The sequence below is a fragment of the Coptis chinensis genome, chromosome 3, assembly GCF_015680905.1.
Source record: "Coptis chinensis isolate HL-2020 chromosome 3, ASM1568090v1, whole genome shotgun sequence".
In the NCBI taxonomy this organism is placed as follows: Eukaryota; Viridiplantae; Streptophyta; class Magnoliopsida; order Ranunculales; family Ranunculaceae; genus Coptis; species Coptis chinensis.
In genome coordinates this window covers 34,859,201-34,931,289 of record NC_141458.1, presented here as the reverse complement: position 1 = coordinate 34,931,289, position 72,089 = coordinate 34,859,201, and the positions used below count along the sequence as shown (strand labels likewise).

Genomic DNA, 72,089 nt, shown 5'->3' with positions numbered 1-72,089 from the left:
CAGATCTTGTGGTGTTCCGTCTTTGCATAATGGGGCGACACCTACCAGACCATCTGACAGGCGAACCCATGGATATGGGCTTTGGTGCTATTGTAATGAACTGTAAGAAGTTCAGAAGGTTAGCAGGATCTGTTTTGCTCACCGATAAGGCCTTCTATTACATTGGACAAGATGGGAAGTTAGTTAAGTACACTATCGGTTTGCTTTTGCGGAGACACCGACGTGGGCACCGAAGTTATGTGCCGGGGATGCCTTGAATTGCAGAAGCTTGAGATTAGAGATTGCCCTTTTGTGTATGCAGGTCTGCTCTCCGGTTTGCACCATTTTCATAACATGAGGTTCCTGTGGATGCCTTCTTGTAGATTGATTGTTGGAGGTTGCAAGGAGGTTGCTCGAAGACGACCCCAAGTGGTAGTGGAAGTGATCAAAGACGTTTATGGACATCGAACACGTGAATTACCGAAGATTGAAGAGGATTTTGGCCAAATAGTTGAGAAGTTATACATGTATCGATCTCTTGATAGACGGCGGAGTGATGCACCAAACTTTGTGACAATCTTGTAGACTTGCATTTTAACAGAAGGGAGAGCACATTGATTGTTTGTTTATATCACAGCTCAGGAGCAAATTTCGGAGGGATTTGAACAGTGGGTATTTTTTAAAATCCACATGGGATGCTGGTTCCTGCAGACATAATAGCCTTCTATTTTCTTGGCTTGGGCTGTTGGAATGGCATTAGGGCGAACCATGTTGAGAATGCTGCATGTTTTACCATCTGGCCTTCCAAAAGTTTGTTAAAGAAAAAATTGATGTGGCTGATGGTTGTTTGAACGAAATTGGTTGGCTCACCCTATATTGTTGTATTAGACACTTTCATTTTTGATGATCGGCAGGTGCATCTGTTTGACATCAACACACCTGGAGATATTACCTTCAAGGAATCTGACAACTTCACTTCTGGTGATAGACCTACTGTTGTGGATACAAGTACTTATTATATATGTAGGAATTAACAGAAGAAACTTCATTCTGATACTTTGCATCCACTTATGGTGATAGTATGATACTGGCCTGGACCGCGTGGTCTGTGACCAATATATATCTGATGTTTAGTCGACCTCTAGAAGATGCATAATACCATGATCTCAGGACAATTAGGCCAGGCTGATGAATTTGACATCTTCTAACCTTTGTTTTACTAGTGTGTGCTTCCGTATATGTCATTCATCAAAATCGTTCTTACAGCAATGTCAGAACTATTTTTGCAGCCATCTAGTTAGTGATGCTTAATGTGGTCAGGCTTCAACTGGTTCTATTTTGTGTTGGATAGTTTCTCTTTTCGCAAGATGAATGGGGGGTTTTGACCTTTTGTAGTAATACAAACTTTTGGTTGAGAGAAGTATTCTTAATTTAGTGCAAACTTGGCTCTCTGGTCCTAGTGGTCTTCTAATTGTATGTTTTCGTTTTTATTATTATCATCATCGTTATTATTATTATCATCATATTTTATTCTCGTCTTAAAACTCTCACATTATAAACGTAGACCTTTTCTCTGTTAAATGTTCGGCTTGCTTGCTAATATTAAAGTTACTATGACTGGATACCAGGTGCTCATCTTATTTGCTATCCAGGAGCATTCAACATGAGTATTGATGAAGCACTGTGGGAGCTAGTACAGAGAACAAGGCAAGAGTATATCATGAGTCATATTCTTGTCATCATCGAGCCTGTTATATGATTGATTCTATCTGCCCAGATTAAGCTTGTCCCTTATGCAATACCATGATTATAGTTCCTTCATGATACAACATACCTTCGTGTTTATTTACTGATATTTTCTTTCCCATTTTGTTTCGTGGCGGTGATAATCGGTGTTTTTCAAATCTAATTCTCCGTTATATATTTCTGAGATTGAAAATGGGTTTGTGAATTTTGTATCTATTCTTTTTTATTTTGTTGGCAGTTGTTTGTGGCAACTTGCTCACCAGCTTGAGACTCTAGTGGCTCTTACATGATTTGGGGTCATTCAACACTTGTTGGACCAGTAAGACATCTTTAATCTGAAGTGTTCAGTGTTTTAATCATAGTCACCAACATGAGCTTTTCTTCTACTTTGTAGTTTGGTGAGATAATTGAAACTGCAGGTCATGAGGAGACAACTGTTATTGTTGAGGTCAATTATTCCATGATTCCATTGCGAAGGTACTTCTTCATACTAAAAAGCAGAAGGATATTAGGTGAGGTTGGTTTTGCTTATGCCAGATTCAATCCCATCGACCAATTTTATTGCCAAGTCATCGTAAAAACACTTCCCAACATCTTGATCTCCCTTTTTTAATGTGATTCAACTTTCAAATGTGTTAAATGACAAAGTCCTACACTTTCGAATTGTATAACAGCTGTAATTTCTTTTCTCCCTTCACCTTGCTTAATACAAAAGTATGAAGAATGTTTAGATATTTAAACTTTCTCCGTCTCCTACTAACTGTATTGAATGTTGAGAAACAGAAACGGAGTGACATATACAAATTTGTTGACATCCAGGAAATGAACAATGGGGCGGTTTCATAATGTTGTCCACTTCTCTTAAGTTCACCACAATCAGGTTTATAGAGCTTTTGACATATACTTTTTTCTGTTTCCTTAATGTTTACAGTGAAATGTCCATTATAAATTCTTGTAGAAGTAACATAAATCCCGAATGCAGTATCTAAATTTAATCTATTTTTTCATTTTCATATCGGGCTATAAATTTAATCTATTACACGCATAAAGACAATAATACAGACGCAATTCAGATGGCCTATTTAGATAATCATAACCCTCTTACTTTTCTTTGAAACTCTGTTACATATATAATTTCAAGTGCATTGTATACATGTTTCACTATCTGTTCATTTTAAGTTACATTTTTTGTGATGGTTCTCTAACTTGATTTCATACTTTAGCTGCAACATTTGTCATCCCCAAAGTGTATGACAGTAGTTCTGTAGTCATTGTGGCAGCTGAACAATTATATACCTTCGAACTTCGATAATTTGTGGCTACTGTATGGTTATTTTTTTTATCACTGCTGAGATAATAGGACCATCTGCTATTGTTCATTATTCTTTTTTTCATTTAGAATTCCACAGTAATTTGTTGCTTTCAATTTTTTGAGCTGCTTAGTCCCCCCTTTTCCTTGAAAACCTCTACAAAGTTTCACGTGGCAATATTTTCAAAAATATTAGGGATAATATTGTTGTTTCAACTCCATATCGGTAATAATATGTAATTGGTTGTCAGTTATCTGTTTCTTAAAAGCTGGTTTGTTTGTTAAGCTTCCTGACCTTTTCCGTTTCAACAGTGAGACACCACGTTATGGTATGGGAAGTGAGACTCCTATGCATCCATCACGAATCCACTACATCTGTATATGACTCCTATGCGAGATTCTAGAAGTTTGTCCCTCGATTGCCTTCCGAAAATGAATTAATTCTTTTTTCTGTTCTACTTTACTAAGCTATACCATCAGGATCAGGACCACATCCCTCTGGAGCTTGAGATGGTGCCATGGTGGCTTTGGTACTACATACTTTTCTTTTCGAATATTTACTCATCAGAAGTTAAACTGAAAGTTCTCTACATGAGATTTTTGGAGTATTTAGATTTTTGTACAATTTAGATCTCTAAGAGCAAGTGCTGTTTCGGGATTCTTCACTTCGGTTTGCAGTCTGCCCTTTGATTACGTTAAAACTCAAATACAAAAGATGCAGCCAAATGCGACTGGAAAGTACCCTTACAACGGCTCTTTGGACTGTGTCCTTAAAACTCGGAAAGCAGGAGGAGCCTTAAAATTTTACACTGGATTTCCTGTTTATTGTGTTAAGATTGCTCATTATGTCAAGGTAAGCTCTTCCTCACAGTATTTAAAGGTCATATAGGATTCTTTGTTGCCAAAAGGATTTCTTTATGAAACACAACTGACCAATTCTTGGTTTGCATGTCGATTGTTGGTACTTGGTACATGGTGCAGATGACATGGATATTTTTGAACCAAATCTAGAAGGCTGAGAAGAAACTTGGGTGGTAGATCCCCCTGATGTGCTTGGGTTAATCATGAAAATAATATTTGTCCGCGTTTTACCACAGGTGTATTTATGCGAGGTAGGTCAGCTGGTAAGCGATAAGTTATAGAATAATATGCTTGAGTGATACTTCACCTGCTTTCCTCATTCTTGATACGACTCGATTGTCATGCTGCTCTGAATTTTCTATAACTCATTGTGCTCCACATCTTAATTTGATAATAGGTTAGTTAGTTTTTCCTTGATAAACATGTATACTACAGCATATATGACATTTATTTTATGAGCATAAGGCTTGTATAGTTGTTTATAGTTTTTTATGTTCATATCTATCTGTGTTTTTTTGTGTGTATGTTTGCTATTAGTAATTCTTTTACAAATTCGAATGTATTTAAAGTCTTGTGAATAATATTTCACATGTAAGTTTGCGAACATTATTTATACACATCAAGTTAGTTAAGGCAAGATTGTCTTTTTCAAAAGAAATAAAATATATTAAATCCAAATATGCAGAACATTGTATGTGACCAAAACAATCTCAATATATATCTTCATTCATGTCTTCAGTAGATACTTTATCTACTTTATCTCCGATTGACAACGTTTCTGTTTTCTATGCCTTGTTAAGATAGTTTAAAAAATAATCACTGCTACTGATCTTCTCTGTTTCTTTTCAAATCCATTCCTAATACATAAATAAAATTTAAAATTAAAACTAAAAATTAAACTATATAAAAAAAATTGCTTAAAAAACATGTGACATACCTTTGTCTTCTTGTTCAAGTATCATTGAATAATATTAACACATATATCGATTTGTTCTTGTTCACGTATCATTGAATAATGTCGTAGTGGTGTATTGACCTGCATTATTTCTTGCTAATTTTAATCATAATTTATAGACTAACTTAATTCTTTATTTGAAATCCTTATACCACACGTCAACTTACCTCATCTGTCAATCCCTTGTAGTCTTCATAAAAAATAGTATTATTGTTTTTCCTGTAGTAACAGAGTCTATTTTGCTCAATTGTATTCCACGCATCAGTATGTTTCACTAATCATCATTCCAGCATTTATCGATCCGCAATTAGTTGTGTCCACATCTATGGTATCCATGTGGTTTACCTGCAATATTTTAAATAATCTTAGTAGCTACTGATAGAACAATATAATTCAAACTAAGTTCTTAGATTTAGAACACAATAATAATTATTAATTCACAGAAAAAAAAATTAATTTCTTGGTATTTGTAGCTCTGAGTTTTGTGATGGAGGTTTCTGTACTTATGAATGGTTGAGTTGTATTTATAGGTTTCCTTTGGCGTATTTTTGTCTTAGTGCAATACTTGTGTTGGACTTGTACTTTGATTAGAAGTTTTATTAATTAATACTTATCTAAATTAGATAGATATCAAAATTAGAGGTTTCACTTTGATTAGAAGTTTTATTAATTAATGCTTATCTAAATTAGATAGATATCAAAATTAGAGGTTATCAATCGGTAAAAGATAGATATAATAATAAAAAAGCTACTTATTGACCTTGTTTCCTTTTTACCTAAAGTCCTAAACCAACCAATTAAAATAACATCTTTGTATATTAGAACTTTGATATTTTGCTTTATTAGAAACAGATTAATATTCGAGGCTAGGCAATATCAACGCATGAAAGTTTGCTTTCTATTTGAGATTTTTTTTGTGCTTCAATTCCGTGTAGTAATTAAGTTCAGGCAAATATTGTTTGAGCATTCTCTGGGTTATTTTTTGGATTATTTGATATTGAATATTTAGATTATGTTTATATCATAATTTTCCAAAGTTTATGTGTGATAGATAACACATATTTATTGTCAAAGATATATGCTACTTCTAATAATGGGGTCCGAGTCTGAGTTGCATTATCTTCATCCTATATAATGATCTAGACTCTGACATTATTATAAAAAAAGTGATGAATGTATTATAAAATCTTGATGATTAAGATAAAATCTTAATAAAAGAAAAACAATTATTCAACTATCGAGAACTATTTATTCCTCTCTAAAAGATTCTTCATTTGCTTGATACTCTGCTGTCCTCATCACTTTACTCTTCATTTTTTTAGCTTTCTTTGATGGTCGAATTTCTTCAGTAATTTCTTTGAAAATATGGTGCTGCATTTTAACATAACAATATATTGGTTATTTATTTTCTCAAAAATAGTAAATAAAATATTCGGAAGAGGAATTGTAATAAAATTTGAACATACCTTTGTATTTTCTGTCATTGATTCAACATCTTTATTATCTTCAGATACCATATTTGTTATGGTAAATGATGGAAAATTTTCATGCATACTATATTTATTGAGTTTGACTTGAAATATCCAATCACTATTAGTATTTTTTTCAAGTTCTTTTCGAATGTCATCGAAATCTTGACCCTGCAAATTATATAATAACAGTTAATAATAATTTAATATTGAAATAAAATTAAACGTGTTTATGCTTTACTTGCCTTTTTCTCTAAATCCAGAACTTTTGCAATTGGTACTTTTACAATATCTTCTGCTTTGTTACCAAAAGCTACGAAAGCAGTCATTTCAGTTTCATCCTCAACCCATAGTTTTAAAAGGTATCTGTAAATTAAAACATTTAGAATATTTGTACTCAATATCCTTTTTATTAGACATTTGTTGGAAGACTTACCTCTTTTTTGGTCTTAAATATTTGGCTCCACAATCTGTGCATGTATGTTCTGAACCACTATCAACGTGTTTTACAGTACATTTAACGCAAGTTTCGTAGTACCAGTTGGTCTCTAACAACTTAACAAATTTTCCTCTGCATGTGAAGACCTTTCCTTGTAAAAAGTCATAGATTACAAAACTAACTATATAAATCATATGATATTGAAAATATATGAAAAATAATGTAATAGTAAATGGTTAACCTGATTGGTTGGTTCCATCCCATATCTTATGAGTTCTTCTATTGTTATCCTGTCCTTGCTCATTTTTTCCTCTAATGAAATTGGTTCTTCGTTGTCTGTTTCTTCTATTCCAATTTTTTTATTGGGGTCTTCAAATATTCACAATTAAAAAAGAGAATCATTATAGAAATATGAATAATTGAAAATTTTGTAAATAAAACTGATCATAAATTACCTTTTTCTCATTTCATGAACATATTTTAAATCCAAATTTATGTAAAGCTTTGTTGCTGATGAGACACACACTTGGAATTGCACTATTAAATAGGAAACAATTTAGCATGATAAGAATTATTTTGGAAACTAATACAAAGATGATGTTAAAGCTTAAACTTACTTCCAATCTTTTTCAGAAATAGAGATGTCAGAATGACAATAACATTTTCTTCCTTATTGCTTTATATTAGCAATTGTATCGGACATTTCTCCCCATAAAGCCACGCTCTTCTCATAACCCCGGTAGATTATCCCAAATTGTCAAATACAATTTAATAATAGAAGAAAAAATTGCGTACTTCTGAATTAATGTTTACCTTTCGTCTACCAAAGTAATTTCTATGAAACCTTGTGGTTTTTTATTACCAATTTTTTTCAAAATTGTTATTATATCTGTATTACAAATATTGTTAGATCATTCGAATATGCATTATTAAAATATACAAAAAATAATAAGTTTATAAAATACCTTTCAAGTCACATACTGAGGCATCTTTTGTTGCAAGGAATTTTTCGAATCCAACAAAAGTGAACTTGTAATTTTCAATACTCTTGTCATCTTCGTTGGTAGGAGTTACTATAGCTACTTTTGTAAACAAAATTTTGCAGTTAAATCGTACAGGGCGGTAACCCCTATCTTCTTTGTCCACTTCAAATTTCTCAGAAGTATAAATTTTTCCCTCTTCTAGTTTTTCTCTAAATTTGTCTTTTAGGCTGTCCTGTACCTTAGCATGGATTTGATCTCCCTATGATTACAAAATTAAATTATTAAGTAAAAAAAAGTGATTAATTATAACATTGTGAATTAGTTCCTTAACAAAAAACTATCAATATATATTGATTGAGAAATTATTGCGTAATAAATCATAAATAGACACTCGGGCACCACCATCTTGAAATTTGATGACTGGCATAAGATTCACGTCAAGTTCAAAAAGGTATTATTATCGTTTAGTGCTTGTGCTAAGGAGTTAAACAGCTTGACCATAGGGAAAGGAGTGAAACTGGATTGAGATGCAGGGCGCATCACCAAAAGAGATTGAGTTAATTATAGTTGAATCATCATTAGTGGCAGAGGTATGGGGAAGGCAGGAGTAGGAGTTTACCCACCGTGGGACTGGAACTGATTGTGCCTTGCTTGCCACGATCTTATGATAAAACTCACCGCCTTAACTGGAACTGGGGATGATGTGACTCTTTTACGCGTCGATGTACCTTCAAAGATCGCATCTGATGTGCCGTTATCTGATCGGTTCTAACATTGGGGGTATTAAGGGAGGGAAAGATACTCTGCCATATCAGAAATGCCTGCCGACTCTTCGAGTACTGCTCCTCTGGATGCTGATCCTTCTGGTCCCCTTATCATATAACAGGGGTAAGTGTTTGGAGATATACTATAAAGGAACATCAAGTTCCTGCACGCTTTTCTTCCTTTGAGACCTTGACTTTGAACTTTAGATCCTTTCTTGCAGCCGTTCAGTAATCCTTTCATGAAACCACTATCTAAAAAGGGTGATCGTGAGGCATCCAGTATACCTCATTGGTAGCAAGCAATGGCAGAAGAGTGATCAGCGTTAGAGCGGACACAGACCCGGGATCTGGTCCCTCTTCCTGAGGGTAAGAAAGCTATAGGGCTTAAGTTGGTCTATAAAGTGAATACTCACTCTGATGGCACACTTGAGCGGTACAGAAGGTAAGGGGGTACAGGAGGGACTGACCCGCTGGTTTTAACGTTTCGAATGTGGGTACTTGGAACATTATATTGTGTTCTGCTCTCATTTCTAAACCAAAATTTCTGGTATAGAAAAGAGCCTTAAACAATCATAGCTATATCAGCTCATATTGTCGTGGTACCACTTGGACATTTAATGGCTTCAACAATCACTAAACAAAGGAGATCACTTTATTTGTTTCTGCCCATATACCCATAGTGTTTGTCTTAGTGGATACCTGTAATTTTTTAATTTGAAATCATATTTAGTCATTTGAATTAATAGAATATCTTTAGTTGATTTAGCGCGAACTTTTCTTAGGCAGAAACTTAACCTACCTATAAACACTATGGTTCAATTACTCCGCCAAAAAATCAAATTACTATTTATTCTGTCACAATATAATCTTTTTAATCTTTGTCTTTTCATTAGTCCCACTTCCATTACTTCTCTTGGAACTCAAAAAATCCAAAACTATTCAACAATATAAAATCCAACCCAAAGTCAGAATCCCCAATTATGATATTCTTAAATGTTATAAAGATGTCATGCTTATGTTTTTCTTAGTCGTTGGCCCTTTACAACTTGTTTCTTACCCCACCATCAAGGTAAAATATATTTCAACAATTTCGATTTTTATTTATTGATTCTCTGTTGATTGATATTTTGTTTGTTGTTGTTATTGTTATTGTAGTGGGTTAGATTTGAGGTTACCAACAGGATGGGAGATAGTGATGCAATTGTTTGTGTATTTTATATTTATAGTGGAAGATTATGGGAATTATTGGATATATACATAGGTTGTTGCATTGTAAATGGGGGTATGATCCTTGGGATACCGTCTTTTCTTGGCCCTGCTATTGCTCCTGGTCCTACGCAAATGTCTATTGAATCATTATGTTTATATTATTGGCATTATAAAACTTTAATTCCGTGTTGAGGTCCAACTTTCACCTATGGATAATTTTTTGCAAATACCCAATTGGAAGAAAGTTAAGCGCATTGGCTTCTTTGTGGATTGTCTATATCATCAGGATCCTTAAAAAGTCTCTCTTGAGTAGGACAGGAGTATATAGTTTTTTGCATTGTTAATCCTTTCCCTAATATTTCTTTTTTATTTGCTGTCTTTCTATATTAGACCATGGAATTGAATGGTCAGGAGTTATATTACCAGGAGCTGAGGCTTGATTATTCCAGACCAAGGGGTTCATTTAATACACCGCAATTTGGGTACTGTTGATATTACATGTGTTTTTAATTGTTTTATTTGGTCTTCTCACTGCTAATTCCCATTATGCCAATGCAGAAAGACAAACTCGTATCATAAGGGAGGCCAACGTCTTACGGTTTTTGTTCGAGTTTTTGACACATCAGGGAAGCCTCAGGAGGTAGAGTTTTGTTGAACATTGTTACTATCTATTAAAATCATATAATTGGATACTATTCTCACCTATCCTTTGGTGGCAGTTTGAGAGCACATTGCAGGAGCACTCTGCGTCCTGTGGGGAGGTCGTAAGGGTGTCTCTCCCAAAGGATTACGAATTAGGTGCTTTGAAGGGGTATGTAAAATTTTTCCTTGTGATTTTCTTGTTATGAGATATTATTTTTACTACAATCTACACTTGCAATGGTGGCTGTCGCGTGTAATTAAATCTAGGAATGATACAAAGCGTTCATATTGTCGTTGGCCTTACCCCTAGGTTCACTGTTGAGTGGATGCTACTCACTTGCTCAACATTATTCTTTTCTAGATAATTTCTTAATCTTCACTTGAGGCATAATAATAATATATTAAAAAATATTCAGATCTATTAGAAATTTAAAATAAGTTACATATCCTATCCCAAATAAAAAAGTTACATAGAAGTTACATAAGCAAAAGTTGAAGAAACAAAAGAGGAATATGTCACTTTATAAATTTTGTAAATAAGAGGAATATGTTGTACCTGTATGATTGCTTGACTTGAATTATAGAATAGCCTGCAATATACAATAGAAGAATTTAGAAACTGTCAAAATATTTTGATTAATCGTAGGATTTATATTTATAGTTCTTGTTTTTTCTAATAATACCTTTGTTAATTTGAGGAGAGAAGGTTTGTAGATTAGTGGAGTATGGTTTTTGGTTGTGATTTATAGTTATTTTTCTGGATAAACATCCGTAGGTAGTAATAGAGTTCTAAGACTTCTAAGACTGTGAAGTGTTGTGTTAGTTTTAGACTTTTAATTGTATAAGACTTCTAATTGTCTAAGAACTGAGTTAGCTTTAGACTTTTAATTGTATAAGACTTCTAATTGTCTAAGAACTAAGTTAGCTTTAGACTTTTAATTGTATAAGACTTCTTAAATATTTCCTTGGAAATTATAAGCTAACGACCCAACTGAGGAGGCGAACGTATCCTCTTCAATTACGATGATAAAATTTAGGACAACTTTCAAAGCATTTAATGCATTATTTTAAAATTTAGGACAACTTTCAAAGCATTTAATGCATTATTTTTAGCAAAGTATTTGAGTAAGATAAGAGGAATATGACAGCTTTCAAAGGCTAGAGATGGACAAATGTGAAATACGAATGCCTTGGTTCTTCTGATAGAGTATAGGCAGTTTTTTACTCAGCTGCGAGGGAATGGTCTGCTGGTGGGACGAATAAGGGCTTTAGAATGGTTTGCTGCTCTAGGTGGTGGGATTGTTTAGGGTTTCTGAACAAAAGGAACCTCAACTTTACAAAGTTTAGAAGAAATTATAACCTAATGACCCAACTGAGAAGGGCAACGTATCCTTTGCAATTACACATTTCAAACTAATGAAATTTTTTAGCCACGAATAAGATGAACAAATTTATTACGATTAGAGAGCTAGGTTATTGGTTAGAGTAACTGATAAAATAAACAAACATTAAAAAATCATGTGCACTCTCAAGTCGAAACACATCGGATCCCAGAAGGGCTAACCCCATGACAAAGGATTCCACATAAAACCAAGGAATTTCAAGAACTTGTTCTCCTGCAGGTACTCGAGATAGTATGGGGATACTTGAGCACACACATACATAATGTGAAATGAGTAAAAGAAAATGAAATAAAAAAGATATGTGGTCAAGACTGGCTTTTCCTTGAGCTTGTTATGACAAAATATAAACAGACTGGCTTCAGCATTTTCTGACAAAAGACCTTGACGTGATGATCTTAGCTGTTGAAAAACTTCTTAATCAATATACTTCACAATCAAGTACCTATTCAAGTATATATTATAGTTTCATTAGTATCAGGAAGCTCATTGAGATCAAAGTTCAGCACCACACGGTCTGTCTGTTTTGGTTCAATTGATGTCACAACCGAGCTAGTAGGGATGGGAGTCTCGGACACCTTTGTCTCGACTTCGGATCAACTACTGTGTTGTCATCGCCCAAGTAGTAGTGGTGTAACTTTCGAACACCATTGGTGAAGGCCGGTGACTTTTTGTGACCTCCAAGAGCTTGTCCTCAGATCGAATGACTTGCCACACACTTGCAATCGGGTGGATCGCCCTCCCTTTGAGTCGCCCACTTGTGTCACTTCTGTTGATGGTTCATTAGCTCTTGCAGAAATTTCAGTATGAGTTATCTCTGAGCAATCCTTGCTTCATAGCTAATAATAGTGTTCCTTAGTATTATTTAATGAACAGTCAAATAAAGTAACTTTTCATGTTGCAGTGCAGCTAAGCAACAACACAGTGAGAGTCCAGTAAAGAAGCCTAAAAGTACCACTACTCAGAAGAAAAGGGGCTCTTCCAAAAGGGTTATTGACATTGACCGTGATGAGGATGATGAGAGTTCTGGTGGTTTAATTACTCATTCCCAATCTTACCATCCTGCTTCTTAACCAAACCCACTTGCTGGCTTTGTTTTGGACCCCAATGGAAAGGTTGTTTTGGTGTCGTCGAAGCGGATAGTTACCATTGTAAGTTTTTTTTCTTTTTTTTAATATATATAAGTTTCGTAGTTACTGATTAATACATAAGCTACTATTGATAGGTTGACTCTACAAACAATTTGCCATTGGAGTGTGTAATAAGGAAAGTGTTCAGAAGTTCTCAAGGGGATGACTGTATGTTGTTGTGCCCAGTTGATACGTAAGTTGTTTTGTTTCTAGAGCAGCTATGCCACTTCTTTTTTATGTAAATTGTAATCGATGAATTTACTCATGCAGGCATGTTCAGATCTTGAAGAATTACGTACATCTTTGTAGGTCAATGATGAGGAAGTTGAAGCCATCCTGCCTACTGCGGCATATGCACTTGCAAAAATTCATATGCATCTTGTATACAGTGGTTAAGACCACCATGAGTTAGGGGTTTTCGGTTTGCATTGAGGGCAACACTTTTCTGGAAGGGCTGTTTTCATTGTAGATAGTGACATGACCTTATCGGGAGAGAGCATGATACACTGTCATTGATTTTTGGTTTACTGATTTCATTTACATTCCATCTTTTTTCTTTTTTCTAGTACCTATTAGATTCTGTTACACAACAAGGGGAGGGTTATGCTATTTAGAAGAGGATGTTTTCGAATTTGGCATAGGTAACATCCATTTTCCTTATTTACTTATATCTTCTATGTGGTCCATTTATCTTAAAAATTAGTTTTACCATTTCCTTAAATTGTTAAGCAAGGGGCATTGGCTTCCAACTTGAAATAACAACTCGCTACAATACTACAACAGCTAGACTCTTCTAGTTTTGTCTCACCTGACACTATCGTAGATCGAGAGAGAGAGAGAGAGAGAGACCTTGGCAGATACATCTTGTCTTATATGCTATACGTAAGTGTAATAAAGCAAACATGTTGAATAAGGTGTAAAAAAATTCTTTTATTCTTGATCCGATTGGGTGTCCAGTGATTCTAGTGTCTTATAAAGGAATTTTGTTTGTTTTGGTTGAATTTGTGGGAGGGGTTGATTGATACCCCATTTGTGTTTGGGTTGGAGGCTGTCATATTTTGAGGTTGGTTACTTGAAATGTTGTTTGGGGCTTAATTGAGGATTGAATATTTGTCTTTCTTTTCCTGGTTCTTGGGTTGCACCGTGTTGTTATGTTTAGGTATGCTGTTGTTTTATCTGCGATGCTTTGTCCCACTTTATTTCTTCTGTAGCTAATGAAATTTACTCTATGCTGAAATTAGCTAGTTTAAAAACATTTCTCAGCAAATGCATTTTTTTATATAGATCTCAAGGTATTCAGATGTTCTAGTTCCCGACACATGTATGAATCAAATCCCAAAATTTAACTTTAGTGCTTTTAGGGTTTGTACTATATAGGTTAGTGATGCTATCTACGATTTGTGTTGAGGCCTATTCAAGTGGAATTTATTTTTATGTCATTCCTCAAACCTCTTGAACAAAGAAGGCACTACAAAAATGTGTTCCATGCTCTATATCGTATTGTTGTAGATGAAGGGGTTCTATCCCTATGGAAAGGTGCAGGGCCTACTGTAATGAGGGCAATGGCATTAAATATGGGCATGCTCGCTTCCTACGATCAAAGTGTTGAGTTGTGTATTTCATTATGTTATCCTAAAAGTTTGGGCCATGAACATGAAGCGTGAATTTGGCATGGTTTTGAATTAGTAAACCATTGAGCAGAAGATGCAGACATGCACTTCGAGACATCTATTATCTTATATTGCTTTGCAAATTTGCAATACTTATCGTATTGAATTGTGTCCGGATGTACCACTAGAGAATCAGAATTGAGCCTGTCATATTGCTATAGTTTTGGTTCTCTGTCAGCATTTGCAGAAGATCCTTGGTAATTTTCCACCTGGTGGCTGCTTTAATAGTTCGTAAGGATAAGAATGTTAAAGAGTCAGGCTTGCTTTGCATGTTTGGGAATATATAATTTAGATTTAACTTTCCTCTGTCCCTGTGAGACTGATATAGACTCTGTTGATGTGGAAATATTGATTTGCAAGACATTATCCTGTTCATTTATAGACTTCGTGAAGATGGCTGGTTACACAGTATTTATTTTTCAAATCCTAAATTATCATGGGGTTGTACGTTTTATACAATCCTATCAGGCAACTAAGCTCGGTTTCTCTTTTCTTTTTTTGGCAGGCTTCGAAGTTCTTTATGGCTTCAATTTAAGCCTCATCATATTGCTGCTGGAGCTGCATATCTTGTTGCCAAAATCTTTAATTTCGATCTTGTTACTCATCATGGAATGTGGCAAGAGTTCCAGACAACACCTTCCATTTGGCAAGGTATAGAATATTTACCTTAATTCAAAGTTATTTGGAAGTATTACTCTCGTAGTGAAATCTGATGTATAGTTAATCTACCAAAATAATTTTTTTTATATATTCATTTAAGTTTTTCACTTGTTTCCTCATCTCTTTTTAGGGATTAACTATAGTCCTTAAACCATGTTTATCATTGAAATGCAGATGTGGTCAAGCAGTTGACAGAGCTCTTCTAGAACGTAATTATAAAATAATGGGTTTTACATCAACTGAACTTGTCAAAATTGTATGAAGAGATTTTGTGCTGTCTTGGAGTTTGTGAAGGCTTATAGAAAGGTCAGGTTATTGTTTTGAGACTGGGTTTCTTAAACCCCTAAGAGAATTAATATAATTGATTGTGTGCAATTGAAGTGGGTCATACCTTAAGGAATATGTGTCAGTGAACTTCTGAAGAAGCCTTGTAGTACAGTTTTTCACTTTTTCCTCAATTACATCCAACTTATATCTTTTACCCAGAAAAGAATACTCCCAGTCCCATAATTGGTGGTGTCGGGTACCTGGTTCCCATTTCTCAAGGTGATAAAAATAAATTTGGAACAGATGTGCATGATATTGAGCTTAATCCTAGCAACAGAATGTTTTCAAGGAATTATGGTCTGGTCTTGTAGCATAGTTGAAAGGAGTGGGTATAGAGTTTATCCTGTAATGGGGAAGAAGTAACTTGAACGTCAATGATGTTCCTGCTATTTCTTGCCTCTTCTGTTGACTGTGCTTCACCGCTTCAGTTGTTGTATACAATTGTTTGTTATGTGGGTAAAGTGATTGTCCAGTTGTAAAGCGTCAGCTAAAGCAATAGGTTCAAACATGATATATAATCATTTCGTTTTGTATGCGTTTACAGGCATTGGCAGTGTTTATTAGTTTTCTCTATTTGCTTAATTACATGGATATGCACATTATTAATTGTTTTACTTTTTTTTTACATTGTTATTAAGGTTTGGAACCATATTTATGTAACTCTTACTATATCTATTAAGGTTTTGGCGATGGGTGTCTGGCTTAAATGTTGTTCTTGTTAACTGCTATAATGGATATATAAGTAATTAAGCATCGTTTGATACTTTATAAACATTTAGTCATATCCTGAGAAGCTTTATGGATTTGTTGTTACAGTTGGTCCCAATTGACAGGTTTTATGGGTTGGACTTTGTAATTATTATACTTGAAACATTAATTTAATCTGATGAAACATCTAACTTTTTTGCGAGAAGGCTCAAAGCAGAAAGGGGGCCTTGAGTAGGCAAAACAAAAGGGAGAGGAAGCTTTCCTGAAAAAGGATTATCTAACGGCGATAACTTGGTATACTAAGGTAACCAAGAGTATTTTTTTCAAGAATACTTTCTACTTAAGGTATTTTTTTACTGTTCATTTTTTTAAAAAATTCGTTCTAAATCGCTAAGTGCAGATTATGAAATAGGAACATTATTCCTGTATCCAATATGATAGAATACACAAACTTTTAAATAGGCACACACACAAACTTTGGAGTGAGTTATCCAAAGTAGAAAAGGGGAAAGATCTAGTACATTCTTCCCATACTTTTATTCGTGATCAGCCAATATCACTATGGGCCATGAACTTGATGCCTAAATGTCAGCAATGACAGACATACAAACAACAAACATGTAGTAAAACACTCTCAATTATCATAAAAATAAGACCAAAACAACCAGTCAATCATATAAAAATTGTAGCTGGAGATACCTGAGTTGCAAATACATATTGCAGTATAGAGTGTGTTGACGATAAGATAGTGTTCACCATAAACAGATATCTCAACAATTTGTACTTCACCAAATTGTTATGATAAAAGATAAGGCTGCTATCATAGACGTCAGAGGTTCCCACATTAATATGTTTTTCTAAAATATTCCAAGTAGACACTGAGAAAGACCTCTGTTTTTGGCCCTTTCGGAGATGGGGACTGTGTTTTGCTGTCTTTTCACCCTTTAATAAAATAAAATAGTGCAAAGATCTTATTAAGATCACATCAAAATGTCTCAGTGAGAATGTAATTTGGGGAATTACAATATAATCGACTGGAAAAATTAACTCTTGAACCATCGATATTCTCTGAACAAATAGTTAGAACTAACTTCAACTCTCCAAAAGCCATGTAGTTGACATCCTTGCAACCCTTTCTCTATAGCTTCTAGCTCCTGAAAAAGAACATAATTCCTTCCAGAACCACCACAAAAATCCAAGACAACTTCACCTAGATGGTCGCTTGTGTTGGATTACATTAATCCTACTTCTTTAACATGCTAATCTAGTATTGATCAAAAAAATAATTAAAAGAAAAATACCATCAAAGCCGCCGAAATTGGAGATTGACAGTAAATAGAAACTTTCCAAAGCTGAATCCAAATCACGTAGTCTTCAGCCTTCTAGTAGTATTCACCACACAACACATCACAAAACACTTTTGCTTTTCTCCTACTTTTAGTTGTACTTTTTCTGGAAAGACTAATGGTCCTTTTATCTAAAAAGTCATTCTCTTATATAGAAACTTTGAGAATCGTAGATGTGTGTGTAGTGGGATCACTTAGGATTCCAAGTCTTATCTTAAGAAAACAAGGCGTACTTGTTTTCTTAAGATAAGACTTGGAATCCTAAGTGGATCCCACTACACACACATCTACGTATTCTCAAAGTTTCTCTATATAAGAGAATGACTTTTTAGATAAAAGGACCATTAGTCTTTCCAGAAAAAGTACAAATTGTACTTGATATATGATAAGCACCCAAAAGTGTATTATGAAACCCCATTGAGACATATAAATTTGGTTAATTATGTGTTTAATAACCATGAAATAAATATGTTTTCATACTTTTGCAGATATTCGCAGTAAACATGGAAATATTATTTAAACCTGCGATAAAGCACGAGGAACGACATATATATGAATTCTTCTAAATCCGCACAGAAACATCAAACTTCCAAAACTCCTACCTCTTGAACTAAGACTCGAATCGACAAGTGAGTCGCTTCAAACAATCGGCATGATGATGAACTCTACGCGATAAAGGGAAGTTATAAAATTGCCCAAAGACCGGACCGCCACTGGCACTACAACAGAACATGTTTTTAGCAGCGCCATACCCCATCGCTAAAGGTGCCTTTGAGCGTGGCAAAAGATCTGTCGCAACGCACCAGATGGCGTTGCAAAGGCGTGGCTAAAAAGTGCGTCTCAAAAACTCAAATGCAACGCCAAAAGTGGCGTGGCAAATGTTCCTAGTTTGTTGCGACGCCTATGGGCGCTGCTAATACACTAATTCCGTTGCTACTTCATTTATGAAAATTAAATTAATTACAAATTTATTTCAAACTATTTGCAGCGCTTGGCGTCGCAAAAGAGAGCTTGTAACAACTAGGATGGCGTTGCAAAAGTGATACCTTTAGCTGCACAACTAGGCGTCACAAAAGGCAACCTTTTGCTACACTATTTCCATTGCAGAAAGTTTGAATTTTTAGCTGTACATTTGGCGTGGCAACAGACGTCCATAAATTTAGCGACACACCAAGTGTGGCAAAAGGTGTCTACGTTACGGTAGAATTAAATCTTTTAGCTACACTAAAATTGTTGCGAATGATATAAATTCCAGAAAAGCACACGTTTTATTTGAGACGCATTTAGCATTACAAATGGTGCAATTCATGCATATACCTGTACATTTTCATTTACATAATCCTGCCCAAAACAATTTTTATAGAACACAGTAACCCTATAACAATTCACCACAAATCATAACAAATTGAATTTCATTACTAAATCATTCAATAAAAAAGATCTTAAAGAATTCACATAACTATTTTTTGTGAAAAAACATCGTCTCACATAATCTTAACAACGTTCAACTAAATTTAGACGAATTATTCAAAACTAAAATTCCACAATTAATGTCTATAGCATGCTAATTTGAGCAACATCCACTCGGAGCTTCTTCTTGATTCTACTACTTCTGGCATCGAACAACCTTTCAGGCCCCATTACAAGAGAACAGCACTTGCGCCCAGGGAGGTCAGGATGTCAATAATAGAAATGAGAAGGTAGTGGCACCTTAATAACTATCTTCTTGCATTTGCTGTCTTAGACTTGTTAAGGTCGGCGAGCTCTTCAATCAGCTTTCGCTCTTCACCACATTACAAGTATTACAGGGGGTGGAAAATTCACCCGTCCCTCTGTGCATGATTGGCACGTCATTACCCTTTGGAAAACACCGGAGGAGTCCTTGCTGATTGGATGACCTGACCTTGCCCCCCAGGTACTACGTTTGGATGCCTTGGTCCCGTGTTTGGCACTGGACTCCATTACAAAGTGCCACAGCTCTCCAAGGTTATCTCAATCTTTTTTCAACCCCAAAACTGCTTCCTTGAAATTCAAGACAAGATTGTACACCTCATCCTCACCATCCACTGCTCTTGTTCTAGTGCCTCGCCCTCCTCCACCCATAACGCCCATACCACCCATGTTCTCAAATAAAGACTCAAACAGATCAAAGGGGTTCTTTGAAATCCCGCGAATTAATATAAATCTCCCGTGAGTGGGAAATGCAAAACCGATAGTAGCGTTTGATATTTGGAGATCTGTTTCTTCAAGTGATAAATGATGATGAACTCACCCGGTGCCCATGCCATCACCTTTAAGCCCAAAATTCTCCATACTGTCATATAATGACCGTTTCTCATCATCCGACAACAACACCAGATATAAAATTTTATTAGTAGCCAAAGTCACAGCCCATTTCACGTGCAAATCTTCCATGGTGAAACATTGATCACAGGATATGATAGTCAAAAAACTAACTGCTTACCTCATAGGCATTGCTAATGTCCTTGAATTTTTGCTCTGCCCCAGGTTCCCTGCAAAATAGAATAAAATGACCCCCGTTTGGATACTAGAAGAGAGAGAGAGGGAGAGAGATTTGACAATCGTACTGTCACAGACTCTCAGTGTATGACATGCCTGTGTAAAACTTAATGTCAAGACTAGTTGATCTTTTCAAGGACCCCATCAGTATGAAGTCCACGGATAACTCTAAGGGCAGTACCATATCTAGCTGTTGCAAGACTATTGAAACAATGTACAGGGTGAATGTATCAGAACCTATTTTACATAAGCTCTTACTAGATCGATAGAATAACGCGAAAGTCTACAATATTGCAAAATCCGAGCACCTGCCAGTGTTGCAATGAGTTAAAATAGAAATGTTCTTAGAATCCTTTAGAGTATTCTTAATAAAGCTTGCTCCATATGAACCAATAGCTTTATTTGAAGCAACATCATCCTCAACCATGGTTTCAGCAGATTCTATGTAAGCCTGAAGAATGATAATACATCGTTTTTGTTTCTCATCGATTAATAGCAGTTTTCCAATCATTCTAAGACTAGAATCTAGAGTTAAATCTACTACCAAAAAAAACAGATTTAGAATCCCCCTGAAGAAGCAAAGACTCTTTGTTATGGCATCTTTAAGTTTTATTGCGGCATTTGATGTGTTTACTGCAGCTTAGACGGCTGCAAATAATAATTCATAAGTCATATAATGGTTGGGATATGAAACGACATCTTAAGAAAAAGAGGTACCGGAGACAAGATAGTCTAATTTATGGAAAAGAAAAGAAGCTGCATTCTCGGATGTTCCAACAAACGGCTCCATGTTAAACACTTCCCGGCCGGGGAAAGGGTCATGGATATAGCAATTGCAGGTGCCCCATGAACCACCATATCCCTTTATAGTATTCCCCGAATAAAACAAAAAGATACTAAAAGGTCAAAATCAATCCATTCTTTCTTCCTAATTTGTTCATCAATCAAACCTCGTGAAAATACAAGAGCGTAAATTTCTTTAAATCTGACTTGTAAACCTACAAGATGCAAAGACCATGTCTCCAAATCATCAACTGCAGGTTAAGCATCCTATTAAGACACTATGACCGATACCGAGTCCCAACTAACATATCCATCGCAATGTCAAGGGGCAGTAAGATAATCAGGCCTCTCCATTTTCCAACCAAACACTTCTTCACCAGTTCGAACTCCGTGAAAAAAAAAATAGAAAATTCAATAAGGGGACTTTCTACTTGAGAAGCAAATTGCACAAGTGTCATCGCCGCAAAGAGTGTGATTGTAAACATCAACATTGTTTTTGAGCTTAAGCTCACAAGCAATTGTATTTGACTTTAAGGTCTATCGATTCGGGGGAAAAAAAATAGCAAAAAGTTTAACTATTAGCAGAAAAAAAAGCTAAGCCTAAAATCTGTGCAACATAACAAAAGTTGAGGTAACCAACTAAGTAATTATTCGTTGTACATATGTGAATACTATTCAGAGTATTATTTTGCAAATATAAAGACCCTTTCTAGAGTGTATCAAATTGGATGAAACTTTTCACATGCCTTTACATATTTATCAAGCACAAGTTCTAGATTATAAAATAAAATATTAATTTTTTGGGGATGCAATAGAATTCGAAATGTGCAATCGTTGTCAATTAAAAAAAAAAACGGGGAAGAATACTTGAAGCACTTGTCAAGGTCGATGCAACCAAAATCCAACAACAAATGACCAAAAAAAAACATAGACATAAGAATTAGATGGCAAACAATATAAGAGAACAACCAAAAGTAGCCCAACGCCAAAACCAAAACTCTAATTCATTTCCAAATGCAAAAGAATACTAATGAAAATAGCACCCAACCTACAAAATTAAAAATTCCATTTTTTTTTTTTATCCATAACTAATTTCCACTTCAAATCAACCTGTAAAATAAACCCAAAAAGAACCAAAGTCAATTATGCCCGAGTAATGAACGAACCTGAAAAAATCAAAGCTTGGGTTATCAAAATCAAAGGGAGAGAGAGGGTGAAAGAGAGATCGTTAGCTTACTGTCAATAGATGTGAGGACTGAGGAGTGTTTTGGACTTTTGATTCGTTGCCAATTTGGGGGAGTGCTGGTTGAAGTAAGGGTTAGAGAAAATAAAGAAAGTTTTTTCGGGTTTTTCAGTTTTGGTATTTCAATTTTTTGGTTTTTAGTTCGAGACTTCGAGTTTTTAATTTTGGTATTTCAATTTTTAGTTTTAGTTCGAGTGCCAATTTAAACTAGGCCCGCCCACAAGAGGCCCACCAACAACGCCACTTGCATCGCAACAGAGGTTATACCAGATTAACGTGTACATTCCTAAAAAATTGTTACAACGAAAACAGCATCGCAAATGATCCATTAAGCTTTAGCAGCGACAACCGCGTTTTAAATTGTATTTTCTGTTTTTTTAGAAAATATAATTACAACCATTTACAACGCAAGAGGCGTTGCTGTACATAAATCCCTCTACAAGAAAATTGATAGCACGCCAAATTTTTTGCAGCCCCAAAAGGCGTCGCAATACGTGACTTGTAGCAATAATTTTTTGCGTTGCAAAAGGGTGCGCTGCTAAAGACCCCTTCTGTTGTAGTGTGGACTGCACATAGGACCCACTATGCGGGCCCGTAAGATTGGATTAGTCATCAATCATGGAGCATGTCGAGACAAAAATGACAAATTATTGGTGCAAAGTTGACACCTTGCATGTAAGTAATTAGATTAGGTGTTAATAGTGAAAAAAAATGCAAGGTGTCACTTTGTTTTAATGTGGTGGATAAAAATGAAGTAAATGTGGTTTGATGTTTCACATGGGAGGAAATGAGATTTCTCTCAAATGGAGAAGAAACCAAAACAAGGGGGGGACACTCCATTTACTCCCTTGACTTGTTTTCCTTACCTTGTATTATTTTAGTTCCTTAGTCATTTTTATTATTTAGTTTTTAGTTTTGTAAAAAAAGCTTGTAATAGTTTTAATGGAGGAAACTTTGGTTTTCTTCTAGAAAATAAATAGAAAACAAGTGAGTTTAGATGGTTAGTATTCTTCTTCCTTTTTCTCTCTCTCTTTTTGTACTTCTAACTTGTAATCCTTTTTCCCAAGGATCATGAGCTAACTTCCCTTTTGGAGAGTTAATCCAACTCATGTGAGGGAAAATATTTGTTGTTGGTTTGGTAAGTTGGTTAGGAAGAACAACTAGACCTACATCCTATCCCAAAATGATAGTTGGTGTAGTGTTTAGTTAGGAATCAAAGTGATGAGCTTAGAGATAAGTCATTGCTTGGTTCCACTTGCTAACACGTATGAGTTTAGAGATGAGCCATACATGTTAGGGATAAAGTTTTCTTCTATTAGGACTTGTCTATGAGTCTAGGAAGAATAAAATGAATTTATTAAAATCAACAACAAAAGTTATCTTCACATGAGGAGGATTAGCTCTCCACCCTTTCTTTAGTAAATTGTATTGTGTCTTAGTTGCATGATTTTAAATCTTAATGTTTTTCTTAATGTTTGTGTAGGAAAGAAACCTAGTATTAGTATTAAACTTACTCACTAGTTCCTTAAGAGTAAAAACCAAGTTGTAGTTGTCCTAGACTTTAGGTTGGTTCGAATCCTTACTTCAACTTTACGAACACGAAGATCGTCTGAGTAAGGAAATCTTTGAATTCGTTTTTTTTCGCCAAATTAGAGAGTAAATCTCTAACGTAGTAAAAAGAGCAATATCAAAATGGCGCCGCTGCTGTACTAAAGGCATAGGACTTGTGCTACAAATTGGAATTTGCTTCAAGGGGAAACCCCCCTCTCATCCTCCCTTGTTTTTGCTGTTTTTGCTGTTTTTTGTTTTTTTTCTTATTTTTTCGTCGTCGATAACAAATGACCTGACCTGTCTCGAATTTTTTTGCTCTACTTCCAGGTACAAAAAGTTAGGACTGGGAACGTAAACTACATCAACATATAAGGTTGCTCTAAAAATTTGAGCTTATTGTGGGATAATCATCCGCGTGCGCGTGTCTGGACTCGCGTTCGTGGGGCACTTTGCTCATTTGCTGCTCATCTAATAGCCCCAACATCCACGGCTAAATCCTGATCCATATCCAGGCCTAACTCTCTGGACTTGTACCTGAAATTTCGAATATCTTTTGGGATTAATCACGTCGACGAATTGAAACGTCTGTTTCATTTCTTTGGCGGACTAGCGGGAAGCTACAAGTTCCAGATTTTTAATGTTGTTTTTATTTTTAGTTATTTGCATGAATGCCATGTATGTAGTATAATATAATAGTTTATGGATTATTATTTACGTCTTAGGCTAGAAATATACATGAACCATGTTAATACGCCCGTAAATATTTATATGCGATTAAGTGGGTATGAATTGCATATTAATGTATATGTACATACCAATGGTACTGTTTTGTATGCTTATCTATATTTATATGTATAAGTGTCTATTATTGCATGTCTAGTATTTCTCTACGTATACGTACACGGTATTGTCTAATAAGTCGATTTTGTCAAGAAAGAGGAGACCATTCCAACGAGGGTTAAAATCTGAGTTGGGTAAGTTGTTTCTAAACCTTACGGGGTAAAGCAGCTCTCTATATGACACTCGCAATCTCAATGAGTATTGCCGAAATCGAATTATTATGCAATACAAGAGTCGTATTTTAGTTTATGTATAATACATTGTATGTTTAGTTTTGTTGTATTTATCTGCGTACGTATACTATATTCAGATGCTAATGTATTTCAATACGTATGAGTGATTCAGATTTGCCTGTTACTGTTGATATACGTCTACGTAATATCGATTTACAAATTAGAGTACATATACGTATTACTGATGTATATTTGCCTGTACGTATGGAAGTATTTATCGATGACACCACCTTGCCTATTCGTATAGCTATACGTATGAGTAGAGTATCTTCACATGCTACTGCATCTAGTATTGTATGAGTAGATCGTATTTGCATGTTTATATTTTCACCCTTGCATAAATCTTAGTTAAAAAAAAAATAATAATAAAAAATAAATAAATTAATTAAGCCCTTGCATAAATTTTAATTCCATAAATCTTATTCATAATCATATTCCAACGGTGTTTAGGAAACTTGAAAGATTGAGGTTACTTAATTAGAACCGTGCTTGCACGGAAAACCTCCCTCATATCTCTCTTGTGACCTGGCTGTTGGTTTATGCACACGTATTCCTAGCTTCATTGCTACGTTAGCAACAGTTTAGGCCTACGTTGTTCAACTCTACAGCTTAAAGATAATAATAAAATTCAAGTAATAATAACTTTCTTCTATCAATTAGATCTAATTTTATGCTTGTATGAGATTACGGTCTGGTTCCACTAAAGAATTTGAACATACCTATCGTCGAAGAAAATACGATAAGCAATTGCGTAAGTTCTCACCTAAAAATTGTTCTTCTTCTGTTAATTACCTTCATCAAGATCTTTTCGTCGCCATTAACTTCGCCGTTATGGCCCGCGATCCTCCACTAACCGAGAAGCCCCCGCCGGACTTCTATCTTCGCATTACAGAAGGAGGACTTCTTCCGTGATCAAACTTGAGGACATTGTCGGTGACTTTCGTATCCCGCCAAACATTTTTAGTTTGTTACCTATATATCATGGTTTGGAACACGAAAAACCGTACAATCATCTTCGCAGGCTTCAACAAGTGGCCACAACATTTCACCATCGAGCCGTCTCTAAGGAACAACTCTTGCTTCGGTTGTTTCTATTCACTTTAGCGGAGAAAGCGTCAATTTGGCTAGCAGGACAACAGCCACAGTCCATAGACACAGGGAATAAACTAGTTCAAGTTTTCATGCTTCAATTTTACACTCAAAAGAAAACAACTGAAATGCTTCAGAAAATTCAATTCTTTCGTCAAAATCCTCATGAATCCTTTACGGAAGCATGGAGTTGTTTCACTGATCTTCTCTTAGAATGTCCACACCACCGACTAGATAAAGCTGTCCTTGTTCGTTCATTCTTTAATGGTCTGTCTGATCATCAAAAAGAAACTCTTGATATAATGAACGGAGGTTGCTTCATGGACAAAGGAGCTACTGAAGCTTATACTTTTCTTGAAAAACAAGCGAAAAAGGTACACACTGGGGTAACACTAAGTCGTCCAGGTCATCAAAGGACACTGTTACAAAGGCTACATCTATTTTTGAGGTAAAACCCGATCCCGAATTAAAAAATTTGATAGAATCCCTAACTAAAAAAGTAGATGCCCTTGCAGTTCAAGTAAACGATCAACTTCCAAAACAGGTCATGAACGTTGACACATCCCCATGTGTTCTTTGTCTCAGTCCTGACCATCCTGATGTTTATTGTCATTTGTTATATGCCTCCCCTTCTCAACAGTCGGAGGAGGCATGTGCATTCAACATTCCTAATGCACCTTGGAGACAACATCCGAATTTCGCTTGGCGCCAAAATAACCAACAGATGGGGGCTCCTCCAGGTTTTGCTAATCCACCTGTTCGACCTACCAACAACTTTATTCCATACCGCCAAGGAAATAATCAACAATACCAACAAGGTTAATTTCAAAATAATTCCAATGCTAATTATCAAAACAACCGCAGCCTTGTTCCAGCTAATCCAGATCCCAACTATAATCCACAACTTCTAAGCAATAATCACAACTTACGCCACCTATTACGGATAGGACAAACGAGACTTTCTTAGCTTACATGAACTAACAGTCTCAAATTTTAACGTCTATCCAACAATCACTTCAACAATTGGTGCAAGAAAAGAGTTAGAAAGGCGTGTTTCCTGCACAAGCAGTTCCTAAACCAGCAAACACAGCCTTTGAACTCACCAATGCACCTAGTACAAGCACCCCCAACCAAGGTGAGGTGCATGCAATCACTACTCTACGATCTGGAAAAACTGTAGACAATCAAATACGTATGCCAGATGATCAACCAAAGGAATCCGAAGGATCAAATGAATCTATTTCCAATAATGAACCTACGGTGGATTCACCAGATCCAACAAAGTCAACATCTCCGAATGTAGGAAACAAGCAAGTAGACCCCTTTGCCAAATTCTGCCCTAAGGCACCGTTTCCTGCACGCTTGGCAAAGAATAAATATGATGAGAATTTTGCTGAAATTCGAGAGACTTTTCAAAATTTGACAATCAACTTACCTTTTCTCGATGTCTCAAAACTATTACCAAAACATGCAAAATTTCTGAAAGATATGTGCACCATAAAAAGGAGAACTAATGTTCCTCAACAAGCATTTCTCACCGAACAATTTCCATCCATCACCGAACACAATGGTATAGTCAAATACAAGGACCCTGGTAGACCAACAGTTCCATGTACCTTAGGTGACAAATATACGGCTACTGCGCTTCTAGACCTAGGAGCTAGTGTGAACTTACTTCCATATTACTTATTTAAACAACTAGGTCTTCATGAGCTCAAACCTACCACCATGACCCTACAGTTAGCCGATCGTTCTATAAAGTATCCAAAAGGAATTGTGGAAAACGTCATTGTAAAAGTCCAAGACTTTTTCTATCCGTAGACTTTGTTATTTTGGATACAGAAGTTGCATGTGATTCCATTCCTATCATCTTAGGACGTCTGTTCCTAGCAACTGCTAATGCTCTTATTAACTGTAGGGATGGTTCAATGACCATGTCTTTCAGAAATCTATCGGTCGAGGTGAATGTGTTCAAGTTGATGAAACAAATCCCAGAGCCTGACATTGATGGTGAGGTCAACAGGGTTGACAGCATTACGCAAGAGTATTTAACAAACTCTTTTCTAGAAGATGAAGTGTACCAATTTCTTTCCTTTAGCGAATCCGAGTTTGAGGACGATGATTATACATAGGAAGTAAATGAGTTATTAGAGTCAATACCATTATTTGACCCTACGACTGTGATGTCTAGTAACTTGGATGAACATCAATCTGTTTACTGCATGGATGATGACTTTCCTCAAAAATCTTTAATACCCACTCCGCTCACCCCTGATTTAAAACCTCTTCCCTCGGAATTAAAATACGTACAGCTTGATCCAAATGGTCGTCACCCAGTTATCATTTCTTCACAATTGACTGACGATCAGGAAGCTCGTTTAATTAATGTCATTCAACAACATCGTTATGCTATTGGATGGTCCCTCGATGACATTAAAGGCATTGAACCTACTGTGTGCACCCATCGCATACACCTTGAAGAAAATGCTAAGACGTCACATGAACCACAACGTCGACCAAACCCAACTATGAAAGATGTGGTACGAGAGGAAGTTTTAAAATTACTCGATGCGGGTATTATTTACCCTATCTCTGATAGTGTTTGGGTGAGTCCAATACAAGTTGTTCCCAAGAAATCTGGCATTACAGTTGTGCGAAATGATAAAGATGAATGCATTTCCGCTCGTATCCCAGTGAAATGGCGAATATGCATTGACTATCGTAAACTTAATGCTGTCACTCGTAAGGATCACTTTCCACTTCCATTCATCGATAAAATGCTCGAACGCTTAGCCGGTCATGCATATTCGCATTTTTCTTGATGGTTATTCAAGGTTATTTTCAAATAGTCATAGACCCTGCTGATCAAGAAAAGACCACGTTCACGTGTCCATTTGGTACATTTGCATATAGACGAATGCCTTTCGGCCTTTGCAATGCACCTGGTACTTTCCAACGTTGCATGCTTCACATTTTCAGTGATATGGTTGAACGTTTTATGGAAGTATTCATGGACGACTTCTCAATATATGGAGATTCTTTCGATAGCTGTCTATCAAATATTGAAAAGGATTTTACACGTTGTGAAGAGAAAAACCTTATTCTCAATTGGGAAAAATGTCATTTCATGGTTACAAAAGGAATAGTTTTAGGACATATCGTTTCAAAGGACGGAATCGAAGTCGACAAAGCTAAGATAGAAAAAATTTCTTCACTTCCTATACCAAAATCAGTTCGAGACATTCGCGCATTCTTAGGACACGCAGGTTTCTATAGGAGATTTATTCAAGATTTCTCAAAGGTTGCTCGACCTTTAACCAATCTCCTGCTTAAAGATGCCGTTTTTGACTTCAGTTTCAATTGCAAACAAGCCTTTGAGATTTTAAAAACCGCATTAACTACCGCTCCCATAATTCAACCACCTGATTGGTCTAAACCTTTTGAATTAATGTGTGACGCGAGCGACTATGCTATTGGAGCTGTACTAGGGCAACGCCGAGAAGATAAGCCAGTTGTCATTTACTATGCGAGTAAAACTCTTAATGAAGCTCAATGTAACTATACCACCACTAAGAAAGAGTTTCTCGCCGTTGTATATGCTTTGGATAAGTTTCGTCCTTACCTAGTGGGTTCTCCAACTATTGTCTACACTGACCATGCGGCACTTCATTACCTATTAGCGAAAAAAGATGCAAAACAAAAGTTGATCCGATGGATTCTCCTTTTGCAAGAGTTTACTCTCGAAATTAGAGATAAAAGAGGTTGCGAAAATGTAGTTGCAGACCATTTATCACGACTTGTCAGTGATGTTTATACTGATACCGAACCTATCTGTGATTCCTTTTCAGATGAACACTTGTACTCGATTTTTTCGTCCCTTTGGTACGCTGACATAGTAAATTACTTAGTTACCGAAGAAGTCCCTTCATCTTGGTCTAATAATGACTGGAAAAAGTTCTTATCCACTGTAAAATTTTATTTCTGGGATGATCCCTACCTCTTCAAGTATTGTTCCGACCAACTAATCCGCCGTTGCATTCCTGACTGGGAACACAATGATGTGTTATCCTTCTGCCATGAACAATCTTGTGGTGGTCATTTTAGTGGTAAGAAAACTACGGCCAAGGTCCTAGAATGTGGATTCTATTGGCCAACACTGTTTAGAGATGCACATGAGCATTGCAAAGCATGCAATCGCTGCCAGCAGCTAGGACGTATTACTCAATGCAATATGATGCCCTTAAATCCCATTTTAATTGTGGAAATCTTTGATGTATGGGGCATTGACTTCATGGGTCCATTTCCAAATTCACATGGTTTCCTATACATACTAGTAGCAGTTGACTATGTGTCAAAATGGATTGAGGCATTGGCATGTCGTGCTAATGATCATAAAACGGTCATTTTTTTTCGTAAAAGAAAATATTTTCTCTCGATTTGGTGTTCCAAAAGCTATAATTAGTGATGGGGGAAAACATTTCTGCAATAAATTTTTGAATATTTAGTAAAGAAATATGGAGTCACGCACAAAGTGGCAAATCCGTATCATCCTCAAACCAGTGGTCAAGTAGAAGTCTCTAATAAAGAGATCAAATCAATTTTGGAGAAAACTGTCAATCCATCTAGAAAAGACTGGTCTCTACGATTATCTGATGCCTTGTGGGCATACATAACAGCTTTTAAGACACCTATAGGGATGTCTCCTTATCGCCTCGTTTTTGGAAAACCTTGTCATCTGCCAGTTGAACTTGAGCACCATGCTCTATGGGCCATCAAAAGCCTCAATTATAATACTAACGCGGCAGGCGCGAAGAGAAAATTGCAGTTAAATGAGCTTGAGGAAATTCGGAGTGATGCCTATGATCTCTCGAAATCCTATAAAGCCAACATGAAAAGAGTGCATGACAAGCACATATTGAGAAAAGATTTCAAAGTGGGGTCAAAAGTTTTGTTGTACAACTCAAGATTACACATTTTTCCAGGAAAATTAAAAACTCGATGGTCTGGTCCTTTCACCGTCTCTGCTGTCACCCCTTATGGGGCTATTTCTTTGAAAAACATAAATGATGACAGCGAATTTCAAGTAAATGGCCAACGCCTTAAACATTATCATGAGTTGCGCTCTCTAGATGTCGAAGAGACTCTTCTCAATGATCCAGTCTACATAGACTAATAGATTCGATGGTGTACTTCTTTCCATGTGTTTAAACAGAGAAAGTACGCCATTTGGGTAGCCGGGCCCTCTTCTATTTTCTTTTCTAAAAATCCCTAGAGTGTGTGGTTGCAAGCGCCGGAACCATAGTCCACAAAAACTCTACTTTAGAACTGAGTATAAATGTCTTCTGATAATCGAGCAAACGTGCCTTCCGGAAAACAATGGGTACCAAAAATTTCAACTCCTTCTTTCTCCTCCCTTTTCTATTCTCTTCCTCGCGAACTCCAACTCATCATTTGGTGCAAATCTCACTCATCTCGAATAGGTAATGGTCGTAGTACTTTTGCTTTCGAAAAGCCGGCTTAAAAAGGATGGGGTGGTGTATGAACTGTCAAACTCCTTTTGTCCAAGTCTTGATCTTCTATCCGAGATGAGCCGGTATAAGGTATATTATTGTCTGATGATAAGCACCCAAAATTGTATTATAAAAACCTGTAGAGACATAACATTTCGGTCAATTTTGTGCTTAATAATCATGAAATAATCGCATCTTCGTGCTTTTTGCAGGTTGGAGCAACTAATGTAAAAATTATGATAAAGCCAGCATTTAAGCACGGAATAGGGAGTATACACATGCTTTCCGATCAAGCCCATGTGAAGCCCAAAGACTCAAATAGTACAGAATCCAGTCAGAAACGGGATTACGTGCACAGAAGCATCAAACTTCCGAAGCTCATATCTCTTGAACCAGGACTCCGAATGCGACGAGTGAGCTGCTCCGACGATCAGTGCGATGAACTCTACAAATAGGCGGGAAGTTGTAAAAATTCCAAAAGACCGGACTGCCACTGGACATTGTACGTGGACCCACTAGGCGGGCCCATAAGATTTGATGAGTCATCATGCAAGTCAAGACAAAGGTGCAAATAATTGGTGCAAATTTGACACCTTGCATGAAGTTAATGAGTTAGTTGGATTTAGGTGATGATTATCTAAAAAAATGAAAGGTGTCAAATGGGGGTTAGTTGTGGATAAGTGAAAAATAAATGAGAGGAGAGTGTTTCACGTGGGAGAAGAGAAAAAGGCTCTCTTATGTAAAGGGGGGCTGATTTTGGGAGTTGGAAGCTTTTACTTCCTTGACTTTTACTTTTCATTTACATCCATGTCTTTAATTTTGTTTTTTTTAGTTCTTAGTTTTTAGAGAAAAGCTTGTAACTTGTTAATGGGGGAACTCTCTCTAGTTTTTAATAAACTCTTCTTCATTTAGGTAAACAGGTTGTAGTTTTCTTGTTTCATTCTCTTTCTTTTTCATTTCACATATCTTCTTGTAGTTTAATTCAATCCTAGGATCATGAGCTAAAACTCTCCCAAGGGGAGGGTTAATGATGCTCATGTGAGGATCATGCTACAAATTTAGGATTCCAAAATCACTACTTAAAAGACTTAGGTTATATTTTTCATCCTGTCCCAAAATGACAGAGATTGACAATTATCTGATCAATTGTTGTAAAGTAGAACTAGGAGTTGGAATGATATTTCAGAGATGAAATATCATTTCAATTCTACATGCTAGCATGATATGTTTAGAGATAGGTATATTATGTTAGGGATTTGAGATGGTAGTGACCTGTTTCTAAAAGACTTGTAGCTAGGCCTTGCATGAGTAGGATTAATCCCCCTATCTCTCTCTCTCTTTTATTTAACTATAAACAAACTTACAAATTTTAGATAACTTGTGTAAAAAAAAAAAATCTATCTATAAAATCCTTCTCACTTAGTTCTCCAAAGTGTAGATTCCGGTTGTGATCATTTAAATTCTTGTCTTAGAAGTTGGAACGAAATCCCTACTTTCGAACTAGATTGACATTCTCAAAGAAAAAAAAAAGCAGTGAGTAAGGAATTATTGAGTTTTAGCACGTAGTAAGTCAACTTCTAAAAACAATGAAAAGTGCTAAGATCATCTGACACCAGCTCAGCAGGATATACTTCGTCGTCGTCCCGTTGTTTCCACAGGTTGGGATTCATCTTGAGGATCTGACGTTAAAAGACTCACATTCGTCTTGAGGATCTGACGTTAAAAGACTCACATTTATCGCACGTAAAAAGACTCAACATGTATATACTCGTTTTTTATTTTCCCCTGAGTACCAAGCATGGTGCCCAAAGAGAGTCGTGATATGCGATATCAGACATTTCCTAGTTCATGCGGGCAATGGATTCCACCCAGGCCAACCCCGATCGGTTTTCTATGTGACTGTATCAAGGGGCGGTTTGAGGCTATACCATATGTACTAAGGGTAATATTATTATTAGACCATTGCACATTGGTCGTCGGGGATGGTACCAGATCCCGAACCCTAGGCCCCCAAAACATAAAGGTTAAAGCGGTCATCACGGCTAGATTGGGTTAAGCCCGAGTGACATAAAAGTTGCCTGAGTTAAGCTGTTGTGATGTGTTATTTTATTTGGACTTCCGGTGTTGTTGACACGTTCCTTTCGTCTTGTACATTTGTATATAAAAATTGTAAATAAATAAAAACTAAAAATAATAAAAAATAAAAATAAAAATAAAAAAATAAAAAGGTTTGAATGTGATTTTGTCATATTCCAGTGAATGACATTTTTAATGCCGATTGTTTTGATATATCATTGTTTCGATCAATTTGGAGTTAAAACGAATCGAAATTCCACGTTTGAAATTTCGGAACACTTCGGGACATAAGGAGAATTTCTGGAATTCATTTGGGTTTGGGCCAAAAATTGGACCTGACCCAAAATCACGGACCCGTTTACAAAAACCTACACACGGGGCACCCACACGTCCATCCCTCACATTTCTTCCCCCTCAAAATCCGGATCTTGGTCTCCCTCACATTCACCTCGCGCACGCGACTAGACAGACCTGAATTCAACCCGCGCACGCGGGCTAAACTCCACCAATTCGAACTCCCTTCCTCCAGCACCATCTCCTCCATCACTCCTAGCAATTTCCACCCTCAGAAATTCATCTAGACCTTGCTATGGCAGCACGAAGGAGAATCACAGTTGAGAGAAAAAATTTAAAATCTCTACAATTCCGGGATGTTTCATCCATTTTTTCGATGAGGAATATCTCTTGCATCGAATTCTAGCTGATTATTCCGAAGATTTGGTGTTGAAACTTTACGACAATGGAGGTTTCCGGGGTGATGAATTTTGGATTACGGCGGATGGGTTGGAACGTGAACTCACGCTAGAGTTAATATCGAATACAGCACAGATTCCAATAAACTCAGATAGTTTGACCCTGTTGTTGTCATAGTATCTGACTACGAGGGACTTAATGTTTGACACGCTTCTCGAGGGAGAGTACAATAATGGCTCGAACTGCGTGTACCAGCACTCGCTCAGACGAAACCAACTAGCCATCACTCAATAGCTGGCATACAACGTCATTGGAACTTCAAAGACGTCTGATGTGAACAAGACATTCTTGCACCTGCTGTGGATCCTCCAGGAGAAGAAGAACACTTTTCAGATAGTCCATTTCCGGGCATATATTCTACGACCCGCGTCAAAACAGTGACTCCTCTTGTTTGTACTTGTTACTCGGCTTATGCTTAACTTAGGGTTCCAAATCCGCTACTCCTTTCATTCCAACAAGGTCTTTCAAGAATTTTGGAATTTTCGAGACTTGTGTTTCGGACCATTGGGACCCGGTAGCTAGAGATGATATTGAGCGTGATAATTACCTCCTCCTCCCCCCTTCACCACCCGATTTTTTTAATGAGGTTACCATCGCCCGAATCAACACTCCCATGGAAGCCTTGAGACATATGAACACTAGTATGGCGGGATGTTTCTTCGTCGGGGAAGAGATGCTTACTTCCCAAAATGACTTCCAGAAAGAAATGTGCAATCGCCAAGGCCGTTTCCAGAGAATGATGATGGCAAATCAGCGGCAATTCCAAGATCAATTGCTACAGTCTATAGGCCACATTCCAGACCAATCAGCTTAGCTAGAAGTTAAGTTCGCCGCGGGTACGAAAAGTAGAAACCCGGTTCATCTTCTCGCTAACCCGGAGGATTCCCAGTGGCTGTTTATTTCCCTTATGCATTGCATTTTTAGTTTTCTTGTGATAAAAATATTATATATCGGTTGATTTCTCATAATTTTGTATCTCCAGACGGTTTGAATGAAAAATTATTTATGTTATGCAATTATTGTACTTTATAATATAGTAGTTTGTTCCTTGAGGCATTGGGCCTACTTTCAAAGCCCAACGGTCAGAACCCAACGGACTGATCCAAACAGTCAGAAGCCCAACGGTCAGAAATCTAATTATAAATACAACTCTACTTTTCCATTTTCCCTCATCCCCTTCTCTCACTCTTGACAAATTCCTCTTCACAAATTCTCATTTTCTTGATCATAATGAATCCAATCGAGCGATGGGAAAAGGAGCAATGCGAATGGGCTATCACCGTATTCGTGATAACAGTGTTTATTATTATTTTGCTGTCACTCATGCATAACATGATCCAGCACATCTAGATCTATGTAACCATCTCTCTTTCCGTCTGTCGTTTTGTATATTCGTATGGTGTGTTAAATAATTCTCACACATTTGTACGGGTTACGTATTAAATGGAGAAGTTTCGTATTAAATATTTGTGTATATTAGTTGTCTTTTTCTCTTAAAAAAAGAAACACCATCCAAAACTCACCAAAATAATTAATTGATAGTCATGGTGTTCAGAGAAGATCGCGCACGCTATAAGGTACACATAACACTTGTCACACATGCAGCTCGATTATTCTATCCATATTCTATTACTGCTGTATGATCATCATTTCTGAAATTACGTATAAGTCTAACTACCCTGTGAAACTTTCTTCCGTATTTTCTAACATTGAACCATCTCATTAATTGTTTTTGGAAATCTGACATGACAAGACTTACTATGGATCCCCATTGTTGCTGTTCATAACCACATGGGTCATTAACTACACTTGGAATCCAGATTGGTACAGACTCATAGATTGGCTATAAATCTCTTCTTTTGCAGCCATTCTCATTCAAACAATTTTCACTATCCTTCCCTCAGTAATACTAACAAATGGATCAACCAAGAAAAATAATGCCCGAGAAAGACTACCTAAAAGTTTTGGAAGATGGCCGGTTTTATCCTTATTTTGACACCAAATAATACGGGGATGGATGCCTCTTCTATATCATTCAGCAGCTTGTTATTCTCGAGAATTGGTTTTGATGTTCTACCAATTTATAGGACCTGAGAATGGAAAATTCTACTTCAATGCTTATGGACGACGATTGGAATTGACTAGGGAAATTATCTCGGACATACTTCAAATACCAATGAATACCCAGGAGTTCCTTTTTCCAGAGTCATCATTTGATTCTGTCAAAACTTTACAAAGAGCTACCATATCTCATGGCGAAGTGGGAAACAGAATCAACGAGTTGTGCTCCACTGGTTGGGACACAATGTGATAGGTACATCTCACCAATCAGAAGTCACAAAGACTCAACTCCACCTGCTTTGGATTTTGCAGAATCAAAGAGATGATTTTTGTCTAATCCAACACCTCTGGAACGTGATCACCAGAAAAACAAGAAAGTCAGCACCTCTACCTCAACCTACTTTAGTCACGCAAATTATGATGCGTTGGGGTTATCCAGTAATTTCTCTAGAAACACCACTTCAAAGAGCACATATTAGTGTACTCCAAACAGACTACTCCATTGGTTTTTGGATTCTTGATACTCTGACAGATGAACAGAACGACCTAAGCTCAAACCCTGAACATTTCTTTGATGAAAATGTCATGCTAAATTTTTTTAATCCCATGGAAGGCATTCAATTTCTTCATCAAGGAATGCGGGAACTATACGCTCGTCAGAATATCATCATTACAACTCTTAAGGATTTCCAAGAACGTTAAGCAAAGCATGATGTTGAACAAGAGGAAATCTTGGAAAATCATTCTCAGTCCTTGCAGAATCACGCTCTCCTTATGGAAAATCAAACTACACTCTCTGCTAGCCAAGGGGACATTCAGATGCAGCTCGTCCAACAAATGGAAGAACTAAACAGTCTGGTGCACGATATGCGTCTCCAAGATCAACATAATAATCCATAATTTTCTAATATTACTAAGTAAATAATCGTATATGTTATTATATTTTTTGTCGTATTATGAATTTTGTCTGATCTTTGTGTCTTCTTTTGTATGAAATGCTTAATAGGATTGTCATCATTGGCGTTGTGACTAATATAATTTTAACATGTGCTTACAGGAGGATCTATTTTCTTACATACTCATTTATCCATCCAATTTGCCTTTGTCGTTACCTATTTCTTTACTTTATCCACTATGGCATCTTCATCAATTGCATCTTCATCAAACATGGTATCTCCCAAACTCATTCCTGAGCAATCCTTTCAGTCTATGATGGATTCCAATACCTATGGCCATCTTTTCCGTGACTACATTACAAACATCGGGTGGTCTTCCCTAATTCTTCAACCTGGCCAAACTTATTCTCCGAGTTTGGCTACATACTTTTATGCTAATATGGAAGACACACTAGCATTCAACCATGCGCATGGTTTCTACTTACACGGGTTCACAATCCTAGTTGGTGACACACCTCACATCTTTTCTGAACAACAACTTGCCCTAACTTTGGATCTTCCATACCACGAACCTGCTGCATCATGGCATTACATCTATCATAATTCTTACCGTTCCTTTCAGTGGCAAGCATTTCGCGACTCTTATGGTGATGGTCTTGAGATTAAACGAGAAGGAAATGGCCATGTGCCATGGCGCGACATCACCATTCCATTAGCAAGCATGACCATGAACATGGGGACTGCGATGTTATTTGTACTCCTGAACATTATGGGAGATTGGCATTTTTCTACTACCAATGAGGCTGCCTGCGTCGTATTCAGTGCACTGGCTCAAGGTCATACATTATTTAACATCTTAGGTTGTATTATCTCTAACCTGAAACGAGCTCGCACTTTTCAGGATCAATATATACTTTTACCGGTCACTGCTTGCTGAATCATGAAGACATATTTCCTATAGTTTGCAGCTACTTTTCATGACTGGGTCAAGGTAGATTCTATGTGCCCGGCAAACAGAATCATTCGTTCATTGAGGTTTCGGCAATGGAAGCGTCCCACTTGATACCTGAGGCATGTTCGTTGTTACCCGAAGGATAAAAATATGAAGAAACATTTGAGGAAATCTGGAGACGAAGAATGGGTAGAAATTTGACAGACTATTATCTTTTGGCGCGATGCTAAGGAAATGCTTTTCCTTAAAGAGGATGCCAGACCTTCACATCCTGCTGGATGGTAAACTTGAGCTTGCCATTGTACATATATCTAGCTAAACCTTATGTTTGGTGTGCTATTATTTTTCATGTTTCGTATGCTATTGTTTTTCATTATTTCGTGTGCTATGTTTAGTGTACTATCGAACATTTTATTGTTCTTTCTGAATAATATATTATGTTCTCCAACCTTTCTGTTCCAGCAATCTAGCCCTAATTTTGCTCACGGTTCTCAGGTACTTTCTCTATTTAATTATTGATACTTCGAGGACTAAGCATCATTACATTTGGGGGTGCTTTAACCTCAGAGCAAATATTAGGCAAATTGTAACCTGTATATAGTTTTTATTTTCATGTTAATAATTGTACTTAGTGACAAAGTCTTGTTTCCTTTTCAATGATGAAAATTGTCTAGAAATCCCACATTAGTATCCGAATTAGGATTTGTTTTTAAGAATCTTTAGATAATACGTATGAAATAGTTTATACAACTTTTCATGAACATTCATGTACTGAGTATCATCGATTGTACATAGCAGTAAGTTTCTGGAACCAACGGTTAGTTACTTAAACTATAAATCATGTGAGAATCTAACAAAAAACCTTGACATGAGTGATTTGTGTGTGATGACACAGAGGAGTAGTTTTTCCGATTAGAGAAAATCACGCATCTACTTACTTGATCACCACCAAACCCGGGAGAATTTAGGCCATCTTTGGATCGACATAGCTAAAAATTCTTACCTGTTACAAATTTTACCGCTAGTTATTCCACTGAACCTTTCATCAAACCTTTCACTTTCACCAAAAAAATTCCTTACCCATCTATTAAACCAAATAAAAGAACCTACCTAAGTGATGAGTATGAGAAATAGGATGAAATATGGAAAGAATAAAGAGAAAGACTTGTCCCAAATAAAAGTCAGTTACTTGCTTCAGGAAAGAAAAATAGAATCATGTTCTTAAGCCATCTAGAAAAAAAAAAAAATCCATTAGAAGCTTAAGAACAAGGTTGGAAAACTCAGTTAGAAGAAGGAAAGAAAACAAGGATTTCTCTAGTGTAAATATATGAAGACCCTATTCTCTCATACTCGTAAATTTTGATTATCCATTTCCATTTTCTTGTATACTATCACCTAAGCCCCACAATACCTAATAAAGACCTCTAGCTCAATTAGGAGTAGGGTGGTGTGATAATAAGTAGTAGACGTGATTGATCAACATCGGCTTCTCTGACTATCATTGAGATGTGAGGAAACGTGTGCCCACTGCACACTGGAGTTAACAAAACCTGAGTGGAAATTTTTTGAGTGAAATTGTGTTTTGACACATACCTGTGAGAACCCATTTAGGTACACTCTCCAAAGGATTCAGAAACAACCCTGCTAGTACGTTTCAATGAAAAGTTCACTGCATGCGTGATCATATGTAGATGTTTTAATTATTGAATACATATTAACTTGAGTTTCAAAGAAATCAATCCTCGTTCCCTGCTAAGGAGATGTATGGATATCTGAGATTAATTTAGAAAACGAAGTTTACATCGAAGTCGTTATAGTATAAATGAAGTTTGTGAGTATCTTCTCTGAAAAACTCTCACGAGGCTATAACTCGTCCACTAGGGAATTCCTAGTGGTTTAAGGCCTTGTTGCATATGGTCAATGCAACCGCACTCTGGGAAATGAGAATTAGTTAGGACTACACATTTTTGGCCACTTATCTGTTTTAATGTCTTTTCTTTGCTTGAGGACAAGCAAAGTGCTGTTTGGGGGTAGTGTGATAAGCACCCAAAAGTGTATTATGAAACCCCATTGAGACATAAATTTGGTTAATTATGTGTTTAATAATCATGAAATAAATATGTTTTCATACTTTTGCAGGTATTCGCAGTAAACATGAAAATATTATTTAAACCTGCGATAAAGCACGAGGAACGACATATATATGAATTCTTCCAAATCCGCACAGAAGCATCAAACTTCCGAAGGTCCTACCTCTTGAACTAGGACTCTGAATGCGACAAGTGAGCTGCTCAGACAATCAGGGCGATGAACTCTACGTATAGGCGGGAAGTTGTAAAATTGCCCAAAAAGACCGGATCGCCATCGACTGCACATAGGACCCACTATGCGGGCCCGTAAGATTGGATGAGTCATCAATCATGGAGCATGTCAAGACAAAAATGACAAATTATTAGTGCAAAGTTGACACCTTGCATGTAATTAATTAGATTAGGTGTTAATAGTGAAAAAAAGGCAAGGTGTCACTTTGTTTTAATGTGGTGGATAAAAATAAAGTAAATGTGGTTTGATGTTTCACATGGGAGGAAATGAGATTTCTCTCAAATGGAGAAGAAAACAAAACAAGGGGGGGACACTCCATTTACTCCCTTGACTTCTTTTCCTTACCTTGTATTATTTTAGTTCCTTAGTCATTTTTATTATTTAGTTTTTAGTTTTGTAAGAAAAGCTTGTAATAGTTTTAATGGAGGAAACTTTGGTTTTCTTCTAGAAAATAAATAGAAAGCAAGTGAGTTTAGATAGTTAGTCTTCTTCTTCCTTTTTCTCTCTCTCTTTTTGTACTTCTAACTTGTAATCCTTTATCCCAAGGATCATGAGCTAACTTCCCTTTTGGGGAGTTAATCCAACTCATGTGAGGGAAAATATTTGTTGTTGGTTTGGTAAGTTGGTTAGGAAGAACAACTAGACCTACATCCTATCCCAAAATGATAGTTGGTGTAGTGTCAAGTTAGGAATCAAAGTGATGAGGTTAGAGATAAGTCGTTGCTTGGTTCCACTTGCTAACATGTATGAGCTTAGAGATGAGCCATACATGTTAGGGATAAAGTTTTCTTCTATTAGGACTTGTCTATGAGTCTAGGAAGAATAAAATGAATTTATTAAAATCAACAACAAAAGTTATCTTCACATGAGGAGGATTAGCTCTCCACCTTTTCTTTAGTAAATTGTATTGTGTCTTAGTTGCATGATTTTGAATCTTAATGTTTTTCTTAATGTTTGTGTAGGAAAGAAACCTAGTATTAGTATTAAACTTACTCACTAGTTCCCTAAGAGTAAAAACCAAGTTGTAGTTGTCCTAGACTTTAGGTTGGTTCGAATCCTTACTTCAACTTTACGAACACGAAGATCGTGAGTAAGGAAATCTTTGAATTCGCTGTTTTCACCAAATTAGAGAGTAAATCTCTAACGTAGTAAAAAGAGCAATATCAATATATTAGAACCCTTTTAATATATATCTCTTTAATATGGAAAGTGCCCATTAACAAATCCATATTTATAATAAGTCCCTTGGAACTTTCAAGAAAGTCCTTTCCTACCATTAATTATATCTAAGTCCCTCCACCTATCTTGTATTCACAATTAGACCATTGGGAATTTGTTCTTCACCATCACACCCATGTCTAATTGACCCAATTTGACATTTAACATCAATTGAGCATTAAGAAACTATTTCTTATACCGGCCAGGTTTGAGCTCAATTAGTTATGTCACAATTTCCTAATACATAACTCCGTAGAGTGGTGGATCCTTTATTAGATTTCGTGATTCAAGACGTCCTACATTTATTACCCAAAACGTTAAGTCTAGTCTATGAATAGACATTACTTTTTAACGTCTCAAAGTAATAAATTTGAGACACAATGAATTTTCACAATTCCTCAAGTCTAGGGATTAATTGGTAGAGTGAGATTTGCACACTAACCTTAACAGTGAATTTATAGTGTGTTCTCACTTTGATCCCCTCAGTGTCAGTCATGTGACTACACCAATATACAAACTTAGAGTCATACTCAAATGATTGAGATATCATAATCCTATCATATAGCAGTTATGTATATTACAGTCTTATAAGTGAAGCATCCGACTTCACCCCTAACTGTGAGTATTCTAGATAAATAGATACAATCAAATCTCCCGCACATGACTCTTCATATGCTTGATTGTTCTAATTCTATTACCTATGGAACTTATGGTTTAATCATATGATATTAGTTCACCCATATGCATAATAATAAGATTCATGTATTTAATTAAACATCATCATGTATAATCAATAAACGTTCATTGGCTTTGTAAAGGCCAAATATCCCAATAGCTTGCAGCACCACCATATCTAACGCCAGTAGACCTGTTTAGATTAAAGTAAACAGTATTTTACAAATTGTATCCTAGACCTACAGAAGAGACAATCAATCTAATTCCCTGGAGATCTGCTTCCATGCCATTGTATTATGCAAGAAATTAATATATATTTATTTAACTTGTTTTTATTTTAATCTTGTATGTGATTCATCTTGAATGTAAAATAGCTAAATTAGGACATACCTTGAGTTGATATCTTCATATTGAATTGAAAACTTCTTTATACACGATGTTCTTTGTGCATCCTTTGGGTTCATTTTCGTCCTTTTTTATTAGGAATTTCAATCCCTTTCTTGAGGTGGTTCGCGAGACAGCAACATATAACTGGCAATGTATGAAAATTGGTCTTGATAAATAAACACCAACCTTATCAAAAGTCTGACCTTGACTTTTGTTTATAGTCATAGCGAAACAAACTTTGACAGGAAACTATTTCCTCCTGAAGACGAAAGGCCATTTTGTGTCACTTGGAGACATAATCATTCGGGGAATAAAAACTGGTTCTCCTATCTTTGTTCTAGTAATAATTGTTGCTTCTATGACTTTTGGAGCAATATTTGTCACTGTGAGTCTAGTACCATTACACAGTCCTTCACTTTGATTCATGTTTCTTGATGAAGATAATAGGGACTCCACGCTTAAGCTTCAGATTGTGGTTGGGTACTCCGGAAAATTCCAAGCTGTTTAAAAATTCTGTTGGATACAGAACATCTTGTTCTGCGCACTTTCCTGGGATTGGACATAGAGAGTCTGCACTTAAGTAGCTTTTTAAATCTCCAAGAATTTTTGAAACAATTGCATAATTTATTTCCTCTACTGTGTCATTCTTCGGTGCTAGAATACTCCTCTCTTTCAAGTACTTAACTTCTGTATACTTATTCACCAAATCTGGATAAATGGTGCTGATGATATCTTCAACTGAGTTGTCACTTTCTGGAATTAGTAAGTCATCAGGTATTTTGATCCAAGTCGGCTCAATTTCTTTGTTCATCGCCTTTGCAGGAAGGTTCCCATCTCCTAGATCTAGAACCCATTTGCTAAATTCATCTACAGAACTAACAATGTCATAGTCCATCACGTCACTCTTGAGTCTCATGTTTTCACTCAAGTGAAAATCTTGGCAAATTTTCCAAAGTTTTGATTTGTTAATGGAAGCTTTAACAACATCAATTCTTTTACCTCTTGGTATGACTGGCAAAATCTGTCTAAAATCTCCACCCATGAGAAATGTCTTTCCACCAAAATCTCTAGTATCTGGTTTCAATAAGTCTTTTAGAGTACGATCAACGGCCTCAAAGCCGTGCCTATAAGTCATTGGAGCTTCGTCCCACACAATAAGGTCAGCTTTTGAAATAAGCTTGTGTAGTTTTGAACCATGAGAAATGTCACAACTTGTGGTCTCATCTGTAGGTATCATAATTTTAAACCTGGAATATGCGTTGTTCGTCCACCTGGTAAAAGAAGTGATGCTATTCCCGAAGAAGCAACTGCAAGAACAATTTTACTTTCAGAACGGAGTTTTGAAATGATAGTCTTGTAGAGGTATGTTTTCCCAGTTCCCCCACTTCCGTAGACAAAAAACACTCCAGATTAGGCCTCAACCTGCATCGCCATTACAGTTGTAAACATTTTTTTGTTCATTGTTGAGACCGTTATAGAGTTTGATATGTTCGTTGTGCAACTCTAAGCAGTTGTAATCCAATTCTTTAGCAATCAATTTGTTACCATAGGATGCTTGTGAAGAAATATTGAATTTAGGAAAACCTTCAATATCTGTAAGTGTTTTCCCCCTACGAACCATGATATTTTCAATCTCGCAAAGAGTATCATTCTTTATCTAGTCATCACTTAGCTGGAGACTTTGGTTGTGGTTGGTTTTTCTGTAACGAAACAAAATATCTTCACCAAGGCTTTTCTGATGATTTTCAAAAAGTATTTCTGGAGATGTAACCTCACATAGCAAGATTAAAGTGACAAAAAGTTCTCTTAAAGAAGTTGGATTTGCCCACTCGCTTGCTTGCTTCATAGCATCATTCCATTCACTGTCGTCCTCTAGCAAACCGTATGCCTGTAATTTAAAAATGAAGGATTACATAATATAAAATGAAAAACTTGATATTAACAAATAAATTAACAGGACTTAAAGTAGACTCTTCAGGAATGGCACATCTCAGGCAGCAGAAAGCAAGTAATATTTCGCATGAAAACTGGGTGTTTTCCCTAAATGTATTTGGGGGTACCTTTGGTGCATGATAGAGTTAAGAGTGATCATCTCACTGACATGGTTGACAGAATAAGGAAAACAGCCATAGGGTGAGAAGGTAATGTACTTTTTTTTTTCAAGGGAGAGTTGTGCTTGCTAAATCTGTTCTTTTATTTAGAAAGTATGATGAATGAATTTATTGTATGCACTGTATATGACTCGAGCAACTTTAGAAACAAAAAGAAACACACATGCACGTGGACATACTATTACAAAGTGAAGATCAAATTCTCTTATTGGAAGATCCACCATATGCATATTACAATTTGATGCAGTGTTTTATTTTGCTAACTTTAGGAGGAGCCTCCACAAACTTCTGAGATCAGCCAACCATTTCAAGTCTCTGCAGGCCAAGCTTATCCACTTGGAGCCTCAGAGACAGAAAGCGGGATTAACTTCTCTCTTTTTTCTCAAAATGCATCTACGGTTATATTATGCTTACTGACTTCTGAGAGGTGACTTTTTTCCTATATATTTTCTATTTGTTCTAATTCTATAGTTCTTTATAATTTATGTTTTGACTATTGTATTCATTTGAGAGATCTTGAAATGGCATTAATATGACAGGCTTTGACCTGAGATCTAACCTGCCAAAATTTATTTTAGGATATGGATACTTCTTTTGAAGTCAGGTTCAAAGAGTTTATGATACTTTGATATGAATGATTTAAATAAGAATACACCAATAAACATGATTGAATCATAAAGATTCAAGTTATATGTGGCATTATTATAATTAGAAATGAGATTTGTTTAAAATTGATAAAGTATAGCAGGCTTCAGGATCACCTTTTGTTGATCAAATCTTCATAGTTATTTGTTATTTGTAAAAGCTTTTCTTAAGTTAGTTAACCAATGGTTGATTAGGAGAGTGGAATCCAACCCCAGATCCTTGGTTAATTGTTACACTCTCTTAGATAAAACAGACACTGAGTTGAGGTTACACTAACACCTAATTTCCATCACGCTTTTTGAATGGCCCAACTCCAAATCTATGGTAAATAGATGATGACCTCCTTAATGTTGGTCAATGTGATAGAACCATTAAGGCAATCACTAAAGTTCCAAATCATGTAGGGCTCTTGCTCTCTGTTTAGCTTAGCTCTTTTCAGTATGTAAGCTTTAAGTTCTTATGGCGCCTACTGCCTACATTAGTTCAACATGATCATATTAGGTGGGGTTGATGCCTGATGGCAATAATATAATATGGTATCTACGTGGATATCTTATCCGGCTGCTTGGGGTGGTCTTTTCTGTCCAAAGATGCTTGCTCAAGATTTTTGAGGACTAAGTATTTTATGAGAACAGGAGATATCATTAAGTACGACAGAATATATATTTTGTTGTCAAATGACATATAACTTTAATAATAATGTTAGACTTTTATTGGAATATAATAATGGTCGAGAGGGATACTGCTTAATATGTTACTTACTATATATGTTACTTACTATATCACAAAAAAGCTGTTAGTAGTAGATGGACAATTGAAGTAGTTGAAAGATTACCTGACACATTGCTTTAAAAGTTGGATGTGGGGTTCCATTAACTGTACGAATATCTTCATAACTCCTAGGTCCTTTAACAACATTAAGCAACATTCTTAAGTAGAACCTTTCACCTGATGTAGGATGTGCGTAGTAAACTCGTCCAACTGATATTTCTCATTTTCGTATAGTCCACTTATTATACTTTTTTTTCCAAACAAATTTAGTTGGGAAATCAACATACGTAAGTGTCCTGGCTAATTCATACTCTTCATTTGCCTTGAACCATTATGTAAACTTTATTCTAGACGCTTTTTCACGACGCACTACTACTTTTGGATCATCTTTCTCGCTGTAGTATACCATATTCTGACCTTCAAGATGGAATGGCAACCGCTCGACACTCGAATTTCTGTACTGTATATCAAAATTTAAAAGCCTCCAAACTCCTTCAGAAGAAGAAAGAAATCGACAGTCTAAGAAGTTTGATATTTCATCTACATCCCTGACAATTTGTTCCCATCATATCTTGTCGATACCACTACATTCTCAACAATCATTGCAGATGCTCTATCCTTTCCCTTGTTAATATACTTGAATAGGTACTTGATTGACCTTGCTTTGTTGCAGTGTTCAACATTTAGGTGGGATTGGAACTTCACAATCAAGTCCACATTGTGTGGAATGACCCATTTGTTATCAAGAGTTATTCCGTCTTTTTTTGCAGTTCGACCATTGTCTCTCCTCATATAGACTGTGAAGTCATTTTAGATCAATCGTTGTCTCATTCTGAGAATGGTTTTGGATAGTGCCTAGAACATTTTTGATTCCCATCATCGGTTTTACCATGCAAGGAGAATCGGTTTAGACCTGGCCACATGGACCATGAATCATGAATTCCACAACTGCATTTATCTTAACTTTGTAAAGAAGGTCGGGGCAATTCGGCAGATATAACTCTATTGACTTGCGAAGGGGTGGAAGGCTTTGCTGAATTTTCCAAAAATAGCAAGATATGAACATGGGGCAAGCCTCTCTTTTAGAACTCTATTGTGTAGAGAGCTGCAATTAATTGGAAGTTAGTATCAGATTTTCATACTTTAATAATAGAATATTTACTAAAACTTAATAGTAAATATAAAGACTTTGCAACAAATTATTTACAGATGTTATGTAAAGAAGTTGCAAACTAACAGAAGCGATGGAAATAAACTAAGAAGTGGACCACTTCACCACTCTTTGATTGACTGTTCCTTTTGGTATATCGGTTTCAAAATGATTTATTCTTCATGTTAATTTCTTATGTTTTCGATTGATTCTCAGCATTTTAGAATTTTCTATTCATTCTCTATTGAAGGGGTAGCTTTTCTGTTGCACTTATGAGTTTTGACAATTATTTGAAGTATGTGGAAAGGAGACTAAGAAATAACAGGGGTACATGGCTGGTGTTACTTAACTTGATCAAGATCTTTGAAATTTGGAAGACAAAAAAGGTGGACCCGTCCTATTCCTTTAGAGATTGCATCGACACTTGTGTCCTAATCAACCTCTATTCTCAGGTACCCCATGCACGTGGATTAAGAATATAACTCTTGTTGCTTCTATGTATGAGAGGTCAGAGTGAGGTAGAGCTCTGGTTAGTGCAGAATGGAGGTGTAGTCTCTACCCTGACATTATTTCTTGACCTAAAACATTTCTGTTGGAAGTCATGTTGGATTTCAGCTGGATGCTGGTAGTAGTATGCTAACCCGCCTACTCTTTTTTTGCTATATAAACAAAAGCCAACATGAATCTGAACAGAATGGATCATGGACACTCTCTGTCTCAGTATATTCTTTTGTGCCCTGTAAATAAGAGAATATTCAACCCTGATGAAAGAAGCAGCCCAGTTTTTTTATTTTGAAGATTGATTTTGTATCCAAGAGTTGTTTTTCTGTTATTCTAGTTTTCACTCTATTGACTATTTTATTTGATTTTTATATAGGAACGGTTCCTTGGGTGGGAGTGTGGACTTTGTAAAGATGGTGGTGTCCTTGGGTACTTCATTGTTAATAAACTTTATAGTTATTACACTTAGGCAATGATAGAGCTAAGTTATTATCAGTTAAGGTGTATTAAAAGTTTTCAAGTGCTTTGACTGCGGTATTTGTACGTCAAATTTGATAAACTATTAATCTTTTCCAGGGACTGAAGGGAGCAAGGTACAACATGAAGATAGAGCTAGAAGACATGTAAATTGGCATCTGTTAAGTTTGTACACTACTTTTGGTATGCCATAATCTATGAAGGCTAGTATGTCATGGTCAAATCATGATCCTTTTATCGAGTATATTGGATATATACTTTTGATAGAAAATTGTTTAAAATGTTTTTCTAACTGTACTGTTATCTGGACAGTTTACCAACAGTTCAATTACTGATGTTATTAAAACTATAGTGAAAAAGGATGGGTATATAGGGCTTTTAATGGAATGGAAACCCAGGATGTTATTCCACATAGCCATATAGGAAGTACATAAGAACAAAAACAATTTGTAGACATATTGGGTATGAATTTGTGTGTATCTATATTGAAAATTACTGCTTGATTTACTTGTAAACTTTATTGGGCCTGGGTTATTAAAATAGGTGTGAATAGTCTTTCCTACGCTGACTTGAAAGGTAATAACATAAATTTTTTGATTCCTTGCTGATCCTCAGTTGTAAGGAGAAAACTTATACTCTTATTCTTGATGATATCTTTATGTGTGTGATAGTTTTTTGTCAGATCACTCCTTTGAGCTATATTAACCCTCATCATCTTTACTTTTGAATGTGTTTTAATGTGTTCATGACTTATTTTTTCGTCTCTTGATCTGTTTGTTTGATGTTCACTGTGATATTTTGCAGTGGTAGGCTGCTAAAGTCTGTGTAGAAACTGCTCGTTCAAACTCTAAAGATTTTGTGTAGAAATTTTCTTGAAGATGTTCTACACATATTTGAAGAATGAAGAGTCTTTGCCACATTATGTTAGTGGTGCAGGTGTTTATGTGAAGACTTTCCACCCTGATTGGTCACCTTCAGCAATCAAGTCTGCCCTTATGACTACAGGTACTTTGTGCTGCAATAAAGATTTATTTATTGTTATTCATTCAATTCATGTTTGTTCACGTGTTATTAATCTTGTAAGTACTTATGTTTCTTCATTCATTCAATTCATGTGGTTGTTCACTTGTTCTAACTCTTGTAAGCACTTATGTTTCTTGTTGTTTGTAGCTTTTCCCTTAAATCCAACAACTAACCCAGATGCTGAATTGGATTATGGTGCTAGAAATATTTATCCTGTAAAGGCTGTAGGTCCTGGCTTAGTCTATGATGCTATTGAAGGCGACTACCTAAAATTTCTATGCAGCATATGGTATACTATGGAGCCGACAAAACTCGTATCATTCATGTATATTTCAAGAGCTCAAAGCTAGGTATGTGCCTATCTATATTACAGCGTGTTATCATAGACTGCTTTCTTGTTTGGATCATTTAGGCATATTTTTTTTTTCTATATTCAGCATTTATTTATAGATTAATTATATATTTGAAGGGGGAGATATTTTTTTCTTAGCAATATAATAGTCATAAAGTCTACAAATGAACTAAAAAGTTAAAAATTACGAAAGAATAAGTTATAAAAGCAACTAAATTAGTAAATTACTTACCCGCCCAAGCTTTTCCAAACCTTTTACATTTTTGCAAATCCGTCATAAGTTCATGCAGCTTGATCTCAAAAACTCTAGCAACAATTTCAGGGAAATTGACGTGTGTATATCCAGGAGCAATCTTGTCAATACATTTTTGAACTTCAGGCCATTCAGGATTGCAAGTTAAAGTTATGAATAGATCAGGAGATCCAGCCCATCGACAAATCACAATAGCGTCTTGATAGTTTTGCAGCATATAACGTGCACCTTCGGTGAAAGAAGATGGTAGAACTATTCGCCTTCCAACAAAACTTGGTTTTGAATCTCCAGAAAGTACTGCATCAACTAATCCTTGATAAAGCTCAGCACGAATAGTCTGTTGGTTATTTCTAACCCAATCAACTCTAATCTATTTTACAGCACAGTAAGAATCAACAATAAGTTGTTGTTTCAAGCGTCCACCAAGAATAATTGTTTTTCCTTCTTTTAGTCTTATTTGCAATCTGAAAGCGTAGAACTCCCTCATGCTTATGTTTGTCCTTTTCCCAACTTTGACATTATTTCGATAAGGGATATCAATCAAGTACCCGTCTTCAGCATGAGGAAACAAAAGAGGATATTGCATGGCCATGAAACTTGGGTGCAATTCATTTATTCTTTTCAAGCCATATCCTTTTTTGTCCACCACAATATCACGGTAATTACTAAATTCACTCTTCCTCAACAATAAGTGCAACAACTTCAGATGATGTCGGCATGTTATATAGTCTCCCATCCTTTTGTCTTGTACTAATAAGCTTTATACTGAAATCACCTACTTCAGACTCTTTAAACCTGTCCCTTGCCATTCTATAGGTCTCAGTAAGTTTGTTTATATTGTTCAACATATCTATCAGTCCCTTCACAATATCTGGATCCAACTCTTCTTCAGATCTGTTTTTCAAAATTTTCTTACCAAGAGAGTTCATTCTGTTCACAACTTCATTATCAGTATCATATATGTAAAGTTGGGAAAACTTAGGGCGTAAACCTTCAGGTGGAAGCAAGGTGCCAATTTTGTGGTGGTTTTGGCCTTTTATCTTGTAGACGTAAGGACCATGACCATTGGTTATTGATTCTTGAACATCACCTCCTGTTGATGTGAAAGCAAACATTCTTTATATATACTCGATGTTTTTCATAAACTTTTGGATTTGGAGCGAATTGCGTCCATAAGCTCATTTAAAAATCAGGTGTATCTTTCAAAAAAGGTAGCTGAACTTTCCCTCCACCGCAACATATAGAAAACTTTGGATTTTTTGGATTTTTCGTTCGGTCATTCCTTTCTTCATACCAAATAATGGCATCACAGTAAGGAGTAAGGACACACCGATGTTGGTTCTCCAAAATCCAACGGTTGGAAACAACGCCCTGAATTAAAATGAATATGAAAAACTATAACTAATATAATACTAACTTTCATGCAAAACTCCACTTGGCTTCTCATGGGAAACTTCAACTTCCATATGGTCATTTGTATCGTTTTCATCTTCTATTTCTAAATCATTCCCACTGATTTGAGAATCGTAGTCATCGTCACTTTCTCCAACACCGTCTGGTTGATATAGGTGATTTTTTCGGGCATAATGGTTGTCATCGCTTATTTCAGCATCACAATTAACATAACCATGAGTTTCAACTGGTTGGATTTCTCTATTACTCAATATACATCTTCTTTTATATCGGCTATTTTTGGCTTTATCATTATTTGACTGCGGTCCATCCACTGTATAAGAATAAAACATGTTAAGTACAACTCAAAGCGAAGTAACAATGAATAGTAAAGAATATCTTACAAAGTTCATTAGGAAAAGGCTGTGAAGGAAAAAAACCATCAAGTTGATATTTAGTGGATGTAGCATCTGTTGACAAAATTAAACAACATTATAATTATAATGGAAGAAGAAAGGATTTTTTAGTTACTTGTCCATTAATAATTAATCAAATATTTTTTAAAAGAAAAGACTTATACTTATGGGATATTCAATAGTAGATCGTTCTATGTCTTGAATAGAGGTATTGCCATTATGATTTGAACTGTGTTGATCTTTTCTGAATTTGATTCGACGGTTCTTGAACCAATTCTTTATGTTATCTTCCGAAATTTGACCATGTACTGACAGCTGAGTTGTCAAAAGTTTGATTTCTTCCTTAGTATAATATAAACTCTTTTGATTAAATGCACTTTCAAGTATCAGAAGGTGCATCGTTGTTGGTGACCATCGCTTTCTTGCAAACATAGTTACCTAGTAAGAACTCATAATCATGTTGGTGTGAAAGAGATAATGCCGTTCATTGTTAATGTGAAGTTGCTAAGAGAACTGGAGATGGTGCTTTCTATATACTGGGGAGATATTGAAAGAAGACTTGTATAAATAACACTTAGAAGTTCAAGAATTGGTCGCAGCTTTTTTCTCCTGATTTGAAGATTAATATATAAAGGAATCTCCTGATTAAAGGAGAGTCTCTCGCTGAAAGAAGACTTGTAGAAAGAACTAATTAGGAATCTTCAAATTGTGTATAGATTAGGAAACTAAATTATAACTATTCACAGAAACATAATTAATTGGGACTCTAACTATTAAAAAAAAAAAAAATCTGACAGGTGCTGACATTAAAACTTGTCAAAGCAATGGTATTAAAGTGATTCTTTCTATAGGAGGTGGTTCTGGGAGCTACTCTCTTGCGTCCTCTGATGATGCTAGGCAAGTTGCCACATACCTATGGAACAACTTCTTGGGTGGGCAATCCTCAGCCCGCCCAATTAGAGATGTTGTTTTGGATGGAATAGATTTTGACATTGAAGGATGTTCAAACTTATATTGGGATGACCTTGCTAGGTACCTCTCCGGATATAGCAAGAAAGGTAAGTAGGTGTATTTGACTGCTGCACCACAATGTCCATTTCCTGATGCTTGGGTTGGGGGTGCCTTGACAACAGGCCTTTTCGATTATGTTTGGGTGCAATTTTTCAACAATATCCCTTGTTAGTATGCCTAAGGAAGTATTACCAATCTTGAAGATGCATGGAAGCAATGGACCACATCCATCCCTAGTGCTCAAATATTCTTAGGACTACCTGCTGCTCCTCGGGCAACTGGCAGTGGATTCATTCCTGTCAACGATCTCACTTCTGAAGTGATTCCGGCTATCAAAGGGTCAAACAAGTATGGAGGCGTCATGTTGTGGTCCAAGTACCATGACGATCAAACCGGATACAGTTCAAGTACTGTGAGCTTCTTATGTATATTTGGGTATGTTTGTCTTTTTTAAAGCTTTCCTTGTCAGGCGTCATGTAATCATATGTACATGTTCCTTTTACCAAGTATAAACTCTAAATTAAGAAACATATTTTTAACTATCTTATACAGCTACTCTATCAGTATAGTCCAGTATATTGGCCTTGTGGTATCAATGTTGTCTAACAGGGAGAAGTGCCCTTGATTGAAGAGTGTAGAGATGATCGATAGTGTGCGACCACCTAGCGCCAATCTTTTTGCTCATACCACTTCTTTAGTGGCTCCTGTCCAAGAACTACGCCAATACTCCATACACATATGCCACTTCCACTATCCCTGCTTATGCACAAAGGTTCAGTGGCATTCACAAAGACCACACTAATGACTCTATGCTCATGGCCTACGAAGGATTGTAGATGAGAAAAGTTCTGCAAGGATAGAAATGGCTAAAATGGAAGTAGTAAAATTCAGCCTGTATGGAACTTAAGTGTAAAAGTCACTTATTTATCCCATTGTCGTGAATTATAAGCTACAATATTTATTTTTTATAATCTGTCAAGTTCCGCTCTTCCCACTTGATCCTGCAAGCCCCAGAAGAGAGCTTTCCAGAACGCCTATCAATCTTTCAGGAACTCTGAAAACTTGACTGCAATGTGTGAAGTATGTCGAACTGCAGAGTAAAATAAAATGCAAATACCTGTGAGTGGAATAGCAGGATGAATGCCATTATCTTTTTAATTAATGAAATAGATTGTGGAAAATGTTTGTACGTATTATCTATGATGGTCCAATATCGTTAATTTTCAAAATCGAATTTACATAATAAGTAAAATGACTCAGAATCTTAAGACCTTGAATCTGTCTACATAATAAACAAACTTGATAGGAACCATTACAATATGATCACCATTAGATAGACAATTCATACAATCCTGAAAACTTGCAACAGTAGTTTCTAAAGTTATATTACATTTTCAACCAAAAAAAAACTGCTACTGACATATTTCTGATTACTGTTGCTAGAGGAACAACGCCATTCAACCTTAAGCAAACTTAATATAGCTTTCCACGTCGAATGAGGTTAAACTTCCTATGATATTTGAGTATGCTCTAGTCCTCCTTGTATAAGATCCCATAAGATTCCACTCCATTTAGCAATTCACAACTGTCGTCAGCCAAAATTAGCATAGACTTGGAAATTAACATTTTTTCCAAAGCTGCTTTTGCTGCACTAAGCTTCGATGTCTCTTTCTGCTCTAAACACGCTGAAGCCAAAAGCTTCCCATCCACCAAAATATTGGTAATATTATTTTCCCCATTCCTCTAATATTTAATATAAAAAAAAATTCCTTATTTCTGACAAAGCTCATAAAGCATTGTGAGTGGTTGTTGTTGTAGATTTTCAAGCGCAACGATAGGCTCCAACAGTGGACTAAAGACCTACCATAAACATTACATAACTTTATAACTAACAAAAAACAAAAACAACATTTTCAAAAACTAAGAGTAACTTTTTACCTCCCACATAAACTTCAAATCAAATTTGGCGTCCACGTATACAGCCGCAGCAACGGGTTCGACGATATCCGCTAGAATATTCTTAACCTACCAAAACAATATACAAACCCGAATATTAGAGCATGATCAAACCAAATATTTAAAGTTTAAAACCAACATAATATTCTTAGCTTGTGTACCTTTGCATCAAGAGAAGGGGCATTGTGCCTAGCAAAATGAAAAAGGCCATGTCGGACTGCAACGTGAGCAAGCTTTTCAGTGTTAATATTGGAAGCACAAAGAAGCCAGAGTTGGCCCTGATCAAGATTAGGGTATGTGATATATACAAAATTTGCAAAAGCAAACCCCAAAGCAACATCACAAACGAACTCTAAACGTTAGTAAGAATGTAAGATGGCGATGAGTCAGCAAAAGAAGAGTGAGTTAATGCTTTTGCCAATAGTGACTTGTCAGAGAACCTGTAATTCAGAATCTGCTCAACTGCTTCAATTGACAACATGAAGTTGTCATCTTCTGTCATATCGCAACCTGTAAATCAAATCAATAAGAAACGACATATTAAGCCCAAAGAACAGAAGGAACCGAAAAGAAAAATATGTTACCTGGAAAGCGTAAGTTTCCATAGAAATTGGCGTACTTGTCCTGTGAGTTCTGAGAAAGTAACTCCAATTTTATGGAGTAGAAAGTAGAAAAAGGCAAGATGTTGACGTAATGAGTGGAGTAACTGATAAAATCATTGTTGCAAATCCTTCTTAAGATCATTATTACACGTGTAATATTCCTCAGATCCTTCCACCTCATTCTATTTTAGCTATTCCTTTAAAATCTCAATAACTTTACTTCTCAGAATACTTTCATACATGAAGAAGACAAAAATAGTCGAGGGAGAGTCGATGAATTATTTAAACAAAGGTGAACTGGTAAGGAAACAACCTTTGAGCTTGGACAAAGTACGTTGGTGGAAGTACAACTAATGTCCCTGTAGTTAAATCAAATTAAAAGTCAAGAGTTGAACCGTTAAAATGATCAATTATTAAGAAATTGAAGAACTACATTAAGCAAACAATCAAACACTCTCAAAATTTCAAATATTACAACCGTGAAATTCGTAGTTCCATTCACGTACTCATATTATTGTTACCATTGACAAATCGAGTTTCTTCAAGGACTAATTCTCTGGAGACCAATAGATACCATAGCACTATTTGCAATTAATAATCTCAAGAAACTATGAAAGTTTGTGTTGTATCGACGACCATTTTTTCGTTCCCCAATACAATTAACGATATTTAACTACCAAACTTCCATATTAAAAAGCGAAGAATGGATAACTAATATGATATCCAACTATTAGGTTCATTGGAGGTATCAATTGAAACTCCAATACATATTTTAGTTTGGTTGTGAAGAATGGAGGCGAGAATTTCTGTTGATATGGGAGAGAATAAGATGCAATGGTAGATGAGAGAAAGAGGGACGAACAATGGAAAATGGGGAAATTGGGAGAGGATTTACTAAGCTGGGTTATCAAGGAAAATGGAAATTGGGTTACTTTTTTTTGTTTTGGGTTCAACAATATTGCTTCAGTTTCAAAAACTATATCACCAGGCAAATGGATACTATCATCATTAACTCAGGTGTCTCTTAAATCAACAAAATTATAAATTTGTGTCCTAAAATTTCTATAAATCAATCAAAGATTCGAGATGTCCATAAAAGCAAACAAAACAAACAAATGGGTATTCTAAAAAACAATCATTAATCCAAAATTCCAATAAGAAATCACTTGAGCAAATACACCAATATCACCAAAGGGGTATTATCATTATGCAAACAAAAAACGATTTGAAAGACATACCTGGTTGAAAGGGGCAAAAAAAGAAGAGTTCTTAAACCCATAGCTTAGCGTGTGCAAATAAAAAACTCATAAAAGAAACATTGTTGAAAAAACAAAGCATTGCAGTTTGGTAGTGAAATCAATTTACTTGGGACTTAAGTAATGGTTATAAGAACAAAATATATGAGATAAACTAACCTCAACTAATTCTTTCTGACTATTGGCCTGCCATAGTTAGGTCCATATACACGACCCTCTTTCTTAACTCCTCAAGAAAGGGAATTCCTGAGGTTGCAAAGAACATACCGCAATTCCAAATTCAAGATGTGCCTGCAAATTTCCTACTTGATGGCGAAAGTCTGATGGACTTAATCTTCTTATTCATCTGAAAGAGATACCCAGTCTCGAGCAAAGGAAATAGATAAGATGAACTGACCTAAAGTATCTCCATCTTCATATTTGTCTGTCGTAGTTGAGTCAACTGAAGGTGCAACTGTCTCTCAGTTCATCACTAAATAAGAAATCAAAGAATTGAATCTACAACAGGAACCTATCAATATTCAACAAAAATGATAAGTATATGTCAATCTTAAGTCATATATACTCATTACATTTATTGTTAGAATATAATAAACACCCAAAAGTGTATTATGAAACCCCATTGAGACATATAAATTTGGTCAATTATATGTTTAATAATCATGAAATAAATATGTTTTCATACTTTTGCAGGTATTCGCAGTAAACATGGAAATATTATTTAAACCTGCGATAAAGCACGAGGAACGACATATATATGAATTCTTCCAAATCCGCACAGAAGCATCCAACTTCTGAAGCTCCTACCTCTTGAACCAGGACTCCGAATGCGACAAGTGAGCTTCTCAGACAATCAGGGTGATGAACTCTACGCATAGGCGGGAAGTTGTAAAATTGCCCAAAGACCGGACTGCCATTGGACTGCACATAGGACCCACTATGCGGGCCTGCAAGATTGGATGAGTCATCAATCATGGAGCATGTCAAGACAAAAATGACAAATTATTGGTGCAAAGTTGACACCTTGCGTGTAATTAATTAGATTAGGTGTTAATAGTGAAAAAAAGGCAAGGTGTCACTTTGTTTTAATGTGGTGGATAAAAATGAAGTAAATGTGGTTTGATGTTTCACATGGGAGGAAATGAGATTTCTCTCAAATGGAGAAGAAAACAAAACAAGGGGGAGACACTCCATTTACTCCCTTGACTTTTTTTCCTTACCTTGTATTATTTTAGTTCCTTAGTCATTTTTATTATTTAGTTTTAGTTTTGTAAGAAAAGCTTGTAATAGTTTTAATAGAGGAAACTTTGGTTTTCTTCTAGTTGAAAATAAATCAAAAGCAAGTGAGTTAGATAATTAGTCTTTTTTTTCCTTTTTCTCTCTCTCTTTTTGTACTTTCTAACTTGTAATCCTTCATCCCAAGGATCATGAGCTAACTTCCCCTTGGGGAGTTAATCGAACTCATGTGAGGGAAAAATCTTTGTTGTTGGTTTGGTGGGTTGTTTAGGAAGAACAACTAGACCTACACCCTATCCCAAAATGATAGTTGGTGTAGTGTCTAGTTAGGGATCAAAGTGATGAGCTTAGAGATAAGTCATTGCTTTGGTTCCACTTGCTAGCATGTATGAGCTTAGAGATGAGCCATACATGTTAGAGATCAAGTTTTCTTCTATTAGACTTGTCTATGAGTTCTAGGAAGAATAAAATAAACTTATTAAAATCAACAATAAAAGTTAACTTCACATGAGGAGGATTAACTCTCCATATTTTCTTTTAGTAAATCGCATTGTGTTTTAGTTGCATTCACTTGAAACTTAATTTTTTTTTTTTTTTTTTTTTTTTATGTTTGTGTAGAAAAGAAACCTAGTATTAGTATTTAAACTTACTCACTAGTTCCCTAAGAGTAAAAACCAAGTTGTAGTTGTCCTAGACTTTAGGTTAGATCGAATCTTTACTCCAACTATATGAACACGAATTTTTGTGAGTAAGGAAACTTTGAATTTGCACTTTTGTCAAATTAGAGAGACAATCTCTAACGTAGTAAAAAGTGGATATCAAAAAATGGCGCTGCTGCTGTTCTAAAGGCATAGGGACGAAAGTGCTACTGGATTGGACTTTACTCCAAGGGAAACACCCTCTCATCCTCCCTTTGTTTTTCCTATTTTTCCGTTTTTTTTTATTTCTTTATTTCTTAAAACCAAACGAAAACCAAACGAATTTTTTTTTTTTTTTTTTTTTTTTTTCGTACTTTTCGGTACCAAAAGTTAGGACTGGGAAAGTACACTGCAGGCGATTCTAAGGGTTCTGTGAAAAGTTGAACTCATTGTGACATCATTGACACGCATACGCGGTATTGGACACGCGTCCGCAGGTTTAACCCGCGTCCGTGGGTGTATTTGTTTTGTTGGTGCTCATAATTTACCTCCAGCATCCCCTGATCTATCTTGATCCATATCCAGGCCTCACTCTCTAGACCTGTAACTGAAAATTCGACTATTCTATTGGGATTAATCACGTCGACGATTTGAAACGTCTGTTTCATTTCTTTGGCAGACTAGCGGAAAGCTACAAGTTCCAAAGATTTACCTTTTTTTTTTTTTTTAATTTTGTTGCATGAATGCCATGTATGTAGTTATTATAAATTAGTTTATGGATTACTATTTACGTATTAGCCTAGAAATATGCATGTATCATGTTCAAACACCTGTAAATATTTATATACGTTTAACTAGGCATGAATTGCATATCAATGTATATATACATATAAATGGTACTGTTTTGCATGGTTATATGTCTGTCTACGTATAAGTGTCTATTGTTGCATGTTTAGTATTTCTCTACGTAAAAGTACAAGGTATTGTTTAATAAGTCGATTTTGTCAAGAAAGAGGAGAACATTCCAATGAGGGTAAAAATCTGAGTTGGGTAAGTTGTTTCTAAACCCTACGGGGTGAAGATGCTCTCTATATGACACCCGCAATCTCAATGAGTATTGTCAAAATCGAATTATTATGCAATACAAGAGTCGTATTTTAGTTTATGTATAATACCTTGCATGTTTAGTTTTGTCGTATTTATCTGCGTACATATGTTATATTCGCATGCTAATGTATTTAGATACATATGAGTGATTCAAATTTTCTTGTTACTGTTAATATACTTCTACGTAATATCGATTTACAAATTAGCGTACATATACGTATTACTGATGTATATTTGCATGTACGTATGGAAGTATTTATCGATGACACAAGCTTGCCTATTCGTATAGCTATACGTATGAGTAGAGTATCTTCACATGCTACTGCATCTAGTATTGTATGAGTAGATCGTATTTGCATGTTTGTATTTTCACTCTTGCATAATAATTAAAAAAAAAATTAAAAAACAAATTAAAGTAAAATTAATACCGACTTTGCATAAATTTTAATTCCATAAATCTTTATAATATTCCAATGGTGTCTAGGAAACTTGAAAGATTGAGGTTACTTAATTAGAACCGTGCTCGCACGGAAAGCCTCCCTCATATCTCTCTTGTGACCTGGTTGTTGGTTTATGCACACGTATTCCTAGCTTCACTGCTACGTTAGCAGCAGCTTAGGCCTACGTTGTTCAACTCTAATGCTTAAAGACAATAATAAAATTCGAGTACTACTAAATTCCTTCTGTAAATTAGATCTAATTTTATGCTTGCATGAGATTAAGGTCTGGTTCCACTAAAGAAATTGAACATACCTATCGTCGAAAAAATACGATAAGCAATTGCGTAAGTTCTCACCTAAAAATTGTTCTTCTTCGTTAATTACCTTCATCACGATCCTTCGTCGCCATTAACCATGCCGTTATGGCCGACGATCCTCCACCAAACCGAGAAGCCCCCGCCGGACTTCTATCTTCGACATCTGAGGAAGGACCTTCTTCCCGCGATCAAACTTGAGGACATTGTTGGTGATTTTCGTATCCCTCCAAACATTTTTAATTTGTTACCTATATATCATGGTTTGGATCACGAAAAACCTTACAATCATCTTCGTAGGCTGTAACAAGTGGCCACAACATTTCACCATCCAGCAGTCTCTAAGGAACAACTCTTGCTTCGGCTATTTCCATTCACTTTAGCGGAAAAAGCGTCAATTTGGCTAGCAGGACAACAGCCACAGTCCATAGACACATGGAATAAACTAGTTCAAGTTTCCATGCTTCAATTTTACACTCAGAAGAAAACAACTGAAATGCTTCAGAAAATTCAATTCTTTCGTCAAAATCCTCATGAATCCTTTACGGAAGCATGGAGTCATTTTATTGATCTTCTGTTAGAATGGCCTCATCACCAACTAGAAAAAGCTGTCCTTGTTCGTTCATTCTTTAATGGTCTTTCTGATCATCAAAAAGAAACTCTTGATATAATGAACGGCGGTTGCTTCATGGACAAAGGAGCTTTCTTGAAGCATATACTTTTCTTGAAAAACAAGCGAAAAAAGGTACACACTGGGGTAACACTGAGTCGTCTAGGTCATCAAAGGACAATGTTACAAAGGCCACATCTATTTTTGAGGTAAAACCCGATCCTGAATTAAAAAATTTGATGGAATCCCTAACTAAAAAAGTAGATGCCCTTGCAGTTCAAGTAAACGATCAACTTCCAAAACAGGTCATGAACGTTGACACATCCCCATGTGTTCTTTGTCTTAGTCCTGACCATCCTGATGTTTATTGTCCCTTGTTATATGCCTCCCCTTCTCAACAGTCGGAGGAGGCATGTGCATTCAACATTCCTAATGCACCTTGGAGACAACATCCGAATTTCGCTTGGCGCCAAAATAACCAACAGATGGGGGCTCCTCCAGGTTTCGCTAATCCACCTGTTCGACCTACCAACAATTTTATTCCATACCGCCAAGGAAATAATCAACAATACTAACAAGGTCAATTTCAAAATAATTCCAATGCTAATTATCAAACCAACCGCGGCCTTGTTTCCAAAATTTAATCCATATCCCAACTATAATCAAGAACTTCTAAGTAATAATCGAGAACTACTAATTTTGCATAACTGCGCCACCCGTTACGGATTGGACAAAGCGAGACTTTCTTGGCTTACATGAACCAACAATCTCAAATTTTAACGTCTATCCAACAATCACTTCAACAATCAAGCAAGAAAAGAGTCGAGAAAGCGTGTTTCTGCCTGCAGAGTTCAAAACCCTAAACCAAAAACCACGACCTTTGAACTCACCAATGCACCTAGTACAAGCACCCCTAACCAAGGTGAGGTGCATGCAATCACTACTCTACGATCTGGAAAAGCGTAGAGAAAATCAAATCACGATGCGGATGATCAACCAAAGGAATCGAAGGATCAAATGAATCTATTTCCAATAATGAAACCTACGGTGGATTCACGGATCCAACAAAGTCAACATCTCCGAATGTAGGAAACAAGCAAGTAGAACCCTTTGCCAAATTTAAGCCCTCTAAGGCACCGTTTCTGCATGCTTGGCAAAAAGAATAAACCGATGAGAATTTTCTTTGAAATTTGAGAGACTTTTCAAAATTTGACAATCAACTTACCTTTTTCGATGCCTTAAAACTATTACCAAAACATGCAAAATTTCTGAAAGATATGTGCACCACAAAAGGAGAACTAATGTTCCTCAACAAGCTCCTCCTCACCGAGCGGTTTCCCTCCATCACCGAACACAATGGTATAGTCAAATACAAAGGACCACGGTAGACCAACAGCGGTTCCATGTACCTTAGGTGACAAATATCGCCTCATCAGGGCTTCTAGACCTAGGAGCTAGTGTGAACTTACTTCCATATTACTTATTTAAACAACTAGGTCTTCATAAGCTCAGACCTACCACCATGACTCTACAGTTAGCCGATCGTTCCATAAAGTATCCAAAAAGAATTGTGGAAAATGTCCTCGTAAAAGTCCAAGACTTTTTCTATCCTGTAAACTTTGTTATTTTGGATACAGAAGTTGCATGTGATTCCATTCCTATCATCTTAGGACGTCCGTTCCTAGCAAGTGCTAATGCTCTTATTAACTGTAGGGATGGTTCGATGACCATGTCCTTCGGGAATCTATCGGTCGAGGTGAATGTGTTCAAGTTGATGAAACAAATCGAGCGACACATGATGGTGAGGTCAGCGGGGTTGATGACATTACACAAGAGTATTTAACAAACTCTTTTCCAGAAGATGAAGCGTACCAATTTCTTTCCTTTAGCGAATCCGAGTTTGAGGATGATGATTATACACAGGAAGTAAATGAGTTCTTAGAGTCAATACCATTATTTGACCCTACGACTGTGATGTCTAGTAACTTGAATGAACATCAATCTATTTATTGCATGGATGATGACTTTCCTCAAGAATCTTTAATACCCACTCCGCTCACCCCTAATTTAAAACCTCTTCATTCGGAATTAAAATACGTATAGCTTGATCCAAATGGTTGTCACCCAGTTATCATTTCTTCATAATTGACTGACGATTAGAAAGCTCGTTTAATTAATGTCATTCAACAACATCGTTATGCTATTGGATGGTCCCTCGATGACATTAAAGGCATTGAACCTACTGTGTGCACCCATCGCATACACCTTGAAGAAAATGCTAAGACGTCGCGTGAACCGCAACGTCGCCTAAACCCTACCATGAAAGAAGTGGTACGAGAGGAAGTTTTATAATTACTCAATGTGGGTATTATTTACCCTATCTCTAATAGTGTTTGGGTGAGTCCAATACATATTGTTCCCAAGAAATCTGGCATTACAGTTGTGCGAAATGATAAAGATGAATGCATTTTCAGATTCGTATTCGGTGAAATGGCGAATATGCATTGACTATCGCAAACTTAATCTTTGTCACTCGTAAGGATCACTTTCCACTTCCATTTATCGATCGGATGCTTTCGAGCGCTTTAGCCGTCATGCATATTACTTGTTTTCTTGATGGTTATTCAGGTTATTTTCAGATAGTCATAGACCTGGCGATCAAGAAAAGACCACGTTCACGTGTCCATTTGGTACATTTGCATATAGGCGAATGCCTTTTCGGCCTTTGCAATGCACACCGGTACTTTCCAACGTTGCATGCTTCACATTTTCGGTGATATGGTTGAGCGTTTTATGGAAGTATTCATGGGCGACTTCTCAATATATGGAGATTCTTTTCGATAGTGTTTATCAAATCTTGAAAAGGTTTTTACACGTTGTGAAGAGAAAAACCTTGTTCTCAATTGGGAAAAATGTCATTTCATGGTTACAAAAGGAATAGTTTTAGGACATATCATTTCAAAGGATGTAATCGAAGTCGACAAAGCTAAGATAGAAAAAATTGCTTCACTTCCTATGCCAAAATTAGTTCGAGACATTCACGCATTCTTAGGACACGCAGGTTTCTATAGGAGATTTATTCAAGATTTCTCAAAGGTTGCTCGACCTTTAACCAATCTCCCGCTTAAAGATGCGTTTTTTTTACGGTTTCAATTGCAAACAAGCCTTTGAGATTTTAAAACCGCATTAACTACGGCTCCCATAATTCAAACCACCGATTGGGCTAAACCTTTTGAATTAATGTGTGATGTGCGACTATGCTATTAGAGATGTACTAGGGCGCCCGGAAGATAAGCCGGTTGTCATTTACTATGAAAGTAAAATCCTTAATGAAGCTCAACGTAACTATACCACCACCGAGAAAGAGTTTCGCCGCGTTGTATATGCTTTGGATAAGTTTAGATCCTTACCTAGTGGGTTCTCCAACTATTGTCTATCTTGACCATGCAAAGACGCCGTTATCTATTAGCGAAAAAGATGCAAAACAAAGGTTGATCCAATGGATTCTCCTTTTGCAAGAGTTTACTCTAGAAATTAGAGATAAAAAGGTTTATAAAATGTGGTTGCAGATCATTTATCATGACTTGTCGATGATGTTGATATCGATACCGAACCTATCGTGATTCCTTTCCAGATGAACACTTGTACTCTATTTTTTCGTCCCCTTGGTACGCTGACATAGTAAATTACTTAGTTACCGAAGAAGTCCCTTCATCTTGGTACGCTGACAATGATGTGTTATCCTTCTGTCATGAACAATCTTGTGGTGGTCATTTTAGGGGTAAGAAAACTGCGGCCAAGGTCCTACAATGTGGATTCTATTGGCCAACACTGTTTAGAGATGCACATGAGCATTGCAAAGCATGCAATCGCTGCCAGCAGCTTAGATGCATTACTTAACGCAATATGATGCCCTTAAATCCTATTTTAATTGTGGAAATCTTTGATGTATGGGGCATCGACTTCATGGGTCCATTTCCAAATTCACATGGCTTCCTATACATACTAGTAGTAGTTGACTATGTGTCAAAATGGATTGAGGCATTGACATGTCGTGCTAATGATAAAAAAACGGTCATTTTGTTCGTAAAAGAAAATATTTTCTCTCGATTTGGTGTTCCAAAAGTTATAATTAGTGATGGGGGAAAACATTTCTGCAATAAATTTTTTGAATCTTTAGTAAAAAAATATGGAGTCACGCACAAAGTGGCAACTCCGTATCATCCTCAAACTAGTGGTCAAGTAGAAGTCTCTAATAGAGAGATCAAATCCATTTTGGAAAAAACTGTCAATCCATCTAGAAAAGACTGGTCTCTACGATTATCTGATGCCTTGTGGGCATACAGAATAGCTTTTAAGACACCTATAGGGATGTCTCCTTATCGCCTCGTTTTTGGAAAACCTTGTCAACTGCCGGTTGAACTTGAGCACTGTGCTCTATGGGCCATCAAAAGCCTCAATTATAATACTAACGCGGCACGTAACGAGAAAAATTGCGGTTAAATGAGCTTGAGGAAATTCGAGATTGATGCCTATGATATCTCAAATCCTATAAAGCCAACATGAAAAGAGTGCATGACAAGCACATATTGAGAAAAGATTTCAAAGTGGGTCAAAAAGTTTTATTGTACAACTTCAAGATTACACATTTTTCCGGAAAATTAAAAACTTCGATGGTCCGGTCCTTTCACCGTCTCCTTTGTCACCCCTTATGGGGCTATTTCTTTGAAAACGTAAATGATGACAGGTGAATTTCAAGTAAATGGCCAACGCCTTAAACATTATCATGAGTTGCGCTCTCGGATGTCGAAGAGACTCTTCTCGATGATCCGATCTACATAGACTAATAGATTCGATGGTGTACTTCTTTCCATGTGTTTTAAAACAGAGAAAGTCGCCATTTGGGTAGCCGGGCCCTCTTCTATTTTCTTTTCTAAAATTCCTAGAGTGTGTGGTTGCAAGCGCCCGGAACCATAGTCCACAAAAACTCTACTTCTTAACCGAGTATAAATGTCTTTCGATAATCGAGCAAAAGCGTGCCTTCAGGAAAACAATGGGTACCAAAATTTCAACTCTTTCTTTCTCCTCCCTTTTCTATTCTCTTCTCTCGAACTCCAACTCATCATTTGGTGCAAATCTCACTCATCTCGAATAGGTAATGGTCGTAGTACTTTTGCTCGAAAAGCGGCTTAAAAAGGATGGGGTGGTGTATGAACTATCAAACTCCTTTCTGTCCAGGTCTTGATCTTCTATCCGAGATGAGCCGGTATAAGGTATATTATTGTCTGACACCAGCTCAGCAGGATATACTTCATCGTCGTCCCGTTGTTCCCACATGTTGGTATTTGTCTTGAGGATCTGACGTTAAAAGACTCACATTCGTCTTGAGGATCTGACGTTAAAAGACTCACATTTGTCGCACGTAAAAAGACACAACATGTATATACTCGTTTTTTATTTTTCCCTGAGCACCAAGCATGGTGCCCAAAGAGAGTCGTGATATGCAACATCGGACATTTCTTAGTTCATGCGGGCAATGGATTCCACCCAGGCCAACCCCGATCGGTTTTCTATGTGACTGTATCAAGGGGCGGTTTGAGGCTATACCATATGTACTAAGGGTAATATTATTATTAGACCATTGCACATTGGTCGGGGATGGTATCCGAACCGAAAGGCCCCAAAAATATAAAGGTTAAGCCCGATCACGGCTAGATTGGGTTCCTGAGCCGACATGAAAGTTGCACGAGTTAAGCTGTTGTGATGTGTTATTTTATTTGGACTTCCGGTGTTGTTGACACGTTTCTTTCGTCTTGTACATTTGTATATAAAAATTGTAAATAAATAAAAACTAAAAATAAAAAAAAAAAAAAAAAAGAACAAAAAAAATAAATATATAAATAAATAAATAAAAAGGTTTGAATGTGATTTTGTCATATTCCAGTGAATGACATTTTTAATGCCGATCGTTTTGATATATCATTGTTTCAATTTGGAGTTAAAACGAATCGAAATTCCACGTTTGAAATTTCGGAACACTTCGGGACATAAGGGGAATTTCTGGAATTCATTTGGGTTTGGGCCAAAAATTGGACCTGACCCAAAATCACGGACCCGTTTACAAAAACCCACACGCGGGGCACCCACACGTCCATCCCTCACATTTCTTCCCCCTCAAAATCCGGATCTTGGTCTCCCTCACATTCACCTCGCGCACGCGACTAGACAGACCTGAATTCAACCCGTGCATGCGGGCTAAACTCCACCAATTCGAACTCCCTTCCTCTAGCACCATCTCCTCCATCACTCCTAGCGATTTCCACCCTCAGAAATTCATCTAGACCTTGTTATGACAGCACGAAGGAGAATCACAGTTGAGAGAAATTTTGAAAATCTCTACAATTCTGGGATGTTTCATCCATTTTTCGATGAGGAATATCTCTTGCATCGAATTCCAGTTGATAATTCCGAAGATTTGGTGTTGAAATTTTATGACAATGGAGGTTTCCGGGGTGATGAATTTTGGATTACGGCGGATGGGTTGGAACGTGAACTCACGCTGGAGTTAATATCGAATACAGCATAGATTCCAATAAACTCGATAGTCGACGACTGTTGTTGTCAGAGTATCTGACTACGAGGGACTTAATATTTGACACGCTTCTCGAGGGAGAGTACAATAATGGCTCGAATTGCGTGTACCAGCACTCGCTCAGACGAAGCCAACTAGCCGTCACTCAATGGCTGGCATACAACGTCATTGGAACTTCAAAGACGTCTGATGTGAACAAGACATTCTTGCACCTGCTGTGGATCCTCCAGGAGAAGAAGAACACTTTCTGTATGGTCCATTTCCTGGGCCATATTCTTATGACCGCGTCAAACAGGTCAGCTCCTCTTGCTGTACTTGTTACTCAGCTTATGCTTAACTTAGGGTTCCAGTCCGCTACTCCTTTCATTCCAACAAGGTCTTTCAAGAATTTTGGAATTTTCGAGACTTGTGTTCTGGACCATTGGGACCCAGTAGCTAGAGATGATATTGAGCGTGATAACGTACCTCCTCCTCCCCCTTCACCACCCGACTGTTTTAATGAGGTTACCATGCGCCGAATCAACACTCCCATGGAAGCCTTGAGACACATGAACACTAGTATGCACAGGATGTTTCTTCGTCAGGAAGAGATGCTTACTTCCCAAAATGACTTCCAGAAAGAAATGTGCAATCGCCAAGGCCGTTTCCAGAGAATGATGATGGCAAATTAGCGGCAATTCCAAGATCAATTGCTACAGTCTATAGGCCACATTCCAGACCAATCAGCTAAGCTAGAAGTTCGTCGTGGCCGATGACGTAGAAACCCGGGTTCATCTTCTGCTAACCCGGAGGATTCCCAGTAGCTGTTTATTTTCCTTATGCATTGCATTTTTAGTTTTCTTGTGATGAAAATATTATATATCGGTTGATTTCTCATAATTTTGTATCTCCAGACAGTTTGAATGAAAAATTATTTATGTTATGCAATTATTGTACTTTATAATATAATAGTTTGTTCCTTGAGGCATTGGGCCTACTTTCAAAGCCCAACGGTCAGAACCCAACGGACTGATCCAAAGAGTCAGAAACCCAACGGTCAGAAATCTAATTATAAATACAACTCTACTTTTCCATTTTCCCTCATCCCCTTCTCTCACTCTTGACAAATTCCTCTTCACAAATTCTCATTTTCTTGATCATAATGAATCCAATCAAGCGATGGGAAAAGGAGCAATGCGAATGGGCTATCACCGTATTCGTGATAACAGTGTTTATTATTATTTTGTTGTCACTCATGCATAACATGATCCAGCACATCTAGATCTATGTAACCATCTCTCTTTCCGTCTGTTGTTTTGTATATTCGTATGGTGTGTTAAATAATTCTCACACATTTGTACGGGTTACGTATTAAATGGAGAAGTTTCGTATTAAATATTTGTGTATATTAGTTGTCTTTTCCTCTTAAAAAAAGAAACACCATCCAAAACTCACCAAAATAATTAATTGATACTCATGGTGTTCAGAGAAGATCGCGCACGCTATAAGGTACACATAACATTTGTCACACATGCAGCTCGATTATTCTATCCATATTCTATTACTGCGGTATGATCATCATTTCTGAAATTACGTGTAAGTCTAACTACCCTGTGAAACTTTCTTCCGTATTTTCTAACATTGAACCATCTCATTAATTGTTTTTGGAAATCTGACATGACAAGACTTACTATGGATCCCCATTGTTGCTGTTCATAACCACATGGGTCATTAACTACACTTGGAATCCAGATTGGTACAGACTCATAGATTGGCTATAAATCTCTTCTTTTGCAGCCATTCTCATTTAAACAATTTTCACTATCCTTCCCTTAGTAATACTAACAAATGGATCAACCAAGAAAAATAATGCCCGAGAAAGACTACCTAAAAGTTTTGGAAGATGGCCGGTTTTATCCTTATTTTGACACCGAAATAATACGTCGGGGATGGACGCCTCTTCTATATCATTCAGCAGCTTGTTATTCCTAAGAATTGGTTTTGATGTTCTACCAATTTATAGAACCTGAGAATGGAAAATTCTACTTCAATGCTTATGGACGACGATTGGAATTGACTAGGGAAATTATCTCCGACATACTTTAAATACCAATGAATACCCAGGAGTGCCTTTTTCCAGAGTCATCATTTGATTCTGTCAAAAGTTTACTAAGAGCTACCATATCTTATGGCGAAGTGGGAAATAGACATCACGTTGTTCTTCAGCGCTCTTTGAAACAGAATCAACGAGTTGTGCTCCACTAGTTGGGACACAATGTGATCGGTACATCTCACCAATCAGAAGTCACAAAGACTTAACTTCACCTGCTTTGGATTTTGCAGACTCAAAGAGATGATTTTTGTCTAATCCAACACCTCTGGAACGTGATCACCAGGAAAACAAGAAAGTCAGCACCTCTACCTCTACCCACTTTAGTCACGCAAATTATGATGCGTTGGGGTTATCCAGTCATTTCTCCAGAAACACCACTTCAAAGAGCACATATTAGCGTACTCCAAACAGACTACTCCATTGGTTTTTGGACTCCTGATACTCTGACAGATGAACGGAACGACCCAAGCTCAAACCCTGACCGTTTCTTTGATGAAAATGCCATGCTAAAGTTTTTTAATCCCATGGAAGGCATTCAATTTCTTCATCACGGCATGCGGAAACTACACGCTCGTCAGAATATCATCATTACAACTCTTAAGGATTTCCAAGAACGTCAAGCAAAGCATGATGTTGAATAGGAGGAAATCTTGGAAAATCATTCTCGGTCCTTGCAGAATAACGCTATCCTTATGGAAAATCAAACTACACTCTCTGCCAGCCAAGGGGACATTCAGATGCAGCTCGGCCAACAAATGGAAGAACTAAAAATGATGCGGTGCACGATATGCGTCTCCAAGATCAACATAATAATCCATAATTTTCTAATATTACTAAGTCAATAAACAAATAATCGTATATGTTATTACATTTTTCGTTGTATTATGAATTTTGTCTTATCTTTGTGTCTTCTTTTGTATGAAATGCTTAATAGGATTGTCATCATTTGCGTTGTGACTAATATAATTTTAACATGTGCTTACAGGAGGGTCTATTTTCTTACATACTCATTTATCCATCCAGTTTGCCTTTGTCGTTACCTATTTCTTTACTTCATCCACTATGACATCTTCATCAATTGCATCTTCATCAAACATGGTATCTCCCAAACTCATTCCTGAGCAATCCTTTCAGTCTATGATGGATTCCAATACCTATGGCTATCTTTTCCGTGACTACATTACAAACATCGGGTGGTCTTCCCTAATAATTCAACCTGACCAAACTTATTCTCTGAGTTTGGCTGCATACTTTTATGCTAATATGGAAGACACAACATTCATTCAACCATGCGCATGGTTGAATGTGGTGTGTGTCTTCCATATTAGCATAAAAGTATGCGCGCTTGTACATGATGGTTTCTACTTACACGGGTTCACAATCCTAGTTGGTGACACACCTCACATCTTTTCTGAACAACAACTTGCCCTAACTTTGGATCTTCCATACCACAAACCTGCTGCATCATGACATTACATCTATCATAATTCTTACCGTTCCTTTCAGTGGCAAGCGTTTCGTGACTCTTATGGTGATGGTCTTGAGATTAAACGAGAAGGAAATGGCCATGTGCCATGGCGCGACATCACCATTCCATTAGCAAGCATGACCATGAACATAGGGACTGCGATGTTATTTGTACTCCTGAACATTATGGGAGATTGACATTTTTCTACTGCCAATGAGGCTACCTGCGTCGTATTCAGTGCACTGGCTCAAGGTCATACATTATTTAACATCTTAGGTTGTGTTATCTCCAACCTGAAACGAGCTCGCACTTTTCAGGATCAATATATACTTTTACCGGTCACCGCTTGCCGAATCATGAAGACACATTTTCCACAGTTTGCAACTACTTTTCATGACTGGGTCAAGGTAGATTCTATGTGCTCGGCAAACAGAATCATTCGTTCATTGAAGTTTCGGTAATGGAAGCGTCCCGTAGGCATGTTCGTTGTTACCCGAAGGATGAAACACCCGATGCGACAACCACCTGTGAGACCGACTGTTCCTTTTGCTGAGCCTCCTTTAGTGGTAGAGAGAGATGCCCTATTGTCATGTATTAGGTCATTTCCGAAGGGTACTTCTTGTGGTCGTGATGGTCTTCGAGCTCAACATTTGTTGGATGCCATGAGTGGGGCTGCAGCAGCTATATCGTCTGATTTGCTAGATGCATTGACCCCTGTGGTGAATCTTTGGTTCTGAGGGACGATGTCCACAGCCGTTAAGCGAATTCATTCGCGAGTGCTCGCTTACTCCACTTCTCAAGCCGGATAATAGTATTCGTCCTATAGCTATGGGGATGGTTTGGCGCCGTTTGGTCTCCAAGATTGCAATGAAAGGAGTTTCCCAAGATGTGGTAGGATACTTGCAAGATTTTCAGTATGGGGTTGGTGTTTCGGTGGTGGTGTTTAAGCGATTTTACTTGTCAACCTGCA

At 36.6% G+C, this 72,089-nt stretch overlaps 2 protein-coding genes and 2 pseudogenes across 2 annotated transcripts; 3 read left to right on the top strand and 1 right to left on the bottom strand.

Moving 5' to 3' along the window:
• The window catches only part of LOC147509329 (transport inhibitor response 1-like protein pseudogene), a 1,541-nt pseudogene extending 680 nt beyond the window's left edge, over positions 1-861 (top strand).
• A 42,257-nt stretch (positions 862-43,118) lies between these two features.
• On the bottom strand, positions 43,119-43,943 carry LOC147509328 (uncharacterized). The gene has a single exon (XM_086597781.1). It carries the CDS (start codon positions 43,941-43,943, stop codon positions 43,119-43,121), a length of 825 nt encoding a protein of 274 aa, XP_086453907.1.
• Positions 43,944-49,239: 5,296 nt separating this feature from the next.
• LOC147509327 (cucumisin-like) lies at positions 49,240-49,734 on the top strand. The gene is made up of 2 exons (XM_086597780.1): positions 49,240-49,366; positions 49,532-49,734. Exons 1-2 carry the CDS (start codon positions 49,240-49,242, stop codon positions 49,732-49,734), a joined length of 330 nt encoding a protein of 109 aa, XP_086453906.1.
• A 2,434-nt stretch (positions 49,735-52,168) lies between these two features.
• LOC147509326 (hevamine-A-like) lies at positions 52,169-53,433 on the top strand (annotated as a pseudogene).
• The last annotated feature ends 18,656 nt before the right edge of the window (positions 53,434-72,089 follow it).

What these genes read in the sequence shown, in the direction of transcription:
- LOC147509327 (XM_086597780.1), top strand. Translation starts at nt 49,240, where the DNA reads ATGTTCTACACATATTTGAAGAATGAAGAGTCTTTGCCACATTATGTT. An exon ending in GTCTGCCCTTATGACTACAG is followed by an intron (nt 49,367 to 49,531) that starts GTACTTTGTGCT and finishes TGTTGTTTGTAG; the next exon opens with CTTTTCCCTTAAATCCAACA.
- LOC147509328 (XM_086597781.1), bottom strand. Translation starts at nt 43,943, where the DNA reads ATGATACCTACAGATGAGACCACAAGTTGTGACATTTCTCATGGTTCA.